Below are 72089 nucleotides of genomic sequence, written 5' to 3'. Positions count from 1 at the left end.
AATGTGCCATTTCCTCAGGTGACAGACACTCATCTCTCAAACACCATAGTTGGCAGAGTAGTGAAACATACATTCATGGGCACAAATGGCTCTAAGAATGACTGGAACGGGATGGTCCTAGAAGAGTGGCCAATCATGAAGACCTGGTTTTATATTACCTACAAGAAAGATCCGGTCTTATACATTTACCACCGCCTGGATGACTACCTGGAAGGCAACCTCCACATCATGCCAGGCTCTAAGGAAGAGTGGAGTGGCGTGGTCCCAGATGAGGTGCAGACCATAACGACCTGTTTCTACATTGTCAACGAGAATGATCCGGTCCTGTACCTTTACCACCATCATGATGATTCCATTGAAGGCAACCTCCACATCACGCCTGAATGTCCTCCAGTAGAGGTGACTTTGGAATTAGGCAGGGATTCCTTGCAGGGCAAAAGAGTACAGTACAACAAAAAAGATGGAACCCAAGAGTTAGGTAAAATTATTTGCCAAGTTCGCAACAAACCTTCTGTGTATTTCATCAAGTTTGATAATGACTTCCATATCTATGTCTATGATTTGGTGAAGATCTGTTAAAGTGAAATTCTCAAATTTTGAGGGGCAGACTTAATTCTCTCTTTGGGAATGTGTTTTTTCAGAGATACCTCATGTCTTCTATGAATCCTGGTATCTTTTCCAATGGATTATTCTTTCTCAAAGAATAAAAATTTGCTAACATGTTGTGTTATTTGGTCAATGATGGATTGTGTTTGGTGGATGGGGCATCACAGAAATACATGCCTCAAAACAAAGCAGGATTTATGGTCTTTTCCTTTTGGACAGTAAAGGACTGGGGATGCGTGGTGTGGTAAAGGACAAGATGGCTGTCAAGGAAGCAGTGGAGAGGGGACAAAAAGTTGTATGATCTCGGGGCGGTATGAAGCTTGAGGGAAAACCATGTCAAAAGGAAAGATGTGACCGATATCAGCGTGAGGTATTGGGACTTAAGAGGATAAAGAGTAGATTAATCAGGAAGGGACACAAATGTCTACTCAAAATCAGAGAAAATTAGGTTTCATTTGATGAATGGTTTAATTCGTACTGGCTGTAAGTCAAAGGATGTTTGATCTCCACTAGAGCATGTTGCTTAGTGAAAAGTGTCTCCGCTCAGTTGCTCTTCTCCAGTAAAGTGGACATCAAGCTACCTACTTAGTTTTGCCAGAATTCTGTATGCCACCTACTTTGTCATGCCTGGATTCGGTATGCCTTGAACTCTCATAGGTCTTATCCATGCCATCCAAACCTTGTCAGTTCATTTAAATAATTGCCCTGCCATATCTGGAAAACAGTGTTCCCTTTCATTGATCATGTTCTGTAGTACTTGGGCTATAAAACTCATGAACACACTCACCCACACACAGGATAAACATGTACATATGATGCCCACTAGTGTGTGACATGCACACATATGATGAATGCACCCAACTCCATAATATCAGTAAAGTAGGGAATCCATGATGCTAGGTGGAGTCCGGCAAAGACCCCACACACCCATCAAACCGCCAAATACCAGTATGGTACTGATGTCTGACTCCCATCCTGTAAGCAACCTGCCATCCTGTAACTGGGCTATTTTTGGTTCCTTCATCTTCACAAACTTGGTTAAAATGTGAGAGTTGTCAAACTGGGAGTTAGGGTCCAGCATGTAGATCAGCTGTCCCAGGTCAGGTGATTTGGCTACAATTTGGGTGAGAAATTTTACCAGGGAATTCTGGTACACTCTCTCCTCTTCTTCTCCCTGTCCTCATCATCACTCTTGTCTGTGGGCCTGGAGCACAAAGAAGGTAAAATGGAATAAGCCTCCTCCTTAGTGGAAAACCTTGTCAATCCTTAATTTGACCTGACTCTCTGAGGGAATGCAGCACATTTTTTTCTACTAGGTCTCCTCATTCATTGGTTCACTCATTTTTCCAAGGAATGATTGAATCCATCCATTCTTCCTTGTCTCTCTCTCTTCTTTCTTCCCTTCTTCCATTTCCCCCTTGATTGTAGAAATTTGAGCAGCAGGGCTGCATCCCCATGGGGCCGCCTTGTAAGGTTATGCTCCGAAATAACAACACAAAACTATTCATTTCAACACTGCCTGCCCCATTATTTACAGCCTCTTAACCCATGTCTAATAATGTATGTTGCAGCACGAGGTGCGCTTAGAAGGAAAGATTTAGCATGTCTGACCTGGTGGCTGGCTGTATCGCCATCTGCCTCAGAGTGCAGAGCTAACATTTCTGCCCATGGGAGAGGTGCATGGCATCTCTAAGCTCAATTCCTATTCCTCCCAGCATTCTCTTATGTTTATTCCACCAACCTATGTTCTAACCTTTCAGGCCAAACAGTTTCTTTATTTAATTAATCAATGACCTATACTCCATCATTACTCCTATTTCTGTTTAAACAACTACGGAATCTTTAACTTTAACTGCAAAATTACATATAACAAAACAGTTATCAAGCAAGAATTACAGTTACAATATTTATATCTATTTTATCTTTTATCATAACAATGGAAAACTATAACTATCTATCTCTTCTTCAACTCCATCAGAGACTCCAGAATAATACAGTATTACCTAAGCAAACAAAAAGTAAACCATTTTCAAACTTCAGAAATGACATAGACATCTCGCTGCCTGGACAGTCACCCAAAGTTCCTCTATACCGTTGGTATTTCAACCCTCAGCCTACAGGCCCATAGTTTCCAGCAGACATTTCCATGAAGCAGGAAATTTCAAAGGCAGTCACTATCTGCTTGTCTTGAAGAATGTTTTGCTGACCCTTTCCTGAATCAGGAACACGAAAAGATCATCTCACCTTTAGGCAAGTTCAGTAGTCCTCTCTCTGAGTGTTTTCTGTGTACAGTTTATGCAACAATCCAGGCAAGAGCAGTTTCTTCCCCAAATGGCTATCAAACTCCATAAAGCTCCTCTTTGATGCCCATCTTCTTCCTGAAGTAGATATGTGCTGCCAAGAGTAGAGTGTCTCACTGTCATGAAAAACCCTAAGGTACTAAAACATTAAATAGCCTATTTTGTAGTCTAGAAAGATATGAATAATGCCTATCTAACTGAAATATATATATATATATGTATATATATATATATATATGTATATATATATATCTATGTAGCTAGAAAATCTAACTAACATGACTACAAACTTGACTATTATGAATGATTATCCATTAATAGCCTATATACATTATATTTTTAAATGAACTACACAATCACAATACCTTAATTAAGATCAAAAATGCATATACATATAACAAAATTGACCTAAAATCTCTATCAGTAAAGCAAAATCTATACTAATGCAAATATTCATATCTATATCACATCCCACTTTAAATGTAAAAGAACGTTTATAAGCCATATTTGGGAACGTGGGTGCAGTTTTTTCTCTCCAAAATGCTTCCTGCTGAATGGTGGCATCATTATTGGTTTATCTCAGTTGTCAGTTGAGCGAAGCAATTTTTTAAAGGTGTTCACAGCAACCTTTAAGTAGGGCGTGGTCCATCCTACCATATTAGGATAGAGGCATGCACAGACTATCACCCTCTGTGAAAACAAAATAGAAACTCCTTTCCAAAGCATCATGTCCTTAGATCCAAATTTCAAAGTCAAGGCATTTTCAAAATATCTATGTTAGATTATTTCAGCAGCTTTTATAAAGAAACATCTTTTAGCAGCTATTGCTACTGCCTCAAAATTCAAATGATTCAAAAAGAGCATAATAGCATACAATATCAAAATTCGCTGTGAATTTTCCATCTTTGTGAGCTTCAATTTAACCTCTATTTTGTTTATTTTTCCTTTTTATTTTTTGCCTTTTGAGACAGGTTCTCTGTATCTTTGACCTGGAATAACTCTGTATACCTGTCTGTCCTTGAAGTCTCAGAGATCTGCCTCTCTCTGCCTTTCAGGCATTGGGATTAAAGGTGTATGCTACTACACATTGAACTCACAAAGATCTGTTTGTCTCTGCCTTCAAGGCACTGGGATTAAAGATGTGTGCTACCTCACCTTGAAGGTACAGAGGTCAATCTCCCTCTGCCTCCCATGTGTTGGGTTTACAGGTATGTACTACCACACCCAACAACTCTCTTCCTTTTTTTAACTTTAAGAACTTCAAATTTTAGCCTGCACATATTTTTAACACACTGTAAATCATTTAAAAATTTTCTTTGTCTTTGAATCTCTCTTTACTCTATTTCTCTCTCTGTTTTTCTGACCACATGAGTCTTTCATTTACCAAGCAATCTCAGTAGGACTAAAGCCGTGGCTTTGCTGGCCAGATGTAGCCCATTCCTTAGCTTTCTGCCATTCCAAACTTGTGGCTGAGGTACCGAACAGAGCCACATTCAGTGCCACAAGTCTACAGTATTTCAAGGTCCTTGCCATCAAAGAGGCTGCAACAGACAACACTCAAGCCCTCTTTCTGTAGCTGGCCCTCCTTCCTCAAACAGTCAGAGTTTGCCCAGGCAGGATGGCCCAGAAAGCCGGCATTTTAAAACAACACAGTTTTTTTTTTCCTGCTACTTCTGAAAACATACAAGCATTCAGTTGGCTTTTATCAACACCATTTAAATGTTTTGAGGCAGGACCTCTTAAGGGCTGCAGGGTTTTGCAGCTGAAGCTGAGTCAGCAAGCCTCTTTTAGATGAGAGCCCTTGCTTTCTTCTAGCAAGCAGAACAGACCGAGAAATCGCTGCTACCAAGAAAACATGCTTTACTCTTTCCCATGCTTTCTCAGGCTTTCAGTGGATTCAGTTGTCCACAAGGCTGCAAGCCATTCTGTAGTTATTTGAGCAGCGAGGCTGTGTCCCCAGCACCACGGCCGCATGAAGGTTATGTCTGGAATAAATACACAAAAACTGTATTCTTTTAAAAACTGCTGGCCCATTAGATTCAGCATTTTAACCCATTTCTAATAATCAGTGTAGTATAACGAGGTGCACTTACCAGGAAAAATTCAGCATGTCTGACATGGTGGCTGGCTGCATCGACATCTGCCTCAGAGAGCAGAGCTATGGCATCTGCCGGGGAGAGGGGAGCATGGCTTCTCTGAGCTCACTACCTCTTCCTCCCGGCATTCTATTTTGTTTACTCCACCTACCTATGTTCTAACCTATCAGCTGAAGCGGATTCTTTCTTTAATTAATCAATCAACTTCTTCTGTCACTTTATCCTTTCAATAGCTTGCCCATATAAATCTCCCATGTGTCTTCTGTTGTATAATCTTTCATTTGTAAAGAACTTGCACTCTCAGGGGAGGATTTTTCTGACATCTCTGTGGATGGAGATCATATGAGGAAGATCAGATGAGCAACCATGACAACTCTAATGCTGTAGAGGAAGGTGGACCAGAGATTGATGGCTGACATTCCTTTGTTATGCATCAGATGCCCCTGAACTCTGGCCCTGTTGACAGACAGGCAGACATCAAGTTGGTCACACATACTTAACTCATTCGGTTTCACAGATACTGTAAATGGAGTTTTAATTCTTCTCCTAAACTAATAAAAAAACCAAGATTAAGAGAAGAGAAGAGCCTGAAGTAAGGCCTCAAAATGGGTCATTTTGCAAAGGAAAGGTTACCTGCCTCCATGTATGCTGTCTCCCTTTCTTAGTCAAATCCATCCTTCCAGTGTCTAGCTAACAGCTAACCATAGGATTGAACCCAACTGCCTTTGATTTCTGAAATAAGTGCTGTCCCCTTAAGGTCTCATAACAGCACAGGAAGGTTTGTAAGACTGTCCCAGCAACAATTTAAAGCAATTCTAGGACACCAAAGATGCAGCAAATTTGGTTAATTGGTAATATAGATCGTTCGTATGGGACAAAATAATTTAGAATTAAAAAAAAACAGATTGGTGTACTCACGATGAATTTATGTGATATGGCACACACAGGCTTCTGGTTCTGAATACGTCATGCTCGGTTGGTTTTGGAGATTGTCGTGACCCTGAACCTAGCTGGAGGCTTTGGGGCCTTGAAAGGACAAGACTTAATATTTCAGGACATCCTTGTACTTGGTGCCCACTGTTTACTGATTTCCCTACAGAGAATGAGCAGCCATCTACTCCTGCTGCCATGCCTTCCCCACATGAACAGAGAGAAGACCCTATACACACAGGTCGCTTGTATCACATGTGAAGGCATAAGTCACAAACAAACTCCCACAGCAGTTTAGAATTGTGATTAATAGAATGATTAGTTCTTGAAAGGGGAAAAACATAGAGATCACAATCCCATAAAAAAGCCCTCTGCAGGATCAGAAAAGGAGCCTATTAGCCGGAAGGGAAGCTCAAGCAAGAGATCAAGCTGAAGGTAGAAGTTGCTTTTTAAAAGAGAGAGAGAACCACAACTCAATGGGCTGGTATGTCAGTGGCTATTCAGGAAACATCACAGAGAAATGATCTGCTTCATGCATGAGAGTCACCGATGATTTCCCTTTAAGAAAAAAACCCATCAAAACTCCCAATAACATCATCAGCATTCAACAACATGTCTATGATTTCTTTGCCTTTGATTGTGCAGTAAATGATGCTGATAGTTAATCTGTGCAATTAATGCAAATTTCCTTGTAACTGACTAGACAGAATTGACAGGTTATCTTAAATACAGCAGGGAGTCACTCTACGATGGAACTGGTTCATCATCACCTGTGTGACAGTGACATAATTAAGATATTTACTTTGTCTATAAATCTCATTATGTTCAACATGATATGTTGTCATACAGATTTCTTAGGGTTTTGTCCCACTGGTGGTTTCCTTGGTATGCTTACATAATTTTTGCCAGATCCAATCAGTTTTGACATGCACTCTCAGCTCCACGTCATTGTGTTCCCCTTATGTTCCAGTCCAGGCATTTTAGACCTCTTGTAACTGTTGTAAGAGTATCTCATGTTCTACCTAAATGATTTAGGGTTTTATTTAGGCTGGGTTTTATCTTCCATCACTGAGTTCATTGACTTTCCTTGGGCGTAATTCCTGGGACACTGAGCCTAACTCCTGGGGGATTCCTCCAGTTATTTCTCCTTTCTTAGATAGTTTACACTCTCACTATTACTGTGAGAGTGTTTCTGTAGCAAATATTCTTCTCAAGATGAGAAGAAACTTCAATGTTACAATCCATTTGTTATTGTGATTTAAATACACACACACAAACACACACACAATTTAATGCACATACACTGATGATATCTCAATTTATGGGGCCATTCTGGGGATGTCAAGATCGATATCTCTCGAGTGGTTCTCAGAAGGCCATAGGGTGACCCTCTCTAGGTACTTAAGCAGGGAGGAGAAGTTGACCGCACTGTGACATGTCCCTAGGAACTATGTGTGCCTTGTCCCATAGTCAGACTGATGACTGACTATCTTGAAAACCACCATGGAACTTTTGTTTGGCAAATGATGGAGATCAAGTCAGGGTCAAAATCAGAAAACTAGATGGAGCTTCCAAGCTCCAGTGGAAGAGCAGATGGATGGAGAAAAAGAGCAAGGATGTCAGGAATATAAGGGCTTGGTCCACACTATGAGACACTGTGCCTAAACTAAGGGGATTTCAACTAATCCAGTGACCTGGGAATGAAAGAACATGGGATCAAACTGGAAGCTCTGAATGTGGCTGACAATTGGGGCAGACGGAGAAGCCAAAGATAATGGCACTTGCAATTGTCTGCATATCATACACTGGCTTTTTGTGATCATATTTTTTGTTGATGCATACCTTGCTAAATCTGGATGGATGAAGGGTGGGCTTGGATTTCCCACAGCTCAAAGTACCCTGCCCTCTATTTGGACTGGTGTTTGAGTGGAGAGGTATATTTGCGGAGCAAGAAGAATGTGGGAGGAGGAAGAGAAGTGGAAAGTTTGATAATTATTATTATGAAGTAATGGAAAAATCAATAGAAAATAACCAATGAGGACATTGGAGCTAGGAAAAAAAAAACATTCATGTGAGTTGTTGACTCAGACCAAAAATTATTTTACAGAAAAAATAAAACACATAAAGGGGTTGAGTTACTTGGAAAATATGACTCAAGTAATTGGGAAGAAGATTGGGGTTTTTATTTTGGGTCTTCATGGGGCTGTATGAGCAGCATTTTAGGACCTGTATGCTGGATATTTCTGGGGGTTAGTAGGGAAGAAACCTGGCTAGGAGGAGTTTTATGACATAAGTAGAGCCTTGATGATGTCACAAAGCTTTGGTTGGGGGTGGCAACTCTGTTCCACATGAAGCACTGGTCTTCTGTGAAGGTGGGCTTACTATCTTCACGGTGGCTGAGGAGGTCAGTTCAGCTCTTGGGCTCCACAACTGTTCAACCGAATTTCCAGAAGTTGGAATCTAGAGAGCCAAGATATTTTCTTTTGGTAAATATGTTTAGGAAGCAACTAGGACCTCTGTAGTCAAAGAAAGGTTTCTTTCAAATCTGCTCTGGGTCCAAAATTTATGTCGTTAACAGCTCCTATATTTGATAGCTGGGGTACGGTTAATGTCAGGTATTCTCCCCACTCTATCTTTGCTAAAAATGTCCAATTCCTCCGTCCACTTAAATGGCAAAGATCCTCTTTGTCCATATGTTTTTGAAAGCTAATTATTTCTAATAGGTGCTGTTGCACAGATTAATGTTTCTTTCTTTTGGCAGTTTGACTCACAGTACTCACTTCTCTAATGAAGATACAGAATATCGTTATGTAATCAACCTGGATCTGGATCAGGAGACACAATAGAGAGAGCCAGTGGACTGGAGTGCCATGACCTTGGGCAGGTGGTTATAGATCAGCCAACTAACCTTTAGCTTGAGGGGTAAGGAGAGGAGTGGCTGTTCTTTGAATCCTTTGCCATCTGTTCAGATATTTCTTTCTCACTTTAGGTATAGGCATAGCTTCGTCTCTCATTGATATAGTAAGTCAGGAGGTAGGTTTCTCAGTAGAGGTCAATTGCATTTTGCAGCAGGAATATGTCTCTGATACACATATACTGAGCTGTAGACAAGAGTTTGATAATTTTCCTATTAATTTCTTAAGAACATATTCCATTTAGGTATCCAAATCTATTCAGCCCTGCCTTTTTCACCTGCTCCAAAGTTATTCCTAAAAAGAGCCTGGACCTCACATCGTCACCTTCTTATCCTTACAGGCACTTATTGTGGAGGAAACCACTTTGTGTCTGATTTAAACTGAAGAGTTCTTCCTATGCAGAGATTGGCAGCTATGAAGCCCAAGCACAGAAACAGAGCCAAGAGACAGTGGAACAGGAATGCTGTGGCCTATCTCAGAAAGTCTCCCGCCATGATGAAGATGCCTCTTAGTATGAGTTGCATGCCACATCTCCAGAAGAAGAATGGGCCATCGCTCCAGAAGCAAAAACTTAGTAAGCCTTTTGAGGCCCTGGAGAATATTGTTGGCCGCAGAATTTCTCATGGCTGGAAGGAAGCCAATGAACCAGTCACCCATTGGAAAGCTATCATTCTAGATCAACTGCCAACATATCCCTCTCTCTATTTGTTGAAATATGATGGGATTGATTGTGTCTATTGCTTGGAGCTTCATAGTGATGAAAGGATTTTAAACCTGAAGATCCTGCCTAATAATGTGCCATTTCCTCAGGTGACAGACACTCATCTCTCAAACACCATAGTTGGCAGAGCAGTGAAACATACATTCATGGGCACAAATGGCTCTAAGAATGACTGGAACGGGATGGTCCTAGAAGAGGTCCTAATCATGAAGACCTGGTTTTATATTACCTACAAGAAAGATCCGGTCTTGTACATTTACCACCTCCTGGATGACTACCTGGAAGGCAACCTCCACATCATGCCAGGCTCTAAGGAAGAGTGGAGTGGCGTGGTCCCAGATGAGGTGCAGACCATAATGACCTGTTTCTACATTGTCAACGAGAATGATCCGGTCCTGTACCTTTACCACCATCATGATGATTCCATTGAAGGCAACCTCCACATCACGCCTGAATGTCCTCCAGTAGACGTGACTTTGGAATTAGGCAGGGATTCCTTGGAGGGCAAAAGAGTACAGTACAACAAAAAAGATGGAACCCAAGAGATAGGTAAAATTATTTGCCAAGTTCCCAACAAACCTTCTGTGTATTTCATCAAGTTTGATAATGACTTCCATATCTATGTCTATGATTTGGTGAAGATCTGTTAAAGTGAAATTCTCAAATTTTGAGGGGCAGACTTAATTCTCTCTTTGGGAATGTGTTTTTTCAGAGATACCTCAGGTCTTCTATGAATCCTGGTATCTTTTCCAATGGATTATTCTTTCTCAAAGAATAAAAATTTGTTAACATGTTGTGTTATTTGGTCAATGATGGATTGTGTTTGGTGGATGGGGCATCACAGAAATACATGCCTCAAAACAAAGCAGGATTTATGGTCTTTTCCCTTGGAGAGTAAAGGACTGGGGATGCGTGGTGTGGTAAAGGACAAGATGGCTGTCAAGGAAGCAGTGGAGAGGGGACAAAATTTGTATGATCTCGGGGCGGTATGAAGCTTGAGGGAAAACCATGTCAAATGGAAAGATGTGACCGATATCAGCATGAGGTATTGGGACTTAAGAGGATAAAGAGTAGATTAATCAGGAAGGGACACAAATGTCTACTCAAAATCAGAGAAAATTAGGTTTCATTTGATGAATGGTTTAATTCGTACTGGCTGTAAGTCAAAGGATGTTTGATCTCCACTAGAGCATGTTGCTTAGTGAAAAGTGTCTCCGCTCAGTTGCTCTTCTCCAGTAAGTTGGACATCAAGCTACCTACTTAGTTTTGCCAGAATTCTGTCTGCCACCTACTTTGTCATGCCTGGATTCGGTATGCCTTGAACTCTCATAGGTCTTATCCATGCCATCCAACCCTTGTCAGTTCATTTAAATAATTGCCCTGCCATATCTGGAAAACAGTGTTCCCTTTCATTGATCATGTTCTGTAGTACTTGGGCTATAAAACTCATGAACACACTCACCCACACACAGGATAAACATGTACATATGATGCCCACTAGTGTGTGACATGCACACATATGATGAATGCACCGAACTCCATAATATCAGTAAAGTAGGGAATCCATGATGCTAGGTGGAGTCTGGCAAAGACCCCACACACCCATCAAACCTCCAAATACCAGTATGGTACTGATGTCTGACTCCCATCCTGTAAGGAACCTGCCATCCTGTAACTGGGCTATTTTTGGTTCCTTCATCTTCACAAACTTGGTTAAAATGTTAGAGTTGTCAAACTGGGAGTTAGGGTCCAGCATGTAGATCAGCTGTCCCAGGTCAGGTGATTTGGCTACAATTTGGGTGAGAAATTGTACCAGGGAATTCTGGTACACCCTCTCCTCTTCTTCTCCCTGTCCTCATCTTCACTCTTGTGGGTGGGCCTGGAGCACAAAGAAGGTAAAATGGAATAAGCCTCCTCCTTAGTGGAAAACCTTGTCAATCCTTAATTTTACCTGACTCTCTGAGGGAATGCAGCACATTTTTTCCTACTAGGTCTCCTCATTCATTGGTTCACTCATTTTTCCAAGGAATGATTGAATCCATCCATTCTTCCTTGTCTCTCTCTCTTCTTTCTTCCCTTCTTCCATTTCCCCCTTGATTGTAGAAATTTGAGCAGCAGGGCTGCATCCCCATGGGACCGCCTTGTAAGGTTATGCTCCGAAATAACAACACAAAACTATTCATTTCAACACTGCCTGCCCCGTTATTTTCAGCCTCTTAACCCATGTCTAATAATGTATGTTGCAGCACGAGGTGCGCTTAGAAGGAAAGATTTAGCATGTCTGACCTGGTGGCTGGCTGTATCGCCATCTGCCTCAGAGTGCAGAGCTAACATTTCTGCCCATGGGAGAGGTGCATGGCATCTCTAAGCTCAATTCCTATTCCTCCCAGCATTCTCTTATATTTATTCCACCCACCTATGTTCTAACCTTTCAGGCCAAACAGTTTCTTTATTTAATTAACCAATGACCTATACTCCATCGTTACTCCTATTTCTGTTTAAACAAGAACGGAATCTTTAACTTTAACATAGCAAAATTACATATAACAAAACAGTTATCAAGCAAGAATTACAGTTACAATATTTATAACTATTTTATCTTTTTTCATAACAATGGAAAACTATAACTATCTATCTCTTCTTCAACTCCATCAGAGACTCCAGAATAATACAGTATTACCTAAGCAAACAAAAAGTAAGCCATTTTCAAACTCTAGAAATGACAGAGACATCTCGCTGCCTGGACAGTCAACCAAAGTTCCTCTGTACCGTTGGTGTTTCCATCCTCAGCCTACAGGCCCATAGTTTCCAGCAGACATTTCCATGAAGCAGGAAATTTCAAAGGCAGTCACTATCTGCTTGTCTTGAAGAATGTTTTGCTGACCCTTTCCTGAATCAGGAACACGAAAAGATCATCTCACCTTTAGGCAAGTTCAGTAGTCCTCTCTCTGAGTGTTTTCTGTGTACAGTTTATGCAACAATCCAGGCAAGAGCAGTTTCTTCCCCAAATGGCTATCAAACTCCATAAGGATCCTCTTTGATGCCCATCTTCTTCCTGAAGTAGATATGTGCTGCCAAGAGTAGAGTGTCTCACTGTCATGAAAAACCCTAAGGTACTAAAACATTAAATAGCATGTTTTGTAGTCTAGAGAGATATGAATAATGCCTATCTAACTGAAATATATATATCTATGTAGCTAGAAAATCTAACTAACATGACTAAAACTTGACTATTATGAATGATTATCCATTAATAACCTATATACATTATATTTTTAAATGAACTACACAATCACAATACCTTAATTAAGATCAAAAATGCATATACATATAACACAATTGACCTAAAATCTCTATCAGTAAAGCAAAATCTATACTAATGCAAATATTCATATCTATATCACATCCCACTTTAAATGTAAAAGAACGTTTATAAGCCATATTTGGGAACGTGGGTGCCGTTTTTTCTCTCAAAAATGCTTCCTGCTGAATGGTGGCATCATTATTGATTTATCTCAGTTGGCAGTTGAGCGAAGCAATTTTTTAAAGGTGTTCACAGCAACCTTTAAGTAGGGCGTGGTCCATCCTACCATATTAGGATAGAGGCATCCACAGACTATCACCCTCTGTGAAAACAAATTGAAACTCCTTTCCAAAGCATCATGTCCTTAGATCCAAATTTCAAAGTCAAGGCATGTTCAAAATATCTATGTTGGATTATTTCAGCAGCTTTTATAAAGAAACATCTTTTAGCAGCTATTGCTACTGCCTCAAAATTCAAATGATTCAAAAAGAGCATAATAGCATACAATATCAAAATTCGCTGTGAATTTTCCATCTTTGTGCGCTTCAATTTAACCTCAATTTTGTTTACTTTTCCTTTTTATTTTTTGTCTTTTGCGACAGGTTCTCTGTATCTTTGACCTGGAATAACTCTGTATACCTGTCTGTCCTTGAAGTCTCAGAGATCTGCCTCTCTCTGCCTTTCAGGCATTGGGATTAAAGGTGTATGCTACTACACATTGAACTCACAAAGATCTGTTTGTCTCTGCCTTCAAGGCACTGGGATTAAAGGCGTGTGCTACCTCACCTTGAAGGTACAGAGGTCAATCTCCTTCTGCCTCCCATGTGTTGGGTTTACAGGTGTGTACTACCACACCCAACAACTCTCTTCCTTTTTTTAACTTTAAGAACTTCAAATTTTAGCCTGCACATATTTTTAACACACTGTAAATCATTTAAAAATTTCCTTTGTCTTTGAATCTCTCTTTACTCTATTTCTCTCTCTGTTTTTCTGACCACATGAGTCTTTCATTTACCAAGCAATCTCAGTAGGACTAAAGCCGTGGCTTTGCTGGCCAGATGTAGCCCATTCCTTAGCTTTCTGCCATTCCAACCTTGTGGCTGAGGTACCGAACAGAGCCGCATTCAGTGCCACAAGTCTACAGTGTTTCAAGGTCCTTGCCATCAAAGAGGCTGCAACAGACAACACTCAAGCCCTCTTTCTGTGCTGGCCCTCCTTCCTCAAACAGTCAGAGTTTGCCCAGGCAGGATGGCCCAGAGAGCCGGCATTTTAAAACAACACAGTCTTTTTTCCTGCTACTGCTGAAAATATACAAGCATTCAGTTGGCTTTTATCAACACCATTTAACTGTTTTGTGGCAGGACCTCTTAAGGGCTGCAGGGTTTTGCAGCTGAAGCTGAGTCAGCAAGCCTCTTTTAGATGAGAGCCCTTGCTTTCTTCTCGCAAGCAGAGCAGACCGAGAAATCGCTGCTACCAAGAAAACATGCTTTACTCTTTCCCAAGCTTTCTAGGCTTTCAGTGGATTCAGTTGTCCACAAGGCTGCAAGATAATTCTGTAGTTATTTGAGCAGCGAGGCTGTGTCCCCAGCACCACGGCCGCATGAAGGTTATGCCTGAAATAAATACACAAAACTGTATTCTTTTAAACACTGCTGGCCCATTAGATTCAGCATTTTAACCCATTTCTAATAATCAGTGTAGTATAACGAGGTGCACTTACCAGGAAAAATTCAGCATGTCTGACATGGTGGCTGGCTGCATCGACATCTGCCTCAGAGAGCAGAGCTATGGCATCTGCTGGGGAGAGGGGAGCATGGCTTCTCTGAGCTCACTACCTCTTCCTCCCAGCATTCTATTTTGTTTACTCCACCTACCTATGTTCTAACCTATCAGCGGAAGCGGATTCTTTCTTTAATTAATCAATAAACTTCTTCTGTCACTTTATCCTTTCAACAGCTTGCCCATATAAATCTCCCATGTGTCTTCTGTTGTATAATCTTTCATTTGTAAAGAACTTGCACTCTCAGGGGAGGATTTTTCTGACATCTCTGTGGATGGAGATCATATGAGGAAGATCAGATGAGCAACCATGACAACTCTAATGCTGTAGAGTTAGGTGGACCAGAGATTGATGGCTGACATTCCTGTGCTATGCATCAGATGCCCCTGAACTCTGGCCCTGTTGACAGACAGGCAGACATCAAGTTGGTCACACATACTTAACTCATTCAGGTTCACATATACTGTAAATGGAGTTTTAATTCTTCTCCTAAACTAATAAAAAAACCAAGAATAGGAGAAGAGAAGAGCCTGAAGTAAGGCCTCAAAATGGGTCATTTTGCAAAGGAAAGGTTACCTGCCTCCATGTGTGTTGTCTCCCTTTCTTAGTCAAATCCATCCTTCCAGTGTCTAGCTAACAGCTAACCATAGGATTGAACCCAACTGCCTTTGATTTCTGAAATAAGTGCTGTCCCCTTAAGGTCTCATAACAGCACAGGAAGGTTTGTAAGACTGTCCCAGCAACAATTTAAAGCAAATCTAGGACACCAAAGATGCAGCAAATTTGGTTAATTGGTAATATAGATCGTTCCGATGGGACAAAATCATGTAGCATTAGAAAAAAAAAACAGATTGGTGTACTCACGATGAATTTATGTGATATGGCACACACAGGCTTCTGGTTCTGAATACTTCATGCTCGGTGGGTTTTGGAGATTGTCGTGACCCTGAACCTAGCTGGAGGCTTTGGGGCCTTGAAAGGACAAGACTTAATATTTCAGGACATCCTTGTACTTGGTGCCCACTGTTTACTGATTTCCTTACAGAGAATGAGCAGCCATCTACTCCTGCTGCCATGCCTTCCCCACATGAACAGAGAGAAGACCCTATACACACAGGTCGCTTGTATCACATGTGAAGGCATAAGTCACAAACAAACTCCCACAGCAGTTTAGAATTGTGATTAATAGAATGATTAGTTCTTGAAAGGGGAAAAACTTAGAGATCACAATCCCTTACAAAAGCCCTCTGCAGGATCAGAAAAGGAGCCTAGTAGCCGGAAGGGAAGCTCAAGCAAGAGATCAAGCTGAAGGTAGAAGTTGCTTTGTAAAAGAGAGAGAGACCACAACTCAATGGGCTGGTATCTCAGTGGCTATTCAGGAAACATCACAGAGAAAGGATCTGCTTCATGCATGAGAGTCACCGATGATTTCCCTTTAAGAAAAAAACCCATCAAAACTCCCAATAACATCATCAGCATTCAACAACATGTCTGATTTCTTTGCCTTGCCTTTGATTGTGCAGTAAATGATGCTGATAGTTAATCTGTGCACTTAATGCAAATTTCCTTGTAACTGACTAGACAGAATTGACAGGTTATCTTTAACACAGCAGGGAGTCACTCTACGATGGAACTGGTTCATCATCACCTGTGTGACAGTGACATAATTAAGATCTTTCCTTTGTCTATAAATCTCATTATGTTCAACATGATATGTTGTCATACAGATTTCTTAGGGTTTTGTCCCACTGGTGGTTTCCTTGGTATGCTTACATAATTTTTGCCAGATCCAATCAGTTTTGCCATGCACTCTCAGCTCCACGTCATTGTGTTCCCCTTATGTTCCAGTCCAGGCATTTTAGACCTCTTGTAACTGTTGTAAGAGTATCTCATGTTCCACCTAAATGATTTAGGGTTTTATTTAGGCTGGGTTTTATCTTACATCACTGAGTTCATTGACTTTCCTTGGGTGTAATTCCTGGGACACTGAGCCTAACTCCTGGGGGATTCCTCCAGTTATTTCTCCTTTCTTAGATAGTTTACAGTCTCACTATGACTGTGAGCGTGTTTCTGTAGCAAATATTCTTCTCAAGATGAGAAGAAACTTCAATATTACAATCCATTTGTTATTGTGATTTAAATACACACACACAAACACACACAAGTTAATGCACTTTCAATGATGATATCTCAATTAATGGGGCCATTCTGGGGATGTCAAGATCGATATCTCTCGAGTGGTTCTCAGAAGGCCATAGGGTGACCCTCTCTAGGTACTTAAGCAGGGAGGAGAAGTTGACCGCACTGTGACATGTCCCTTGGAACTATGTGTGCCTTGTCCCATAGTCAGACTGATGACTGACTATCTTGAAAAGCACCATGGAACTTTTGTTTGGCAAATGATGGAGATCAAGTCAGGGTCAAAATCAGAAAACTAGATGGAGCTTCCAAGCTCCAGTGGAAGAGCAGATGGATGGAGAAAAAGAGCAAGGATGTCAGGAATATAAGGGCTTGGTCCACACTATGAGACACTGTGCCTGAACTAAGGGGATTTCAACTAATCCAGTGACCTGGGAATGAAAGAACATGGGATCAAACTGGAAGCTCTGAATGTGGCTGACAATTGGGGCAGACGGAGAAGCCAAAGATAATGGCACTTGCAATTGTCTGCATATCATACACTGGCTTTTTGTGATCATATTTTTTGTGGATGCATACCTTGCTAAATCTGGATGGATGAAGGGTGGGCTTGGACTTCCCACAGCTCAAAGTACCCTGCCCTCTATTTGGACTGGTGTTTGAGTGGAGAGGTTTATTTGAGGAGCAAGGAGAATGTGGGAGGAGGAAGAGAAGTGGAAAGTTTGATAATTATTATTATGAAGTAATGGAAAAATCAATAGAAAATAACGAATGAGGACATTGGAGCTAGGAAAAAAAACATTCATGTGAGTTGTTGACTCAGACCAAAAATTATTTTACAGAAAAAGACACATAAAAAGGTTGAGTTACTTGGAAAATATGACTCAAGTAATTGGGAAGAAGATTGGGGTATTTATTTTGGGTCTTCATGGGGCTGTATGAGCAGCATTTTAGGACCTGTATGCTGGATATTTCTGGGGGTTAGTAGGGAAGAAACCTGGCTAGGAGGAGTTTTATGACATAAGTAGAGCCTTGATGATGTCACAAAGCTTTGGTTGGGGGTGGCAACTCTGTTGCACATGAAGCACTAGTCTTCTGTGAAGGTGGGCTTACTATCTTCACGGTGGCTGAGGAGGTCAGTTCAGCTCTTGGGCTCCACAACTGTTCAACCGAATTTCCAGAAGTTGGAATCTAGAGAGCCAAGATATTTTCTTTTGGTAAATATGTTTAGGAAGCAACTAGGACCTCTGTAGTCAAAGAAAGGTTTCTTTCAAATCTGCTCTGGGTCCAAAATTTATGTCGTTAACAGCTCCTATATTTGATAGCTGGGGGACGGTTAATGTCAGGTATTCTCCCCACTCTATCTTTGCTAAAAATGTCCAATTCCTCAGTCCACTTAAATGGCAAAGACCCTCTTTGTCCATATGTGTTTTAAAAGATAATTATTTCTAATAGGTGCTGTTGCACAAATTAATGTTTCTTTCTTTTGGCAGTTTGACTCACAGTACTCACTTCTCTAATGAAGATACAGAATATCTTTATGTAATCAACCTGGATCTGGATCAGGAGACACAAGAGAGAGAGCCAGTGGACTGGAGTGCCATGACCTTGGGCAGGTGGTTATAGATCAGCCAAATAACCAGTAGCTTGAGTGGTAAGGAGAGGAGTGGCTGTTCTTTGAATTCTTTGCCATCTGTTCAGATATTTCTTTCTCACTTTAGGTATAGACACAGCTTCCTCTCTCATTGATATAGTAAGTCAGGAAGTAGGTTTCTCAGTAGAGGTCAATTGCATTTTGCAGCAGGAATATGTCTCTGATACACATATACTGAGCTGTAGACAAGAGTTTGATACTTTTCCTATTAATTTCTTAAGAACATATTCCATTTAGGTATCCAAATGTATTCAGCCCTGCCTTTTTCACCTGCTCCAAAGTTATTCCTAAAAAGAGCCTTGACCTCACATCCTCACCTTCTTATCCTTGCAGGCACTTATGGTGGAGGAAACCACTTTGTGTCTGATTTAAACTGAAGAGTTCTTCCTATGCAGAGATTGGCAGCTATGAAGCCCAAGCACAGAAACAGAGCCAAGAGACAGTGGAACAGGAGTGCTGTGGCCTATCTCAGAAAGTCTCCCGCCAGTATTAGTTGCATGCCACCTCTCCAGAAGAAGAATGGGCCATCGCTCCAGAAGCAAAAACTTAGTAAGCCTTTTGAGGCCCTGGAGAATATTGTTGGCCGCAGAATTTCTCATGGCTGGAAGGAAGCCAATGAACCAGTCACCCATTGGAAAGCCATCATTCTAGATCAACTGCCAACATATCCCTCTCTCTATTTGTTGAAATATGATGGGATTGATTGTGTCTATGGCTTGGAGCTTCATAGTGATGAAAGGATTTTAAACCTGAAGATCCTGCCTAATAATGTGCCATTTCCTCAGGTGACAGACACTCATCTCTCAAACACCATAGTTGGCAGAGCAGTGAAACATACATTCATGGGCACAAATGGCTCTAAGAAAGACTGGAACGGGATGGTCCTAGAAGAGGTGCCAATCATGAAGACCTGGTTTTATATTACCTACAAGAAAGATCCGGTCTTGTACATTTACCACCTCCTGGATGACTACCTGGAAGGCAACCTCCACATCATGCCAGGCTCTAAGGAAGAGTGGAGTGGCGTGGTCCCAGGTGAGGTGCAGACCATAACGACCTGTTTCTACATTGTCAACGAGAATGATCCGGTCCTGTACCTTTACCACCATCATGATGATTCCATTGAAGGCAACCTCCACCTCACGCCTGAATGTCCTCCAGTAGACGTGACTTTGGAATTAGGCAGGGATTCCTTGAAGGGCAAAAGAGTGCAGTACAACAAAAAAGATGGAACCCAAGAGATAGGTAAAATTATTTGCCAAGTTCCCAACAAACCTTCTGTGTATTTCATCAAGTTTGATAATGACTTCCATATCTATGTCTATGATTTGGTGAAGATCTGTTAAAGTGAAGTTCTCAAATTTTGAGGGGCAGACTTAATTCTCTCTGTGGGAATGTGTTTTTTCAGAAATACCTCAGGTCTTCTATGAATCCTGGTATCTTTTCCAAAGGATTATTCTTTCTCAAAGAATAAAAATTTGTTAACATGTTGTGTTATTTGGTCAATGATGGATTGTGTTTGGTGGATGGGGCATCACAGAAATACATGCCTCAAAACAAAGCAGGATTTATGGTCTTTTCCCCTTGGAGAGTACAGGACTGGGGATGCGTGGTGTGGTAAAGGACAAGATGGCTGTCAAGGAAGCAGTGGAGAGGGGACTAAAAGTTGTATGATCTCGAGGCGGTATGAAGCTTGAGTGAAAACCATGTCAAATGGAAATATGTGACCGATATCAGCGTGAGGTATTGGGACTTAAGAGGATAAAGAGTAGATTAATCAGGAAGGGACACAAATGTATACTCAAAATCAGAGAAAATTAGGTTTCATTTGATGAATGGTTTAATTCGTACTGGCTGTAAGTCAAAGGATGTTTGATCTCCACTAGAGCATGTTGCTTAGTGAAAAGTGTCTCCGCTCAGTTGCTCTTCTCCAGTAAGTTGGACATCAAGCTACCTACTTAGTTTTGCCAGAATTCTGTCTGCCACCTACTTTGTCATGCCTGGATTCGGTATGCCTTGAACTCTCATAGGTCTTATCCATGCCATCCAACCCTTGTCAGTTCATTTAAATAATTGCCCTGCCATATCTGGAAAACAGTGTTCCCTTTCATTGATCATGTTCTGTAGTACTTGGGCTATAAAACTCATGAACACACTCACCCTCACACAGGATAAACATGTACATATGATGCCCACTAGTGTGTGACATGCACACATATGATGAATGCACCGAACTCCATAATATCAGTAAAGTAGGGAATCCATGATGCTAGGTGGAGTCTGGCAAAGACCCCACACACCCATCAAACTGCCAAATACCAGTATGGTACTGATGTCTGACTCCCATCCTGTAAGGAACCTGCCATCCTGTAACTGGGCTATTTTTGGTTCCTTCATCTTCACAAACTTGGTTAAAATGTTAGAGTGGTCAAACTGGGAGTTAGGGTCCAGCATGTAGATCAGCTGTCCCAGGTCAGGTGATTTGGCTACAATTTGGGTGAGAAGTTGTACCAGGGAATTCTGGTACACCCTCTTCTCTTCTTCTCCCTGTCCTCATCATCACTCTTGTGGGTGGGCCTGGAGCACAAAGAAGGTAAAATGGAATAAGCCTCCTCCTTAGTGGAAAACCTTGTCAATCCTTAATTTGACCTGACTCTCTGAGGGAATGCAGCACATTTTTTCCTACTAGGTCTCCTCATTCATTGGTTCCCTCATTTTTCCAAGGAATGATTGAATTCATCCATTCTTCCTTGTCTCTCTCTCTTCTTTCTTCCCTTCTTCCATTTCCCCCTTGATTGTAGAAATTTGAGCAGCAGGGATGCATCCCCATGGGGCCGCCTTGTAACGTTAGGCTCCGAAACAACAACACAAAACTATTCATTTAAACACTGCCTGCCCCATTATTTTCAGCCTCTTAACCCATGTCTAATAATGTATGTTGCAGCACGAGGTGCGCTTAGAAGGAAAGATTTAGCATGTCTGACCTGGTGGCTGGCTGTATCGCCATCTGCCTCAGAGTGCAGAGCTACCATTTCTGCCCATGGGAGAGGTGCATGGCATCTCTAAGCTCAATTCCTATTCCTCCCAGCATTCTCTTATATTTATTCCACCCACCTTTGTTCTAACCTTTCAGGCCAAACAGTTTCTTTATTTAATTAACCAATGACCTATACTCCATCATTATTCCTATTTCTGTTTAAACAAGAACGGAATCTTTAACTTTAACATAGCAAAATTACATATAACAAAACAGTTATCAAGCAAGAATTACAGTTACAATATTTATATCTATTTTATCTTTTATCATAACAATGGAACACTATAACTATCTATCTATTCTTCAACTCCATCAGAGACTCCAGAATAATACAGTATTACCTAAGCAAACAAAAAGTAAGCCATTTTCAAACTCTAGAAATGACAGAGACATCTCGCTGCCTGGACAGTCACCGAAAGTTCCTCAAACCGTTGGTGTTACCATCCTCAGCCTACAGGCCCATAGTTTCCAGCAGACATTTCCATGAAGCAGGAAATTTCAAAGGCAGTCACTATCTGCTTGTCTTGAAGAATGTTTTGCTGACCCTTTCCTGAATCAGGAACACGAAAAGATCATCTCACCTTTAGGCAAGTTCAGTAGTCCTCTCTCTGAGTGATTTCTGTGTACAGTTTATGCAACAATCCAGGCAAGAGCAGTTTCTTCCTCAAATGGCTATCAAACTCCATAAGGATCCTCTTTGATGCCCATCTTCTTCCTGAAGTAGATATGTGCTGCCAAGAGTAGAGTGTCTCACTGTCATGAAAAACCCTAAGATATTAAACATTAATTAGCCTATTTTGTAGTCTAGAGAGATATGAATAATGCCTATCTAACTGAAATATATATATATCTATGTAGCTAGAAAATCTAACTAACATGACTACAAACTTGACTATTACTAATAATTATCCATTAATAACCTATATACATTATATTTTTAAATGAACTACACAATCACATTACCTTAATTAAGATCAAAAGTGCATATACATATAACACAATTGACCTAAAATCTCTATCACTAAAGCAAAATCTATACTAATGCAAATATTCATATCTATATCACATCCCACTTTAAATGTAAAAGAACGTTTATAAGCCATATTTGGGAACGTGGGTGCAGTTTCTTCTCTCCAAAATGCTTCCTGCTGAATGGTGGCATCATTATTGATTTATCTCAGTTGGCAGTTGAGCGAAGCAATTTTTTAAAGGTGTTCACAGCAACCTTTAAGTAGGGCGTGGTCCATCCTACCATATTAGGATAGAGGCATCCACAGACTATCACCCTCTGTGAAAACAAAATAGAAACTCCTTTCCCAAGCATCATGTCCTTAGATCCAAATTTCAAAGTCAAGGCATTTTCAAAATATCTATGTTGGATTATTTCAGCAGCTTTTATAAAGAAACATCTTTTAGCAGCTATTGCTACTGCCTCAAAATTCAAATGATTCAAAAAGAGCATAATAGCATACAATATCAAAATTCGCTGTGAATTTTCCATCTTTGTGCGCTTCCTTTAACCTCTATTTTGTTTATTTTTCCTTTTTATTTTTTGCCTTTTGAGACAGGTTCTCTGTATCTTTGACCTGGAATAACTCTGTATACCTGTCTGTCCTTGAAGTCTCAGAGATCTGCCTCTCTCTGCCTTTCAGGCATTGGGATTAAAGGTGTATGCTACTACACATTGAACTCACAAAGATCTGTTTGTCTCTGCCTTCAAGGCACTGGGATTAAAGGCGTGTGCTACCTCACCTTGAAGGTACAGAGGTCAATCTCCCTCTGCCTCCCATGTGTTGGGTTTACAGGTGTGTACTATCACACCCAAAAACTCTCTTCTTTTTTTTAACTTTAAGAACTTCAAATTTTAGCCTGCACATATTTTTAACACACTGTAAATCATTTAAAAATTTTCTTTGTCTTTGAATCTCTCTTTACTCTATTTCTCTCTCTGTTTTTCTGACCACATGAGTCTTTCATTTACCAAGCAATCTCAGTAGGACTAAAGCCATGGCTTTGCTGGCCAGATGTAGCCCATTCCTTAGCTGTCTGCCATTCCAACCTTGTGCCTGAGGTACCGAACAGAGCCGCATTCAGTGCCATAACTCTACAGTGTTTCAAGGTCCTTGCCATCAAAGAGGCTGCAACAGACGACACTCAAGCCCTCTTTCTGTAGCTGGCCCTCCTTCCTCAAACAGTCAGAGTTTGCCCAGGCAGGATGGCCCAGAAAGCCGGCATTTTAAAACAACACAGTTTTTTTTTCCTGCTACTGCTGAAAACATACAAGCATTCAGTTGGCTTTTATCAACACCATTTAAATGTTTTGTGGCAGTACCTCTTAAGGGCTGCAGGGTTTTGCAGCTGAAGCTGAGTCAGCAAGCCTCTTTTAGATGAGAGCCCTTGCTTTCTTCTAGCAAGCAGAGCAGACCGAGAAATCGCTGCTGCCAAGAAAACATGCTTTACTCTTTCCCAAGCTTTCTCAGGCTTTCAGTGGATTCAGTTGTCCACAAGGCTGCAAGATCATTCTGTAGTTATTTGAGCAGCAAGGCTGTGTCCCCAGCACCACGGCCGCATGAAAGTTATGCCTGAAATAAATACACAAAAACTGTATTCTTTTAAACACTGCTGACCCATTAGATTCAGCATTTTAACCCATTTCTAATAATCAGTGTAGTATAACGAGGTGCACTTACCAGGAAAAATTCAGCATGTCTGACATGGTGGCTGGCTGCATCGACAACTGACTCAGAGAGCAGAGCTATGGCATCTGCCGGGGAGAGGGGAGCATGGCTTTTCTGAGCTCACTACCTCTTCCTCCCGGCATTCTATTTTGTTTACTCCACCTACCTATGTTCTAACCTATCAGCTGAAGCGGATTCTTTTTTTAATTAATCAATTAACTTCTTCTGTCACTTTATCCTTTCAACAGCTTGCCCATATAAATCTCCCATGTGTCTTCTGTTGTATAATCTCTCATTTGTAAAGAACTTGCACTCTCAGGGGAGGATTTTTCTGACATCTCTGTGGATGGAGATCATATGAGGAAGATCAGATGAGCAACCATGACAACTCTAATGCTGTAGAGTTAGGTGGACCCGAGATTGATGGCTGACATTCCTGTGCTATGCATCAGATGCCCCTGAACTCTGGCCCTGTTGACAGACAGGCAGACATCAAGTTGGTCACACATACTTAACTCATTCAGGTTCACAGATACTGTAAATGGAGTTTTAATTCTTCTCCTAAACTAATAAAAAAAACCAAGATTAGGAGAAGAGAAGAGCCTGAAGTAAGGCCTCAAAATGGGTCATTTTGCAAAGGAAAGGTTACCTGCCTCCATGTATGCTGTCTCCCTTTCTTAGTCAAATCCATCCTTCCAGTGTCTAGCTAACAGCTAACCATAGGATTGAACCCAACTGCCTTTGATTTCTGAAATAAGTGCTGTCCCCTTAAGGTCTCATAACAGCACAGGAAGGTTTGTAAGACTGTCCCAGCAACAATTTTAACCAATTCTAGGACACCAAAGATGCAGCAAATTTGGTTAATTGGTAATATAGATCGTTCTGATGGGACAAAATAATTTAGAATTAAAAAAAAAACAGATTGGTGTACTCACGATGAATTTATGTGATATGGCACACACAGGCTTCTGGTTCTGAATACTTCATGCTCAGTGGGTTTTGGAGATTGTCGTGACCCTGAACCTAGCTGGAGGCTTTGGGGCCTTGAAAGGACAAGACTTAATATTTCAGGACATCCTTGTACTTGGTCCCCACTGTTTACTGATTTCCTTACAGAGAATGAGCAGACATCTACTCCTGCTGCCATGCCTTCCCCACATGAACAGAGAGAAGACCCTATACACACAGGTCGCTTGTATCACATGTGAAGGCATAAGTCACAAAAAACTCCCACAGCAGTTTAGAATTGTGATTAATAGAATGATTAGTTCTTGAAAGGGGAAAAACATAGAGATCACAATCCCTTACAAAAGCCCTCTGCAGGATCAGAAAAGGAGCCTAGTAGCCGGAAGGGAAGCTCAAGCAAGAGATCAAGCTGAAGGTAGAAGTTGCTTTGTAAAAGAGAGAGAGACCACAACTCAATGGGCTGGTATCTCAGTGGCTATTCAGGAAACATCACAGAGAAAGGATCTGCTTCATGCATGAGAGTCACCGATGATTTCCCTTTAAGAAAAAAACCCATCAAAACTCCCAATAACATCATCAGCATTCAACAACATGTCTATGATTTCTTTGCCTTGCCTTTGATTGTGCAGTAAATGATGCTGATAATTAATCTGTGCAATTAATGCAAATTTCCTTGTAACCGACTAGACAGAATAGACAGGTTATCTTAAACACAGCAGGGAGTCACTCTACGATGGAACTGGTTCATCATCACCTGTGTGACAGTGACATAATTAAGATCTTTCCTTTGTCTATAAATCTCATTATGTTCAACATGATATGTTGTCATACAGATTTCTTAGGGTTTTGTCCCACTGGTGGTTTCCTTGGTATGCTTACATAATTTTTGCCAGATCCAATCAGTTTTGCCATGCACTCTCAGCTCCATGTCATTGTGTTCCCCTTATGTTCCAGTCCAGGCATTTTAGACCTCTTGTAACTGTTGTAAGAGTATCTCATGTTCCACCTAAATGATTTAGCGTTTTATTTAGGCTGGGTTTTATCTTCCATCACTGAGTTCATTGACTTTCCTTGGGCGTAATTCCTGGGACACTGAGCCTAACTCCTGGGGGAACCTCCAGTTATTTCTCCTTTCTTAGATGGTTTACACTCTCACTATTACTGTGAGAGTGTTTCTGTAGCAAATATTCTTCTCAAGATGAGAAGAAACTTCAATATTACAATCCATTTGTTATTGTGCTTTAAACACACACACACAAACACACACAAGTTAATGCACATACACTGATGATATCTCAATTTATGGGGCCATTCTGGGGATGTCAAGATCGATATCTCTTGAGTGGTTCTCAGAAGGCCATAGGGTGACCCTCTCTAGGTACTTAAGCAGGGAGGAGAAGTTGACCGCACTGTGACATGTCCCTAGGAACTATGTGTGCCTTGTCCCATAGTCAGACTGATGACTGACTATCTTGAAAAGCACCATGGAACTTTTGTTTGGCAAATGATGGAGATCAAGTCAGGGTCAAAATCAGAAACCTAGATGGAGCTTCCAAGCTCCAGTGGAAGAGCAGATGGATGGAGAAAAAGAGCAAGGATGTCAGGAATATAAGGGCTTGGTCCACACTATGTGACACTGTGCCTGAACTAAGGGCATTTCAACTAATCCAGTGACCTGGGAATGAAAGAACATGGGATCAAACTGGAAGCTCTGAATGTGGCTGACAATTGGGGCAGACGGAGAAGCCAAAGATAATGGCACTTGCAATTGTGTGCATATCATACAATGGCTTTTTGTGATCATATTTTTTGTGGATGCATATCTTGCTAAATCTGGATGGATGAAGGGTGGGCTTGGACTTCCCACAGCTCAAAGTACCCTGCCCTCTATTTGGACTGGTGTTTGAGTGGAGAGGTTTATTTGAGGAGCAAGAAGAATGTGGGAGGAGGAAGAGAAGTGGAAAGTTTGATAATTATTATTATGAAGTAATAAGTAATAGAAAAATCAATAGAATATAACCAATGAGGACATTGGAGCTAGGAAAAAAAAACATTCATGTGAGTTGTTGACTCAGGCCAAAAATTATTTTACAGAAAAAAAAAAACACATAAAGGGGTTGAGTTACTTGGAAAATATGACTCAAGTAATTGGGAAGAAGATTGGGGTTTTTATTTTGGGTCTTCATGGGGCTGTATGAGCAGCATTTTAGGACCTGTATGCTGGATATTTCTGGGGGTTAGTAGGGAAGAAACCTGGCTAGGAGGAGTTTTATGACATAAGTAGAGCCTTGATGATGTCACAAAGCTTTGGTTGGGGGTGGCAACTCTGTTCCACATGAAGCACTGGTCTTCTGTGAAGGTGGGCTTACTATCTTCACGGTGGCTGAGGAGGTCAGTTCAGCTCTTGGGCTCCACAACTGTTCAACCGAATTTCCAGAAGTTGGAATCTAGAGAGCCAAGATATTTTCTTTTGGTAAATATGTTTAGGAAGCAAGTAGGACCTCTGTAGTCAAAGAAAGGTTTCTTTCAAATCTGCTCTGGGTCCAAAATTTATGTCGTTAACAGCTCCTATATTTGATAGCTGGGGGACGGTTAATGTCGGGTATTCTCCCCACTCTATCTTTGCTAAAAATGTCCAATTCCTCAGTCCACTTAAATGGCAAAGATCCTCTTTGTCCATATGTGTTTTAAAAGATAATTATTTCTAATAGGTGCTGTTGCACAGATTAATGTTTCTTTCTTTTGGCAGTTTGACTCACAGTACTCACTTCTCTAATGAAGATACAGAATATCTGTATGTAATCATCCTGGATCTGGATCAGGAGACACAATAGAGAGAGCCAGTGGACTGGAGTGCCATGACCTTGGGCAAGTGGTTATAGATCAGCCAAATAACCAGTAGCTTGAGTGGTAAGGAGAGGAGTGGCTGTTCTTTGAATTCTTTGCCATCTGTTCAGATATTTCTTTGTAGTAATAAGGAGCAGCGGCGGGGCTGCATCACCAACACCCCAGCCGCCTGGATCGGCTAGCTTATGCCCCGAAATAATTACACAGACACTGTATTCATTTAAACATTGCTTTGGCCCTTAGCTCTACCCCTTACTGGCTAATTCTCACATATTAATTTAGCCCATTTCTAATCATCTGTGTAGCGCCCCTAGGTGCGCTTACCGGGAAGATTCTAGCCTAAGTCCATCCTGGGTCGGAGCTTCATACCGTGCATCTTCCCTGGAGCAGGTAGCATTGCGTCTCTCTTGCGTCTGCTCTGGAGAGGAGAGCTGCGGAGTCTGACCTCACTTCCTCTTCCTCCCAGTGTTCTGTTCTGTTTACTCCACCCACCTAAGGGTGGGCCTATCCAATGGGCCTAGCAGTTTCTTTATTGCTTAGCCAATGAAATCAACAGATTGTTATGACACTCCCACATCACTTCCCCTTTTTCTGTTTAAACAAAAAAAGGAAGGCTTTAACTTTAACATAGCAAAATTACATATAACAAAACAGTTATCAAGTAAAAGTTACATCAGAAACATTTATACATATAACAAAATTGACCATAAATCTCTATCAATAAAGCAAAATCTATACTAATGCAAATTATTCATGTCTATATCATATACCCCTTTAAATGTAAAAGAACATTTATAAACCATATTTGGGAACATGGGCGCAGTTTTTCTCTCCAAACTGCTTCCTGCTGAATGGGGGCGTCATTAATTAGGTCTTTCATGGTATAACCTGTGTGCTAGTTTCATCTCAGTTGGCAGTTGAGCAGAGCAATTTTCTGAAGATGTTCACAGCAACCCTTCAGGAGGACGTGGTCCATCATACCAAATCGGAATAGAAGAAATCCATAGAGTCTCATCCTCTGTGAAAACAAAAGAAGAATCTCTTTTCCAAAGTATCATATCCTTAGATCCAAATTCTGAAATCATACCCTCATGATATCCGTACTGGTTCCAATTGGCAGCCCATATAATGAAATGTCTCTCTTTACTTAGCTCCTTCACATTCAAAAATTTTAAAGAAAACACAATAATACAAAGAATCCAGACTCTCTGTGAATTTTTCATCTTTACGCGGCTTATATTTCTTTATTTCTTTTAATCTCTTAACTATCTGTACTCTAAAGACTTTACCTTTTTTTTAAAACCATTAACTTTATTCTCTATATTCTTTTTCTTCTCTTTCCCAAGCCTACGTACATTCATCCAACAGTGTGACTCATTTAGTGGTCTGAATCTGTCCTATTGTGAATCTGCAATTTTTTACCATCCAGGAGCACTTTTGATTTGCGCCTTTAAATCACTAGGCGCTTAAGAAGCTAAGCTGTGACAGTCCTAAGTTAACTCTTTGCCTTTTGAGCGTATATCTGTAGACCAGGCTGTCTTTGAACTCTCGGAGATCCGCCTGTCTCTGCCTCCCAGGCATTGGGATTAAAGGCATACACTACTACACCTTGAACTCACAGAGATCTGTTTGTCTCTGCCTTTTAGGCACTGGGATTAAAGGAGTGTGCTATCACACCTTGAAGTCACAGAGGTTTACTTTAAGAATTTTAACTTTTAGTCTGCATATATTTTAACACTGTAAATCATTTAAAATTTTTCTTTGTCTTTGAATCTCTCTTTACTGTATATCTCTCTTTTTCTGATCACATGAGTCCTTAATTTACCAAGCAATCTTGGTAGGACTAAAGGCATGGGTTTGCCGGCTAGATGTAGCCCATTCCTTAGCTTTCCAGCCTCATGGCTGAGGTACTGGCTGTAGCCATGTATATAGCATTTCAAGGTCCCTGCCAGCCAGCGAGCTACAACAGACAACACTCAAGTCCTCTCTCGGTAGCTGGCCCTCCTGCCTCAAACAGTCAGAGTTTGCCCTGGCAGGATGGACCAGAAAGCCGGCATTTTTAAACGGCACAGCTTTTTTCCTGCTACGGCTGAAAACCGAAAAGCATGTGTTCAGCTTTTCGTCAACACCGTTTAAGTGTTTCGTGGCAGGACCTCTTAATGAGCTGCAGGCTTTGCAGCTAAAGCTGAGTCAGGAAGCCTCTCTTAGATGAGGCGCTTGCTTGCCTCTGGCAAGCAGAGTAGACCCGAGAAATTGCCATAATCAAGAACACATGCTTCACACTTTCCCAAGCTTTCTCAGGCTTTCAGTGGGTTCAGTTAGCCACACGTCTGGGCGTCATTTGTAGTAATAAGGAGCAGTGGCGGGGCTGCATTCCCAACACCCCAGCCGCCTGGCTCGGCTAGCTTATGCCCCGAAATAATTACACAGACATTGTATTCATTTAAACATTGCTTTGGCCCTTAGCTCTAGCCCTTACTGGCTAATTCTCACATATTAATTTAGCCCATTTCTAATCATCTGTGTAGCGCCCCTAGGTGCGCTTACCGGGAAGATTCTAGCCTGGGTCCATCCTGGGTCGTGGCTTCATAGCGTGCGTCTTCCCTGGAGCAGGTAGCATGGCGTCTCTCTTGCGTCTGCTCTGGAGAGGAGAGCTGCGGAGTCTAACCTCACTTCCTCTTCCTCCCAGTGTTCTGTTCTGTTTACTCAACCCACCTAAGATGGGCCTATCCAATGGGCCTAGCAGTTTCTTTATTGCTTAGCCAATGAAATCAACAGATTGTTATGACACTCCCACATCATTTCTTTCTCACTTTAGGTATAGGCATAGCTTCCTCTCTCATTGATATAGTAAGTCAGGAAGTAGGTTTCTCAGTAGAGGTCAATTGCATTTTGCAGCAGGAATATGTCTCTGATACACATATACTGAGCTGTAGACAAGAGTTTGATAATTTTCCTATTAATTTCTTAAGAACATATTACATTTAGGTATCCAAATCTATTCAGCCCTGCCTTTTTCACCTGCTCCAAAGTTATTCCTAAAAAGAGCCTTGACCTCACATCCTCACCTTCTTATCCTTGCAGGCACTTATGGTGGAGGAAACCACTTTGTGTCTGATTTAAACTGAAGAGTTCTTCCTATGCAGAGATTGGCAGCTATGAAGCCCAAGCACAGAAACAGAGCCAAGAGACAGTGGAACAGGAGTGCTGTGGCCTATCTCAGAAAGTTTCCCGCCATGATGAAGATGCCTCTTAGTATGAGTGGCATGCCACATCTCCAGAAGAAGAATGGGCCATCGCTCCAGAAGCAAAAACTTAGTAAGCCTTTTGAGGCCCTGGAGAATATTGTTGGCCGCAGAGTTTCTCATGGCTGGAAGGAAGCCAATGAACCAGTCACCCATTGGAAAGCCATCATTCTAGATCAACTGCCAACATATCCCTCTCTCTATTTGTTGAAATATGATGGGATTGATTGTGTCTATGGCTTGGAGCTTCATAGTGATGAAAGGATTTTAAACCTGAAGATCCTGCCTAATAATGTGCCATTTCCTCAGGTAACAGACACTCATCTCTCAAACACCATAGTTGGCAGAGCAGTGAAACATACATTCATGGGCACAAATGGCTCTAAGAATGACTGGAACGGGATGGTCCTAGAAGAGGTGCCAATCATGAAGACCTGGTTTTATATTACCTACAAGAAAGATCCCGTCTTGTACATTTACCACCTCCTGGATGACTACCTGGAAGGCAACCTCCACATCATGCCAGGCTCTAAGGAAGAGTGGAGTGGCGTGGTCCCAGATGAGGTGCAGACCATAATGACCTGTTTCTACATTGTCAACGAGAATGATCCGGTCCTGTACCTTTACCACCATCATGATGATTCCATTGAAGGCAACCTCCACATCACGCCTGAATGTCCTCCAGTAGACGTGACTTTGGAATTAGGCAGGGATTCCTTGGAGGGCAAAAGAGTGCAGTACAACAAAAAAGATGGAACCCAAAAGATAGGTAAAATTATTTGCCAAGTTCCCAACAAACCTTCTGTGTATTTCATCAAGTTTGATAATGACTTCCATATCTATGTCTATGATTTGGTGAAGATCTGTTAAAGTGAAATTCTCAAAATTTGAGGGGCAGACTTAATTCTCTATTTGGGAATGTGTTTTTTCAGAGATACCTCAGGTCTTCTATGAATCCTGGTATCTTTTCCAATGGATTATTCTTTCTCAAAAAATAAAAATTAGTTAACATGTTGTGTTATTTGGTCAATGATGGATTGTGTTTGGTGGATGGGGCATCACAGAAATACATGCCTCAAAACAAAGCAGGATTTATGGTCTTTTCCCCTTGGAGAGTAAAGGACTGGGGATGCGTGGTGTGGTAAAGGACAAGATGGCTGTCAAGGAAGCAATGGAGAGGGGACAAAAAGTTGTATGATCTCGGGGCGGTATGAAGCTTGAGGGAAAACCATGTCAAATGGAAAGATGTGACCGCTATCAGCGTGAGGTATTGGGACTTAAGAGGATAAAGAGTAGATTAATCAGGAAGGGACACAATTGTATACTCAAAATCAGAGAAAATTAGGTTTCCTTTGATGAATGGTTTAATTCGTACTGGCTGTAAGTCAAAGGATGTTTGATCTCCACTAGAGCATGTTGCTTAGTGAAAAGTGTCTCCGCTCAGTTGCTCTTCTCCAGTAAGTTGGACATCAAGCTACCTACATAGTTTTGCCAGAATTCTGTCTGCCACCTACTTTGTCATGCCTGGATTCGGTATGCCTTGAACTCTCATAGGTCTTATCCATGCCATCCAACCCTTGTCAGTTCATTTAAATAATTGCCCTGCCATATCTGGAAAACAGTGTTCCCTTTCATTGATCATGTTCTGTAGTACTTGGGCTATAAAACTCATGAACACACTCACCCACACACAGGATAAACATGTACATATGATGCCCACTAGTGTGTGACATGCACACATATGATGAATGCACCGAACTCCATAATATCAGTAAAGTAGGGAATCCATGATGCTAGGTGGAGTCTGGCAAAGACCCCACACACACATCAAACCGCCAAACACCAGTATGGTACTGATGTCTGACTCCCATCCTGTAAGGAACCTGCCATCCTGTAACTGGGCTATTTTTGGTTCCTTCATCTTCACAAACTTGGTTAAAATGTTAGAGTTGTCAAACTGGGAGTTAGGGTCCAGCATGTAGATCAGCTGTCCCAGGTCAGGTGATTTGGCTACAATTTGGGTGAGAAATTGTACCAAGGAATTCTGGTACACTCTCTCCTCTTCTTCTCCCTGTCCTCATCATCACTCTTGTGGGTGGGCCTGGAGCACAAAGAAGGAAAAATGGAATAAGCCTCCTCCTTAGTGGAAAACCTTGTCAATCCTTAATTTGACCTGACTCTCTGAGGGAATGCAGCACATTTTTTCCTACTAGGTCTCCTCATTCATTGGTTCACTCATTTTTCCAAGGAATGATTGAATTCATCCATTCTTCCTTGTCTCTCTCTCTTCTTTCTTCCCTTCTTCCATTTCCCCCTTGATTGTAGAAATTTGAGCAGCAGGGCTGCATCCCCATGGGGCCACCTTGTAAGGTTATGCTCCGAAATAACAACACAAAGCTATTCATTTCAACACTGCCTGCCCCATTATTTTCAGCCTCTTAACCCATGTCTAATAATGTATGTTGCAGCACGAGTTGCGCTTAGAAGGAAAGATTTAGCATGTCTGACCTGGTGGCTGGCTGTATCGCCATCTGCCTCAGAGTGCAGAGCTACCATTTCTGCCCATGGGAGAGGTGCATGGCATCTCTAAGCTCAATTCCTATTCCTCCCAGCATTCTCTTATGTTTATTCCACCCACCTATGTTCTAACCTTTCAGGCCAAACAGTTTCTTTATTTAATTAACCAATGACCTATACTCCATCATTACTCCTATTTCTGTTTAAACAAGAACGGAATCTTTATCTTTAACATAGCAAAATTACATATAACAAAACAGTTATCAAGCAAGAATTACAGTTACAATATTTATATCTATTTTATCTTTTATCATAACAATGGAAAACTATAACTATCTATCTCTTCTTCAACTCCATCAGAAACTCCAGAATAATACAGTATTACCGAAGCAAACAAAAAGTAAGCCATTTTCAAACTCTAGAAATGACAGAGACATCTCGCTGCCTGGACAGTCACCCAAAGTTCCTCTGTACCATTGGTGTTTCCATCCTCAGCCTACAGGCCCATAGTTTCCAGCAGACATTTCCATGAAGCAGGAAATTTCAAAGGCAGTCACTATCTGCTTGTCTTGAAGAATGTTTTGCTGACCCTTTCCTGAATCAGGAACACGAAAAGATCATCTCACCTTTAGGCAAGTTCAGTAGTCCTCTCTCTGAGTGTTTTCTGTGTACAGTTTATGCAACAATCCAGGCAAGAGCAGTTTCTTCCACAAATGGCTATCAAACTCCATAAGGATCCTCTGTGATGCCCATCTTCTTCCTGAAGTAGATATGTGCTGCCAAGAGTAGAGTGTCTCACTGTCATGAAAAACCCTAAGGTACTAAAACATTAAATAGCCTATTTTGTAGTCTAGAGAGATATGAATAATGCCTATCAAACTGAAATATATATATCTATGTAGCTAGAAAATCTAACTAACATGACTACAAACTTTACTATTATTAATGATTATCCATTAATAACCTATATACATTATATTTTTAAATGAACTACACAATCACAATACCTTAATTAAGATCAAAAATGCATATACATATAACAAAATTGACCTAAAATCTCTATCAGTAAAGCAAAATCTATACTAATGCAAATATTCATATCTATATCACATCCCACTTTAAATGTAAAAGAACGTTTATAAGCCATATTTGGGAACGTGGGTGCAGTTTTTTCTCTCCAAAATGCTTCCTGCTGAATGGTGGCATCATTATTGATTTATCTCAGTTGGCAGTTGTGCGAAGCAATTTTTTAAAGGTGTTCACAGCAACCTTTAAGTAGGGCGTGGTCCATCCTACCATATTAGGATAGAGGCATCCACAGACTATCACCCTCTGTGAAAACAAAATAGAAACTCCTTTCCAAAGCATCATGTCCTTAGATCCAAATTTCAAAGTCAAGGCATTTTCAAAATATCTATGTTGGATTATTTCAGCAGCTTTTATAAAGAAACATCTTTGAGCAGCTATTGCTACTGCCTCAAAATTCAAATGATTCAAAAAGAGCATAATAGCATACAATATCAAAATTCGCTGTGAATTTTCCATCTTTGTGCGCTTCAATTTAACCTCTATTTTGTTTACTTTTCCTTTTTATTTTTTGCCTTTTGAGACAGGTTCTCGGTATCTTTGACCTGGAATAACTCTGTATACCTGTCTGTCCTTGAAGTCTCAGAGATCTGCCTCTCTCTGCCTTTCAGGCATTGGGATTAAAGGTGTATGCTACTACACATTGAACTCACAAAGATCTGTTTGTCTCTGCCTTCAAGGCACTGGGATTAAAGGCGTGTGCTACCTCACCTTGAAGGTACAGAGGTCAATCTCCCTCTGCCTCCCATGTGTTGGGTATACAGGTGTGTACTACCACACCCAACAACTCTCTTCCTATTTTTAACTTTAAGAACTACAAATTTTAGCCTGCACATATTTTTAACACACTGTAAATCAGTTAAAAATTTCCTTTGTCTTTGAATCTCTCTTTACTCTATTTCTCTCTCTGTTTTTCTGACCACATGAGTCTTTCATTTACCAAGCAATCTCAGTAGGACTAAAGCCGTGGCTTTGCTGGCCAGATGTAGCCCATTCCTTAGCTTTCTGCCATTCCAACCTTGTGGCTGAGGTACCGAACAGAGCCGCATTCAGTGCCACAAGTCTACAGTGTTTCAAGGTCCTTGCCATCAAAGAGGCTGCAACAGACAACACTCATCCCTCTTTCTGTAGCTGGCCCTCCTTCCTCAAACAGTCAGAGTTTGCCCAGGCAGGATGGCCCAGAAAGCCGGCATTTTAAAACAACACAGTTTTTTTTTCCTGCTACTGCTGAAAACATACAAGCATTCAGTTGGCTTTTATCAACACCATTTACATGTTTTTTGGCAGGACCTCTTAAGGGCTGCAGGGTTTTGCAGCTGAAGCTGAGTCAGCAAGCCTCTTTTAGATGAGAGCCCTTGCTTTCTTCTAGCAAGCAGAGCAGACCGAGAAATCGCTGCTACCAAGAAAACATGCTTTACTCTTTCCCAAGCTTTCTCAGGCTTTCAGTGGATTCAGTTGTCCACAAGGCTGCAAGCCATTCTGTAGTTATTTGAGCAGTGAGGCTGTGTCCCCAGCACCTCGGCCGCATGAAGGTTATGCCTGAAATAAATACACAAAAACTGTATTCTTTTAAACACTGCTGGCCCATTAGATTCAGCATTTTAACCCATTTCTAATAATCAGTGTAGTATTATGAGGTGCACTTACCAGGAAAAATTCAGCATGTCTGACATGGTGGCTGGCTGCATCGACATATGCCTCAGAGAGCAGAGCTATGGCATCTGCCGGGGAGAGGGGAGCATGGCTTTTCTGAGCTCACTACCTCTTCCTCCCGGCATTCTAATTTGTTTACTCCACCTACCTATGTTCTAACCTATCAGCTGAAGCGGATTCTTTCTTTAATTAATCAATAAACTTCTTCTGTCACTTTATCCTTTCAACAGCTTGCCCATATAAATCTCCCATGTGTCTTCTGTTGTATAATCTTTCATTTGTAAAGAACTTGCACTCTGAGGGGAGGATTTTTCTGACATCTCTGTGGATGGAGATCATATGAGGAAGATCAGATGAGCAACCATGACAACTCTAATGATGTAGAGTTAGGTGGATCAGAGATTGATGGCTGACATTCCTGTGCTATGCGTCAGATGCCCCTGAACTCTGGCCCTGTTGACAGACAGGCAGACATCCAGTTGGTCACACATACTTAACTCATTCAGGTTCACAGATACTGTAAATGGAGTTTTAATTCTTCTCCTAAACTAATAAAGAAACCAAGATTAGCAGAAGAGAAGAGCCTGAAGTAAGGCCTCAAAATGGGTCATTTTGCAAAGGAAAGGTTACCTGCCTCCATGTATGCTGTCTCCCTTTCTTAGTCAAATCCATCCTTCCAGTGTCTAGCTAACAGCTAACCATAGGATTGAACCCAACTGCCTTTGATTTCTGAAATAAGTGCTGTCCCCTTAAGGTCTCATAACAGCACAGGAAGGTTTGTAAGACTGTCCCAGCAACAATTTAAAGCAATTCTAGGACACCAAAGATGCAGCAAATTTGGTTAATTGGTAATATAGATCGTTCCGATGGGACAAAATAATTTAGAATTAAAAAAAAACAGATTGGTGTACTCACGATGAATTTATGTGATATGGCACACACAGGCTTCTGGTTCTGAATACTCCATGCTCGGTGGGTTTTGGAGATTGTTGTGACCCTGAACCTAGCTGGAGACTTTGGGCCTTGAAAGGACAAGACTTAATATTTCAGGACATCCTTGTACTTGGTCCCCACTGTTTACTGATTTCCTTACTGAGAATGTGCAGCCATCTACTCCTGCTGCCATGCCTTCCCCACATGAACAGAGAGAAGACCCTATACACACAGGTCGCTTGTATCACATGTGAAGGCATAAGTCACAAACAAACTCCCACAGCAGTTTAGAATTGTGATTAATAGAATGATTAGTTCTTGAAAGGGGAAAAACTTAGAGATCACAATCCCTGACAAAAGCCCTCTGCAGTATCAGAAAAGGAGCCTAGTACCCAGAAGGGAAGCTGCTCTCTGCAGGATCAGAAAAATAAGCCTAGTGGCCGGAAGGGAAGCTCAAGCAAGAGATCAAGCTGAAGGTAGAAGTTGCTTTGTAAAAGAGAGAGAGACCACAACTCAATGGGCTGGTATCTCAGTGGCTATTCAGGAAACATCACAGAGAAAGGATCTGCTTCATGTATGAGAGTCACCGATGATTTCCCTTTAAGAAAAAAACCCATCAAAACTCCCAATAACATCATCAGCATTCAACAACATGTCTATGATTTCTTTGCCTTGCCTTTTGTAGTAGTAGGAGCGGCGGGCTGAGTCCCCGCATCCAGCCGCCTGAACGGCTAGCTTTACCCGAAATAATTACACGGAAACTGTATTCTTTTAAACACTGCCTGACCCATTAGTTTCAGTTTCTTATTGGCTAGCTTTTACATATTGATCTAACCCATTTCTATTAATCTGTGTAGCCCACAAGCTGGCTTACCAGGAATGATCTTAACCTGCGTCTGTCGGGAGTGGGAGAACCATGGCGACTCCTTGACTCAGCTTCTTTCTCCCAGCATTCCACTCTGTTTACTCCGCCTACCTAAGGGTTGGCCTATCAAATGGGTCTAGGCAGTTTCTTTATTAATAAGAAATCACTCCCACATCATTTCCCCTTTTTCTGTTTAAACAAAAAAGAAAGGCTTTAACATAATAAAATTACATATAGCAAAACAGTTATTAAGCAAGAATCACAGTTACAATATTTATATCTATTTTATCTTTTATCATAACAATGGAAAACTATAACTACCTATCCATTCTTCAACTCCATCAAAGACTCCAGAAGGATATAATATTACCTAAGTAAACAAGAAAATGACAGAGACATCTCGCTGCCTGTACAGTCACCCAAAGTTCCTCTGTACCATTGGGGCATCCATCTTCAGCCTTCAGGCCCATAGTATCCAGCAGACATTTCCATGAAGCAGGCAATTTCAAGGATAGTTCAGTCACTATCTGCTGTGTCCTGCAGAATGTCTCGCAGACTCTTTCATGAGTCATGAACCCCAAAAGACCATGTCACCTTTAGGCAAGTTCAGCAGTCCTCTCTCTGCGGGTTCTCTGTGTCCATTTTATGCAACAGTCCAGGCAAGAGCAGTTTCTTGCCCAAATGGCTATCAAACTCCATAAGGATCCTCTTCGATGCCCATCTTCCTCTCGAAGTAGATTGGTGCCGCCAGGAGCAGACATGTCTCATTGTCATGAAAAGTCCTAAGTTATTAAAATATTTTAAATGCCATATTCTGTAGCCTTTGAGAGATATGAAGAATGCCTATCTGAAATATATCTCTATATATCTAGAAAATCTAAGTAACATGACTACAAACTTGACTATTATTTATGATTATCCATCAACAACCTATATTTCCTAATTATACATTACATTTTAAAAATGAACTACACAATCATACCTTATTCAAGATCAAAAATACATATACATATAACAAAATTGACCTTAAAATCCATACCAATGCAAATTATTCATACCTATATCATACCCCCCTTTAAATGTAAAAGAACATTTATAAACAATTTTTGGGAATATGGGCGCAGTTTTTTTCTCTCCAAACTGCTTTCTGCTGAATGGGGGCGTCGTTAATTAAGTCTTTCATGGTATAACCTGTGTGCTAGTTTCATCTCAGTTGGCAGTTGAGCGAAGCAATTTTTTGAAGACGTTCACAACAACCTTTCAGGAGGGCGTGGTCTATCATACCAAATTGTAATAGAAGAAATCCACAGGGTCTGGTCCTCTGTGAAAACAAAAGAAGACCCTCTCCAAAGCATCATATTCTTAGACCCAAATTTTGAAATCGTAATACCCTTATATCCATTCTGGTTTAGCTTGGCAGCCCATGTAATGAAATGTCTCTCTGTAATTAGCTCCTTTAGAGTCAAAAATTTTAAAGAAAACACAATGTACATAATCCAGACTCTCTGTGAATTTTCCATTTTTATGTGGCTTATTTTTCTTTATTTCTTTTAATCTCTTAACTATCTGTACTCTGTCTCTTTAAAGACTTTACCTTTTTTTTTTTTAAACCATTAACTTTATTCTCTATATTCTTTTTCTTCTCTCTCTCAAGCCTACGTACATTCATCCAACAGTATGGTCTTTTATGTCTGAATCTGTTTTATTGTGAATCTGTAACACATTTTTTTTTTTTTACTATCCAGGAGCATTTCTTAAAATGTTAAGCAGTTCTTAAAAACTTAAGTTGCACCATGTACAAGTAATACGGTAATAAGGTACAGCCTGTTTCCTGCCCAATCTAAACCTTAACTGTGCTGTTTTTATGGTAATTACGGTAGTTCCTACCTGAGACCAGCACAGTTCAGCATGGCGGAGCTGAGCCGCTCCTGCCTCAGAGTCATTTGGTGCCCCTGAGCCACACACAGTTCCAGGCACACAGCAGTCCACATTGCCATCAACCAAGCCGTAGAGCTTTACTCCAAATGCTCCATTCAAAAGCTCTGTCTCCCACAGGGGCCAGACAGAGATCGCAATGGCGGCACAGCCCAGAAAGCCGGCATTTTAAAACAGCCAGTTTTTTCCTGCTGCTGAGTCAGGACAATTTCTTTGCGGCGCGCAACCCACAAACAGCAAAAAGCTGTCTTAAATTCTCTCTCTCTCTCTCTCTCTCTCTCTCTCTCTCTCTCTCTCTCTCCTTTTTAAGCCCTCTCAGGTTTTATGTGGAGTTCATTAGCACGTTGGGTGCCACTCTGTAGTAGTAGGAGCGGCGGGCTGAGTCCCCGCATCCAGCCGCCTGAACGGCTAGCTTTACCCGAAATAATTACACGGAAACTGTATTCTTTTAAACACTGCCTGACCCATTAGTTTCAGTTTCTTATTGGCTAGCTTTTACATATTGATCTAACCCATTTCTATTAATCTGTGTAGCCCACAAGCTGGCTTACCAGGAATGATCTTAACCTGCGTCTGTCGGGAGTGGGAGAACCATGGCGACTCCTTGACTCAGCTTCTTTCTCCCAGCATTCCACTCTGTTTACTCCGCCTACCTAAGGGTTGGCCTATCAAATGGGTCTAGGCAGTTTCTTTATTAATAAGAAATCACTCCCACATCAGCCTTTGATTGTGCAGTAAATGATGCTGATAGTTAATCTGTGCAATTAATGCAAATTTCCTTGTAACTGACTAGACAGAATTGACAGGTTATCTTAAACACAGCAGGGAGTCACTCTACGATGGAACTGGTTCATCATCACCTGTGTGACAGTGACATAATTGAGATCTTTCCTTTTCTATAAATCTCATTATGTTCAACATGATATGTTGTCATACAGATTTCTTAGGGTTTTGTCCCACTGGTGGTTTCCTTGGTATGCTTACATAATTTTTGCCAGATCCAATCAGTTTTGCCATGCACTCTCAGCTGGACGTCATTGTGTTCCCCTTATTTTCCAGTCCAGGCATTTTAGACATCTTGTAACTGTTGTAAGAGTATCTCATGTTCCACCTAAATGATTTAGGGTTTTATTTAGGCTGGGTTTTATCTTCCATCACTGAGTTCATTGACTTTCCTTGGGCGTAATTCCTGGGACACTGAGCCTAACTCCTGGGGGATTCCTCCAGTTATTTCTCCTTGCTGAGACAGTTTACACTCTCATTATTACTGTGAGAGTGTTTCTGTAGCAAATATACTTCTCAAGATGAGAAGAAACTTCAATATTACAATCCATTTGTTATTGTGCTTTAAATACACACACACAAACACACACAAGTTAATGCACATACACTGATGATATCTCAATTTATGGGGCCATTCTGGGGATGTCAAGATCGATATCTCTCGAGTGGTTCTCAGAAGGCCATAGGGTGACCCTCTCTAGGTACTTAAGCAGGGAGGAGAAGTTGACCGCACTGTGACATGTCCCTAGGAACTATGTGTGCCTTGTCCCATAGTCAGACTGATGACTGACTATCTTGAAAACCACCATGGAACTTTTGTTTGGCAAATGATGGAGATCAAGTCAGGGTCAAAATCAGAAAACTAGATGGAGCTTCCAAGCTCCAGTGGAAGAGCAGATGGATGGAGAAAAAGAGCAAGGATGTCAGGAATATGAGGGCTTGGTCCACACTATGAGACACTGTGCCTGAACTAAGAGGATTTCAACTAATCCAGTGACCTGGGAATGAAAGAACATGGGATCAAACTGGAAGCTCTGAATGTGGCTGACAATTGGGGCAGACGGAGAAGCTAAAGATAATGGCACTTGCAATTGTCTGCATATCATACACTGGCTTTTTGTGATCATATTTTTTGTGGATGCATACCTTGCTAAATCTGGATGGATGAAGGGTGGGCTTGGACTTCCCACAGCTCAAAGTACCCTGCCCTCTATTTGGACTGCAGTTTGAGTGGAGAGGTGTATTTGTGGAGCAAGAAGAATGTGGGAGGAGGAAGAGAAGTGGAAAGTTTGATAATTATTATTATGAAGTAATGGAAAAATCAATAGAAAATAACCAATGAGGACATTGGAGCTAGGAAAAAAAAACATTCATGTGAATTGTTGACTCAGACCAAAAATTATTTTACAGAAAAAAACACATAAAGGGGTTGAGTTACTTGGAAAATATGACTCAAGTAATTGGGAAGAAGATTGGAGTTTTTATTTTGGGTCTTCATGGGGCTGTAAGAGCAGCATTTTAGGACCTGTATGCTGGATATTCCTGGGGGTTAGTAGGGAAGAAACCTGTCTAGGAGGAGTTTTATGACATAAGTAGAGCCTTGATGATGTCACAAAGCTTTGGTTGGGGGTGGCAACTCTGTTCCACATGAAGCACTGGTCTTCTGTGAATGTGGGCTTACTATCTTCACGGTGGCTGAGGAGGTCATTTCAGCTCTTGGGCTCCACAACTGTTCAACCGAATTTCCAGAAGTTGGAATCTAGAGAGCCAAGATATTTTCTTTTGGTAAATATGTTTAGGAAGCAACTAGGACCTCTGTAGTCAAAGAAAGGTTTCTTTCAAATCTGCTCTGGGTCCAAAATTTATGTCGTTAACAGCTCCTATATTTGATAGCTGGGGACGGTTAATGTCAGGTATTCTCCCCACTCTATCTTTGCTAAAAATGTCCAATTCCTCAGTCCACTTAAATGGCAAAGATCCTCTTTGTCCATATGTGTTTTTAAAGGTAATTATTTCTAATAGGTGCTGTTGCACAGATTAATGTTTCTTTCTTTTGGCAGTTTGACTCACAGTACTCACTTCTCTAATGAAGATACAGAATATCTTTATGTAATCAACCTGGATCTGGATCAGGAGACACAATAGAGAGAGCCAGTGGACTGGAGTGCCATGACCTTGGGCAGGTGGTTATAGATCAGCCAACTAACCAGTAGCGTGAGTGGTAAGGAGAGGAGTGGCTGTTCTTTGAATTCTTTTCCATCTGTTCAGATATTTCATTCTCACTTTAGGTATAGGCATAGCTTCCTCTCTCATTGATATAGTAAGTCAGGAAGTAGGTTTCTCAGTAGAGGTCAATTGCATTTTGCAGCAGGAATATGTCTCTGATACACATATACTGAGCTGTGGACAAGAGTTTGATAATTGTCCTATTAATTTCTTAAGAACATATTCCATTTAGGTATCCAAATCTATTCAGCCCTGCCTTTTTCACCTGCTCCAAAGTTATTCCTAAAAAGAGCCTTGACCTCACATCCTCACCTTCTTATCCTTGCAGGCACTTATGGTGGAGGAAACCACTTTGTGTCTGATTTAAACTGAAGAGTTCTTCCTATGCAGAGATTGGCAGCTATGAAGCCCAAGCACAGAAACAGAGCCAAGAGACCATGGAACAGGAGTGCTGTGGCCTATCTCAGAAAGTCTCCCGCCATGATGAAGATGCCTCTCAGTATGAGTGGCATGCCACATCTCCAGAAGAAGAATGGGCCATCGCTCCAGAAGCAAAAACTTAGTAAGCCTTTTGAGGCCCTGGAGAATATTGTTGGCCGCAGAATTTCTCATGGCTGGAAGGAAGCCAATGAACCAGTCACCCATTGGTAAGCCATCATTCTAGATCAACTGCCAACATATCCCTCTCTCTATTTGTTGAAATATGATGGGATTGATTGTGTCTATGGCTTGGAGCTTCATAGTGATGAAAGGATTTTAAACCTGAAGATCCTGTCTAACAATGTGCCATTTCCTCAGGTGACAGACACTCATCTCTCAAACACCATAGTTGGCAGAGCAGTGAAACATACATTCATGGACACAAATGGCTCTAAGAATGACTGGAACGGGATGGTCCTATAAGAGGTGCCAATCATGAAGACCTGGTTTTATATTACCTACAAGAAAGATCCCGTCTTGTACATTTACCACCTCCTGGATGACTACCTGGAAGGCAACCTCCACATCATGCCAGGCTCTAAGGAAGAGTGGAGTGGTGTGGTCCCAGATGAGGTGCAGACCATAACGACCTGTTTCTACATTGTCAACGAGAATGATCCGGTCCTGTACCTTTACCACCATCATGATGATTCCATTGAAGGCAACCTCCACATCACGCCTGAATGTCCTCCAGTAGAGGTGACTTTGGAATTAGGCAGGGATTCCTTGAAGGGCAAAAGAGTGCAGTACAACAAAAAAGATGGAACCCAAGAGATAGGTAAAATTATTTGCCAAGTTCCCAACAAACCTTCTGTGTATTTCATCAAGTTTGATAATGACTTCCATATCTATGTCTATGATTTGGTGAAGATCTGTTAAAGTGAAATTCTCAAATTTTGAGGGGCAGACTTAATGCTCTCTTTGGGAATGTGTTTTTTCAGAGATACCCCAGGTCTTCTATGAATCCTGGTATCTTTTCCAATGGATTGTTTTTCTCAAAGAATAAAAATTTGTTAACATGTTGTGTTATTTGGTCAATGATGGATTGTGTTTGGTGGATGGGGCATCACAGAAATACATGCCTCAAAACAAAGCAGGATTTATGGTCTTTTCCCCTTGGAGAGTAAAGGACTGGGGATGCGTGGTGTGGTAAAGGACAAGATGGCTGTCAAGGAAGCAGTGGAGAGGGGACAAAAAGTTGTATGATCTCGGGGCGGTATGAAGCTTGAAGGAAAACCATGTCAAATGGAAAGATGTGACCGATATCAGCGTGAGGTATTGGGACTTAAGAGGATAAAGAGTAGATTAATCAGGAAGGGACACAAATGTATACTCAAAATCAGAGAAAATTTGGTTTCATTTGATGAAAGGGTTAATTCATACTGGCTGTAAGTCAAAGGATGTTTGATCTCCACTAGAGCATGTTGCTTAGTGAAAAGTGTCTCCACTCATTTGCTCTTCTCCAGTAAGTTGGACATCAAGCTACCTACTTAGTTTTGCCAGAATTCTGTCTGCCACCTACTTTGTCATGCCTGAATTCAGTATGCCTTGAACTCTCATAGGTCTTATCCATGCCATCCAACCCTTGTCAGTTCATTTAAATAATTGCCCTGCCATATCTGGAAAACAGTGTTCCCTTTCATTGATCATGTTCTGTAGTACTTGGGCTATAAAACTCATGAACACACTCACCCACACACAGGATAAACATGTACATATGATGCCCACTAGTGTGTGACATGCACACATATGATGAATGCACCGAACTCCATAATATCAGTAAAGTAGGGAATCCATGATGCTAGGTGGAGTCTGGCAAAGACCCCACACACCCATCAAACCGCCATATACCAGTATGGTACTGATGTCTGACTCCCATCCTGTAAGGAACCGGCTTTGCCCTATGTACATAACACACATCCGATCCCATACGGGTCTGCCAGGTCCTCTAGCACAAGGTAATGCAGAAATTGATCAATTATTGATTGGTAGTGTGCTTCAAGCCTCTGAATTTCATAAAAAACAACATGTTAATAGCAAAGTTTTGAAGAAAGAGTTTTCTATTACATGGCAACAAGCTAAGGAGATTGTGAAGAAATGCCCTACCTGCTCTTTCTATAACCAAACGCCACTGCCAGCAGGAGTTAATCCAAAGGGCACTCATAGAAATGAAATCTGGCAGATGGATGTGTTCCACTTTGCAGAATTTGGCAAATTGAAGTATGTTCATCACTCCATCGACACTTATTCAGGCTTTCAGTGGGCAACTGCTTTAAGTTCAGAAAAAGCTGATTCAGTAATCACTCATTTATTAGAAGTCATGGCTATCATGGGTATACCTACACAAATAAAGACAGATAATGGTCCTGCTTATGTCTCTAGGAAGATGAAACGGTTTTTTGATCATTACAATATCAAGCATGTTACAGGTATACCATACAATCCTACAGGTCAAGCAGTCATAGAAAGATCAAATCGAACTATAAAGGATATGTTGAACAAACAGAAAGGAGTGGAAAACACCCCTAGAAATAGGTTACATAATGCTTTGTTAACCTTGAATTTTCTCAACGCTAACGAGAAGGGAACGACGGCTGCAGAAAGACATTGGATAATGGAAAAGTCTGCTGAACTAAATCAACCAGTTTATTTCAAGGATGTACTGACCTCACAATGGAAGCCAGGAGATGTGCTGCATTGGGGAAGGGGTTTTGCTCTTATCTCCACAGGTGAGGAAAAATTATGGATACCGTCAAAATTAATAAAGGTTCGGTTTGAGGAAGGGAAGTCACTTGGAAAAGATAAATAACAATTCATTCACAAGGATGACCGACGTACAGATGGTAAGGATTACTAATAGGATGGGGGCAGGGTTCTTTTCTTATCTCCACAGGAAAATATTCATCTCCAAAGAATTTGAGGGACCCTGAATATTTAATTACTGATGGATGGAAAATAGTTACGACCCATTAAACATCAAAAATAAAATTCTATACATATCATAAGTATTGATTTTATATATATATATATATATATATATATATATATATATATATATATGTTTTATTGAACACTTCTTTATAAATGTGTAGAGCTGGTTTTGGAGTTGGACTATGGCTCAGTCCTTCTTCAATTCCAAGCCTGTTGATAAGAGGTATTTCAAAGTTTCTGTCTCAGGTCAGGAGCCATGAAATGGGACAGAATAAGAATAATTTTATACTTGATAAACTTTCTTTGCCTTCCCTCACATCTGTGTCTTTCTTTATATGTCAGTATAAGTCCTTGTTGTTAATGTTTAAATTTCCCATAACAAGCAACATATTTTCCTACAGTAATTTTTGAAGTTTCCAGGATGAAGATGGGGCCCCACAACATCAACTCAATCTGGTTTTTATGACGTCATGAATTTTTTTTTAAGCACTAATTTTAGACCTGTTTTTTGGTACCAACTGCAAGAGACAATTTCATATGATGCACATTTTTGACAATGCTCTGGCCGGACCTTCTCGAAACACACAGAGACTAGTTATAATTTTCTTAAGTCAAAGGTTAATTTGGGAATTTTACCATCGTTTGCTTTCACAGGGGCCCCTAAGAAGAACGTCGCCCCCATGTCAGTTAGAAGCAATCTAAGAGGACGACGTCCCCTCTCCCAACAGAGTTTGCCCACAGGGTTAGGGACATCTTTTAGTGGTTGGTTTAGGAGTGAGGGGATGGGGAGATATTGTATGTTATTAGGGATAAAAAAAAGGGGGATTAACTGGGTTGATGGGATGATTGGTATTTGTGACTTACTGTTTTTAGAAAATTATGTTGGTACTGTTTCTTGTATATTGATATATTGAATATTGAATGTGAGTGTTCCTACCTCTATTTTGGTATAAGAGTATGCTTATATTGTATGGATACATCTATCATATCACAATGTACATTTCTACCTCTGGTACTATTTATGTAATAACATTGTTTACATTTGATAAGTAATGACATTGTTTACAGGTGAAGATCATTGTCTTCATACATTGCACAATTGTTTATTCTCTTAGTTTTCAAATTAGATAGGTATTGAGAATTACATGTTTGTCATATTATTTTTAGGTTAATCAGGTCTTTTAGATACATAGAGATTATTTTCAGTATAGATAGTATAATCTTCAGCCTCTTTGAAGAGCTGTAGAAAATGGCCTTTAATCTAACCTAGAATTCTGTGCCATCGAGACACAATTTACTCCTGGCAACACCACTCTACTCCCGAGAGAACGTTGAGCACCAAAGACACTCCACTGGGAGCTTGTCTTCCTGGCAGAACTGGCCTTTGGGTTAAGAAAAACCCATACCTCAACTACTGACTAAGATATAAACAGGATTGTCTTATCTTGCCAAGACAGGGTAGGATAATCCTAAGAAAGTTCCTTGCATTTGAGAATGGTATGTCAGTTATGTTAGGCCTTAGCCAAAGTTGGTTGACTCAACATTGCAAACGAGATTTTGGGTGATTGCCCAGGCAGTCACTTGTCTCTGTCATTTGTTGCACATTTTGGATATCTCTTTTTTGTTAAGTAATATTTACTCCCTTCTCAGATCTTTGATGGAGTTGAAGATTATTTAAATGTAGTTACTCTTTAGCAAAACTTTTGCTCTCAATATTGTTTGTTATATTTATCATTTGTTATTATTGTTATAGTTATATTTGGTTTAGTTGTGTCTTATTTAGACAAAAGGGGGAGATGAAGGGGTTAAATCAGCTCCCTTTAGAGGGCGGGGTTTGCCTCAGGCGAATCCCTGCCAATAAAGGGTGCGCGGAGAGGCGGCTCGCCCCTTTTTTGTTCCTCGCTACCTGTGCTACGCTGGAACTTTGGTTCAGTAAGTTTAACAATAAACTAGTAAATATTCTTTGATATCTGCATTGCCTTTATTTTGTCAGTTCCTTTTCTGCTTCAGCTGTTAATTCTCTGGGATTGTTTAAATCTTTATCACCATCCAAGGTCTTGTTCAAATGAATTATTAGATCAGGTGTTATCCCAATAGTTGGTCGTAAACTGGAAATGTCTCCTAACAGTCTTTGAAAGTCATTAAGAGTCCGTAAGTGATCTCTCCAAATTTGTGCCTTCTGTGTCTTAATTTTTTGCAAACCTATTCTATAACCTAAATAATTAACAGAATCTCCCTTCTGAATCTTTTCAAAAGCAATTTGCAATCCCCATTGAGGTAACAGTATCTGTATTTCTTCAAACAGTCTGTTCAAGGTATCTATGTTTGAATCAGATAACAATATGTTGTCCATGTAATGGTATACAATAGATTTGGGAAATTTCTTGCGTATTATTTGCAATGGTTGGTTCACAAAATATTGGCACAGGGAGGGGCTATTTAACATACCCTGGGGGAGGACGGTCCAGTGGTACCTCCTCGAAGGTTGAGAATTGTTATAAGTAGGCACTGTGAAGGCAAATTTTTCTCTATCTTCTTTTTGCAAAGGTATAGTGAAAAAACAATCCTTTAAATCAATAACTATGAGAGGCCATCCTTTTGGTAATAAAGAGGGCAATGGAATTCCAGATTGCAGAGGGCCCATAGGTTGAATAACCTTGTTGATGGCCCTGAGATCTGTCACCATTCTCCATTTACCTGATTTTTTCTTAACCACAAATACAGGAGAATTCCAAGGGCTGGTAGATTCTTCTATATGTCCAGCATCTAGTTGCTCTTGTACCAGCTGTTCTAAAGCCTGTAGCTTTTCCTCAGCTAAAGGCCATTGCTTTGTCCATATTGGTTTCTCAGTCAACCATTTTAGAGGCAAGGCTGTTGGTATTTCTGAAGGGACATCAATTGCTTGTTCCTGCACAGCCCTAATGGCCGGTTTTGTCCTTTTGTAATAACTTTTAATATTCCTTTCAGAAATATGGGCTCTAGAAGTAGCAGGAATGTTAATTTGAGTATTCCATTGTTGTAATAGGTCACGACCCCATAAATTCATTGCAATATTGGCTACATAAGGCCTTAATTTTCCTATTTGTCCCTCAGGCCCTATACATTCAACCCATCTCGTGCTCTGCCTTACTCGAGATAGGGTTCCAATTCCCAGGAGCTGAACATTTACATTCTGAAGAGGCCAATATGGATGCCAAGATTCTGGGGGTAATGATACTTACATCAGCACCTGTGTCCAGTAGGCCAGTAATAAAAATGCCATTTACACACACTCTCAGCTTAGGTCTTTGATCATTTATAGAAGTTTGCCAAAACACACGTAACTCATCTTTCTGATTACTATTGCTTGTAACAGTAGGCATGTGGCTTTCTAATTGTCCTGACGAGGCATGTTCTCTGCAGAAACTGGGAATGTTTGAACCATGTTTGCCATGGGGGCCTGAGAGGCCCCCCCTCTAACGTTTCCCATCTGTATCAGGTTGCCTTGTCTATCTCTTGTAGACCTGCATTCATTCGTCCAGTGTCTGCCCTTCCCACATATTCTACATAAACCTGAAGGCTGATTCCTTCTATTCCTGTTATTTCTAGAAGACGCATTATTATTATTTCTGAAAACCCGTTGTTTACAATTCCTTTTCATATGACCCATTTTGCCACAATTAAAACATTTGGTATTCTGGTGTCTCGTTTTACCATTGGAAATTGCTTCTTCTACCCATGCTTCAGTGCCATAGTCAAATGTGTCAACATCTAGTGTATGCAAGACCCATTCTTCCAAGGACGCTGATCTGAACATTAAAGGCCTCAAGATCCTTTTGCATTCCACATTAGCATTTTCGTAAGCCAAAGACTCAATTATTATACGTCTTGCTTCTGGGTCAGGTATCCCCATTTGTACAGCCTTAGTTAATCTTTGTAAAATGTCACTAAAGGGTTCTCTCTGACCCTGTTTAACTGTGACAAATGATTCCATTCTCTGTCCTGGGTCTTGTACTCTGTCCCAAGCCCTTAAGGCTGCTGTAGTACACATGGAGAGTATGTTTTCATCCAAATTAGCTTGTTCCTGAGGGTCTGAAAAGAGCCCTTCACCTAGAATTTTATCTAGGGAAACGTCAATTCCCTTCGCCTTTTCCTGCTGTTCTAAAAGTCTAGCCTCTTGCCTGAATAAGCATTTCCATTTTAATTGCGGTCCACTCTCAAGGACCGCGGAGCTCAGCTGGAGCCAGTCCAAGGGGGTTGCTTTGCTTGTTGTGGCCCAAGATTTTAGCATCTCTTTAACAAAAGGGGAGTGCATCCCAAAAGACATGATGGCCTGTTTAATTTCTTTGAGATCATTCATACGGACAGGCTCCCATGTATCTTCCTTGATGACCCTAGGGTTTCTGGAACCAACCACCTTTTCTGTTGTTATTACAGGAAAGGCATGTAGAGCTGTAGGTAGAGCTTTGTGAAAATTTTCCCGGAGGGATTTATCCACAGATGTAGTTAAAATTTGCCTTTCTACCCTTTGCTCTTCTTCATCAGAATTTAGAAATTCCTCAATCTTTTCAATTCTATTCACCATTGCTTTTTGTAATGTCTGAATCTCCTGCCCAGAATTATGTTCTAAAGCCTTCATTGAGGATTCTAGAGTATGAAATTTGTCCAGTAGAGATAACTTGTCATCTTTGGACATAATTTTTATGGCATAAACCGTGCCTTCTTGTATTGACAATCTTTCCGCCAATCTGTCATAAGCTTTAGACAAAATTCGATTGTCACATTCAGCAGTTTTGATTCTCTCAGTTAACGTTTCAGTTCCTACAGAAAGGGACTGCTGAAACTTACGATCTAATTCAGCTGTTCCTTCTTCCATAGTAATGAATTTCTCCTTAACATCAGAAAGGGACTGCTGAAACTTACGATCTAATTCAGCTGTTCCTTCTTCCATAGTAATGAATTTCTCCTTAACATCAGAAAGGGACTGCTGAAACTTACGATCTAATTCAGCTGTTCCTTCTTCCATAGTAATGAATTTCTCCTTAACATCAACCTGTACTTTTTCTAGATTTTGCTCAGTTAACCAAGTCATGTTAAACAAAGATTTGTTTTCTTCCTGGAGAACTTCAAACTGATTCTTGAGAAGATTGTTGTCGCTCTCAATAGTTTTCAAACGTTCAACCTCTGCCTTAAGAGATTTGATCATTTTCCTATTATCAAACCAAATAGTGCTAAGGAAAATTAAGAATCCCAGGAATATCCATATATGTGGTGTGGTAGACACCTCTTGTAAGATCTCCCAAATGGTGCACTCAAAAGAACTATTGAAATAGGCTGCGGTCACGTTCTCAGACATTATTTAGAAAAGAAAAAGTTCTCTTACCTGTAATAACTGGTTCCTGCCAGTGGTGGCGAAAGAGTCCAGTTGAATCCACGTGTCCTAAATCTGAAATAAAACGACTCAAAAACAAAATTGAAACAGACACCAGGCTGATAAGTATTTTTTGCCGGGGCTCTCAGGCCGCTGTCACGTGACCTGAGCGCTGGCGGCGGTGGGAGGGGGAGCAGCAGACACAGGCAGCGCGCGCGCCGGCGGGCTGGCATGGGAAATCTGGTCAGGGCGGCTCGGAACAGAGGCTTAGGCGCTGTTAAAAAGGCTCTGTCGATATCAAATTCACTGCTTGATACTCTAACAAGCAGCAGGGAAAATCGAGTCGCTCAGAATCTCAGCTGTTTCAGCGCGCGCCCAGAGAGACTGCTCAGAATCTCAACTTCTTCCGCGCGCGCCCAGAGAAACCGCCGCAGTGACCGGGGGTGCAAGAGACTCTGATTTGGGGCCGGTTCTCGGCAAAGCCCCACGGGGCAGGCGCCAGATGTTCCCGCACAAAATAAAGGCAATGCAGATATCAAAGAATATTTACCAGTTAATTGTTAACCTTACTGAACCAAAGTTCCAGCGTAGCACAGGTAGCGAGGAACAAAAAAGGGGCGAGCCGCCACTTCGCGCACCCTTTATTGGCAGGGATTCGCCTGAGGCAAACCCCGCCCTCTAAAGGGAGCTGATTTAACCCCTTCACTTGGGCTATAAAACTCATGAACACACTCACCCACACACAGGATAAACATGTACATATGATGCCCACTAGTGTGTGACATGCACACATATGATGAATGCACCGAACTCCATAATATCAGTAAAGTAGGGAATCCATGATGCTAGGTGGAGTCTGGCAAAGACCCCACACACACATCAAACCGCCAAACACCAGTATGGTACTGATGTCTGACTCCCATCCTGTAAGGAACCTGCCATCCTGTAACTGGGCTATTTTTGGTTCCTTCATCTTCACAAACTTGGTTAAAATGTTAGAGTTGTCAAACTGGGAGTTAGGGTCCAGCATGTAGATCAGCTGTCCCAGGTCAGGTGATTTGGCTACAATTTGGGTGAGAAATTGTACCAAGGAATTCTGGTACACTCTCTCCTCTTCTTCTCCCTGTCCTCATCATCACTCTTGTGGGTGGGCCTGGAGCACAAAGAAGGAAAAATGGAATAAGCCTCCTCCTTAGTGGAAAACCTTGTCAATCCTTAATTTGACCTGACTCTCTGAGGGAATGCAGCACATTTTTTCCTTCTAGGTCTCCTCATTCATTGGTTCACTCATTTTTCCAAGGAATGATTGAATTCATCCATTCTTCCTTGTCTCTCTCTCTTCTTTCTTCCCTTCTTCCATTTCCCCCTTGATTGTAGAAATTTGAGCAGCAGGGCTGCATCCCCATGGGGCCACCTTGTAAGGTTATGCTCCGAAATAACAACACAAAGCTATTCATTTCAACACTGCCTGCCCCATTATTTTCAGCCTCTTAACCCATGTCTAATAATGTATGTTGCAGCACGAGTTGCGCTTAGAAGGAAAGATTTAGCATGTCTGACCTGGTGGCTGGCTGTATCGCCATCTGCCTCAGAGTGCAGAGCTACCATTTCTGCCCATGGGAGAGGTGCATGGCATCTCTAAGCTCAATTCCTATTCCTCCCAGCATTCTCTTATGTTTATTCCACCCACCTATGTTCTAACCTTTCAGGCCAAACAGTTTCTTTATTTAATTAACCAATGACCTATACTCCATCATTACTCCTATTTCTGTTTAAACAAGAACGGAATCTTTATCTTTAACATAGCAAAATTACATATAACAAAACAGTTATCAAGCAAGAATTACAGTTACAATATTTATATCTATTTTATCTTTTATCATAACAATGGAAAACTATAACTATCTATCTATTCTTCAACTCCATCAGAGACTCCAGAATAATACAGTATTACCTAAGCAAACAAAAAGTAAGCCATTTTCAAACTCTAGAAATGACAGAGACATCTCGCTGCCTGGACAGTCACCCAAAGTTCCTCTGTACCGTTGGTGTTTCCATCCTCAGCCTACAGGCCCATAGTTTCCAGCAGACATTTCCATGAAGCAGGAAATTTCAAAGGCAGTCACTATCTGCTTGTCTTGAAGAATGTTTTGCTGACCCTTTCCTGAATCAGGAACACGAAAAGATCATCTCACCTTTAGGCAAGTTCAGTAGTCCTCTCTCTGAGTGTTTTCTGTGTACAGTTTATGCAACAATCCAGGCAAGAGCAGTTTCTTCCACAAATGGCTATCAAACTCCATAAGGATCCTCTGTGATGCCCATCTTCTTCCTGAAGTAGATATGTGCTGCCAAGAGTAGAGTGTCTCACTGTCATGAAAAACCCTAAGGTACTAAAACATTAAATAGCCTATTTTGTAGTCTAGAGAGATATGAATAATGCCTATCAAACTGAAATATATATATCTATGTAGCTAGAAAATCTAACTAACATGATTACAAACTTTACTATTATTAATGATTATCCATTAATAACCTATATACATTATATTTTTAAATGAACTACACAATCACAATACCTTAATTAAGATCAAAAATGCATATACATATAACAAAATTGACCTAAAATCTCTATCAGTAAAGCAAAATCTATACTAATGCAAATATTCATATCTATATCACATCCCACTTTAAATGTAAAAGAACGTTTATAAGCCATATTTGGGAACGTGGGTGCAGTTTTTTCTCTCCAAAATGCTTCCTGCTGAATGGTGGCATCATTATTGATTTATCTCAGTTGGCAGTTGTGCGAAGCAATTTTTTAAAGGTGTTCACAGCAACCTTTAAGTAGGGCGTGGTCCATCCTACCATATTAGGATAGAGGCATCCACAGACTATCACCCTCTGTGAAAACAAAATAGAAACTCCTTTCCAAAGCATCATGTCCTTAGATCCAAATTTCAAAGTCAAGGCATTTTCAAAATATCTATGTTGGATTATTTCAGCAGCTTTTATAAAGAAACATCTTTGAGCAGCTATTGCTACTGCCTCAAAATTCAAATGATTCAAAAAGAGCATAATAGCATACAATATCAAAATTCGCTGTGAATTTTCCATCTTTGTGCGCTTCAATTTAACCTCTATTTTGTTTACTTTTCCTTTTTATTTTTTGCCTTTTGAGACAGGTTCTCTGTATCTTTGACCTGGAATAACTCTGTATACCTGTCTGTCCTTGAAGTCTCAGAGATCTGCCTCTCTCTGCCTTTCAGGCATTGGGATTAAAGGTGTATGCTACTACACATTGAACTCACAAAGATCTGTTTGTCTCTGCCTTCAAGGCACTGGGATTAAAGGCATGTGCTACCTCACCTTGAAGGTACAGAGGTCAATCTCCCTCTGCCTCCCATGTGTTGGGTTTACAGGTGTGTACTACCACACCCAACAACTCCCTTCCTTTTTTTAACTTTAAGAACTTCAAATTTTAGCCTGCACATATTTTTAACACACTGTAAATCATTTAAAAATTTTCTTTGTCTTTGAATCTCTCTTTACTCTATTTCTCTCTCTGTTTTTCTGACCACATGAGTCTTTCATTTACCAAGCAATCTCAGTAGGACTAAAGCCGTGGCTTTGCTGGCCAGATGTAGCCCATTCCTTAGCTTTCTGCCATTCCAACCTTGTGGCTGAGGTACCGAACAGAGCCGCATTCAGTGCCACAAGTCTACAGTGTTTCAAGGTCCTTGCCATCATATGGCTGCAACAGACAACACTCAAGCCCTCTTTCTGTAGCTGGCCCTCCTTCCTCAAACAGTCAGAGTTTGCCCAGGCAGGATGGCCCAGAAAGCCGGCATTTTAAAACAACACAGTTTTTTTTCCTGCTACTGCTGAAAACATACAAGCATTCAGTTGGCTTTTATCAACACCATTTAAATGTTGTGTGGCAGGACCTCTTAAGGGCTGCAGGGTTTTGCAGCTGAAGCTGAGTCAGCAAGCCTCTTTTAGATGAGAGCCCTTGCTTTCTTCTAGAAAGCAGAGCAGACCGAGAAATTGCTGCTACCAAGAAAACATGCTTTAATCTTTCCCAAGCTTTCTCAGGCTTTCAGTGGATTCAGTTGTCCACAAGGCTGCAAGCCATTCTGTAGTTATTTGTGCAGCGAGGCTGTGTCCCCAGCACCACGGCCGCATGAAGGTTATGCCTGAAATAAATACACAAAAACTGTATTCTTTTAAACACTGCTGGCCCATTAGATTCAGCATCTTAACCCATTTCTAATAATCAGTGTAATATAACGAGGTGCACTTACCAGGAAAAATTCAGCATGTCTGACATGGTGGCTGGCTGCATCGACATCTGCCTCAGAGAGCAGAGCTATGGCATCTGCCGGGGAGAGGGGAGCATGGCTTCTCTGAGCTCATTACCTCTTCCTCCCGGCATTCTATTTTGTTTAATCCACCTACCTATGTTCTAACCTATCAGCTGAAGCGAATTCTTTCTTTAATTAATCAATATACTTCTTCTGTCACTTTATCCTTACAACAGCTTGCCCATATAAATCTCCCATGTGTCTTCTGTTGTATAATCTTTCATTTGTAAAGAACTTGCACTCTCAGGGGAGGATTTTTCTGACATCTCTGTGGATGGAGATCATATGAGGAAGATCAGATGAGCAACCATGACAACTCTAATGCTGTAGAGTTAGTTGGACCAGAGATTGATGGCTGACATTCCTGTGCTATGCATCAGATGCCCCTGAACTCTGGCCCTGTTGACAGACAGGCAGACATCAAGTTGGTCACACATACTTAACTCATTCAGGTTCACAGATACTGTAAATGGAGTTTTAATTCTTCTCCTAAACTAATAAAAAACCAAGATTATGAGAAGAGCCTGAAGTAAGGCCTCAAAATGGGTCATTTTGCAAAGGAAAGGTTACCTGCCTCCATGTATGCTGTCTCCCCTTCTTAGTCAAATCCATCCTTCCAGTGTCTAGCTAACAGCTAACCATAGGATTGAACCCAACTGCCTTTGATTTCTGAAATAAGTGCTGTCCCCTTAAGGTCTCATAACAGCACAGGAAGGTTTGTAAGACTGTCCCAGCAACAATTTAAAGCAATTCTAGGACACCAAAGATGCAGCAAATTTGGGTAATTGGCAATATAGATCGTTCCGGTGGGACAAAATAATGTAGCATTAAAAAAAATACAGATTGGTGTACTCACGATGAATTTATGTGATATGGCACACACAGGCTTCTGGTTCTGAATACTTCATGCTCGGTGGGTTTTGGAGATTGTCGTGACCCTGAACCTAGCTGGAGGCTTTGGGGCCTTGAAAGGACAAGACTTAATATTTCAGGACATCCTTGTACTTGGTGCCCACTGTTTACTGATTTCCTTACAGAGAATGAGCAGCCATCTACTCCTGCTGCCATGCCTTCCCCACATGAACAGAGAGAAGACCCTATACACACAGGTCGCTTGTATCACATGTGAAGGCTTAAGTCACAAACAAACTCCCACAGCAGTTTAGAATTGTGATTAATAGAATGATTAGTTCTTGAAAGGGGAAAAACTTAGAGATCACAATCCCTGACAAAAGCCCTCTGCAGGATCAGATAAGGAGCCTAGTAGCCGGAAGGGAAGCTCAAGCAAGAGATCAAGCTGAAGGTAGAAGTTGCTTTTTAAAAGAGAGAGAGACCACAACTCAATGGGCTGGTATCTCAGTGACTATTCAGGAAACATCACAGAGAAAGGATCTGCTTCATGCATGAGAGTCACCGATGATTTCCCTTTAAGAAAAAAACCCATCAAAACTCCCAATAACATCATCAGCATTCAACAACATGTCTATGATTTCTTTGCCTTGCCTTTGATGGTGCAGTAAATGATGCTGATAGTTAATCTGTGCAATTAATGCAAATTTCCTTGTAACTGACTAGACAGAATTGACAGGTTATCTTAAACACAGCAGGGAGTCACTCTACGATGGAACTGGTTCATCTTCACCTGTGTGACAGTGACATAATTAAGATCTTTCCTTTGTCTATAAATCTCATTATGTTCAACATGATATGTTGTCATACAGATTTCTTAGGGTTTTGTCCCACTGGTGGTTTCCTTGGTATGCTTACATACTTTTTGCCAGATGCAATCAGTTTTGCCATGCACTCTCAGCTCCACATCATTGTGTTCCCCTTATGTTCCAGTCCAGGCATTTTAGACCTCTTGTAACTGTTGTAAGAGTATCTCATGTTCCACCTAAATGATTTAGGGTTTTATTTAGGCTGGGTTTTATCTTCCATCACTGAGTTCATTGACTTTCCTTGGGCGTAATTCCTGGGACACTGAGCCTAACTCCTGGGGGATTCCTCCAGTTATTTCTCCTTTCTTAGGTAGTTTACACTCTCACTATTACTGTGAGAGTGTTTCTGTAGCAAATATTCTTCTCAAGATGAGAAGAAACTTCAATATTACAATCCATTTGTTATTGTGATTTAAATACACACACACAAACACACACAAGTTAGTGCACATACACTGATGATATCTCAATTTATGGGGCCATTCTGGGGATGTCAAGATCGATATCTCTCGAGTGGTTCTCAGAAGTCCATAGGGTGACCCTCTCTAGGTACTTAAGCAGGGAGGAGAAGTTGACCGCACTGTGACATGTCCCTAGGAACTATGTGTGCCTTGTCCCATAGTCAGACTGATGACTGACTGTCTTGAAAACCACCATGGAACTTTTGTTTGGCAAATGATGGAGATCAAGTCAGGGTCAAAATCAGAAAACTAGATGGAGCTTCCAAGCTCCAGTGGAAGAGCAGATGGATGGAGAAAAAGAGCAAGGATGTCAGGAATATAAGGGCTTGGTCCACACTATGAGACACTGTGCCTGAACTAAGGGGATTTCAACTAATCCAGTGACCTGGGAATGAAAGAACATGGGATCAAACTGGAAGCTCTGAATGTGGCTGACAATTGGGGCAGACGGAGAAGCCAAAGATAATGGCACTTGCAATTGTCTGCATATCATACACTGGCTTTTTGTGATCATATTTTTTGTGGATGCATACCTTGCTAAATCTGGATGGATGAAGGGTGGGCTTGGACTTCCCACAGCTCAAAGTACCCTGCCCTCTATTTGGACTGGTGTTTGAGTGGAGAGGTTTATTTGCGGAGCAAGAAGAATGTGGGAGGAGGAAGAGAAGTGGAAAGTTTGATAATTATTACTATGAAGTAATGGAAAAATCAATAGAAAATAACCAATGAGGACATTGGAGTTAGGAAAAAAAACATATATTGAGTTGTTGACTCAGACCAAAAATTATTATACAGAAAAAAAAAAACACATAAAAAGGTTGAGTTACTTGGAAAATATGACTCAAGTAATTGGGAAGAAGATTGGGGTTTTTATTTTGGGTCTTCATGGGGCTGTATGAGCAGCATTTTAGGACCTGTATGCTGGATATTTCTGGGGGTTAGTAGGGAAGAAACCTGGCTAGGAGGAGTTTTAAGACATAAGTAGGGCCTTGATGATGTCACAAAGCTTTGGTTGGGGGTGGCAACTCTGTTCCACATGAAGCACTAGTATTCTTTGAAGGTGTGCTTACTATCTTCACGGTGGCTGAGGAGGTCAGTACAGCTCTTGGGCTCCACAACTGTTCAACCGAATTTCCAGAAGTTGGAATCTAGAGAGCCAAGATATTTTCTTTTGGTAAATATGTTTAGGAAGCAACTAGGACCTCTGTAGTCAAAGAAAGGTTTCTTTCAAATCTGCTCTGGGTCCAAAATTTATGTCGTTAAAAGCTCCTATACTTGATAGCTGGGGGACAGTTAATGTCAGGTCTTCTCCCCACTCTATCTTTGCTAAAAATGTCCAATTCCTCAGTCCACTTAAATGGCAAAGATCCTCTTTGTCCATGTGTGTTTTAAAAGATAATTATTTCTAATAGGTGCTGTTGCACAGATTAATGTTTCTTTCTTTTGGCAGTTTGACTCACAGTACTCACTTCTCTAATGAAGATACAGAATATCTTTATGTAATCAACCTGGATCTGGATCAGGAGACACAATAGAGAGAGCCAGTGGACTGGAGTGCCATGACCTTGGGCAAGTGGTTATAGATCAGCCAACTAACCAGTAGCTTGAGTGGTAAGGAGAGGAGTGGCTGTTCTTTGAATTGTTTGCCATCTGTTCAGATATTTCTTTCTCACTTTAGGTATAGGCATAGCTTCCTCTCTCATTGATATAGTAAGTCAGGAAGTAGGTTTCTCAGTAGAGGTCAATTGCATTTTGCAGCAGGAATATGTCTCTGATACACATATACTGAGCTGTAGACAAGAGTTTGATACTTTTCCTTTAATTTCTTAAGAACATATTACATTTAGGTATCCAAATCTATTCAGCCCTGCCTTTTTCACCTGCTCCAAAGTTATTCCTAAAAAGAGCCTTGACCTCACATCCTCACCTTCTTATCCTTGCAGGCACTTATGGTGGAGGAAACCACTTTGTGTCTGATTTAAACTGAAGAGTTCTTCCTATGCAGAGATTGGCAGCTATGAAGCCCAAGCACAGAAACAGAGCCAAGAGACAGTGGAACAGGAGTGCTGTGGCCTATCTCAGAAAGTCTCCCGCCTTGATGAAGATGCCTCTTAGTATGAGTGGCATGCCACATCTCCAGAAGAAGAATGGGCCATCGCTCCAGAAGCAAAAACTTAGTAAGCCTTTTGAGGCCCTGGAGAATATTGTTGGCCGCAGAATTTCTCATGGCTGGAAGGAAGCCAATGAACCAGTCACCCATTGGAAAGCCATCATTCTAGATCAACTGCCAACATTTCCCTCTCTCTATTTGTTGAAATATGATGGGATTGATTGTGTCTATGGCTTGGAGCTTCATAGTGATGAAAGGATTTTAAACCTGAAGATCCTGCCTAATAATGTGCCATTTCCTCAGGTGACAGACACTCATCTCTCAAACACCATAGTTGGCAGAGCAGTGAAACATACATTCATGGGCACAAATGGCTCTAAGAATGACTGGAACGGGATGGTCCTAGAAGAGGTGCCAATCATGACGACCTGGTTTTATATTACCTACAAGAAAGATCCGGTCTTGTACATTAACCAACTCCTGGATGACTACCTGGAAGGCAACCTCCACATCATGCCAGGCTCTAAGGAAGAGTGGAGTGGCGTGGTCCCAGGTGAGGTGCAGACAATAACGACCTGTTTCTACATTGTCAACGAGAATGATCCGGTCCTGTACCTTTACCACCATCATGATGATTCCATTGAAGGCAACCTCCACATCACGCCTGAATGTCCTCCAGTAGAGGTGACTTTGGAATTAGGCAGGGATTCCTTGGAGGGCAAAAGAGTGCAGTACAACAAAAAAGATGGAACCCAAGAGATAGGTAAAATTATTTGCCAAGTTCCCAACAAACCTTCTGTGTATTTCATCAAGTTTGATAATGACTTCCATATCTATGTCTATGATTTGGTGAAGATCTGTTAAAGTGAAATTCTCAAATTTTGAGGGGCAGACGTAATTCTCTCTTTGGGAATGTGTTTTTTTCAGAGATACCTCAAGTCTTCTATGAATCCTGGTATCTTTTCCAATGGATTATTCTTTCTCAAAGAATAAAAATTTGTTAACATGTTGTGTTATTTGGTCAATGATGGATTGTGTTTGGTGGATGGGGCATCACAGAAATACATGCCTCAAAACAAAGCAGGATTTATGGTCTTTTCCCCTTGGAGAGTAAAGGACTGGGGATGCCTGGTGTGGTAAAGGACAAGATGGCTGTCAAGGAAGCAGTGGAGAGGGGACAAAAAGTTGTATGATCTCGGGGCGGTACGAAGCTTGAGGGAAAACCATGTCAAATGTAAAGGTGTGACCGATATCAGCGTGAGGTATTGGGACTTAAGAGGATAAAGAGTAGATTAATCAGGAAGGGACACAAATGTATACTCAAAATCAGAGAAAATTAGGTTTCATTTGATGAATGGTTTAATTCGTACTGGCTGTAAGTCAAAGGATGTTTGATCTCCACTAGAGCATGTTGCTTAGTGAAAAGTGTTTCCGCTCAGTTGCTCTTCTCCAGTAAGTTGGACATCAAGCTACCTACTTAGTTTTGCCAGAATTCTGTCTGCCACCTACTTTGTCATGCCTGGATTCGGTATGCCTTGAACTCTCATAGGTCTTATCCATGCCATCCAACCCTTGTCAGTTCATTTAAATAATTGCCCTGCCATACCTGGAAAACAGTGTTCCCTTTCATTGATCATGTTCTGTAGTACTTGGGCTATAAAACTCATGAACACACTCACCCACACACAGGATAAACATGTACATATGATGCCCACTAGTGTGTGACATGCACACATATGATGAATGCACCGAACTCCATAATATCAGTAAAGTAGGGAATCCATGATGCTAGGTGGAGTCTGGCAAAGACCCCACACACCCATCAAACCGCCATATACCAGTATGGTACTGATGTCTGACTCCCATCCTGTAAGGAACCGGCTTTGCCCTATGTACATAACACACATCCGATCCCATACGGGTCTGCCAGGTCCTCTAGCACAAGGTAATGCAGAAATTGATCAATTATTGATTGGTAGTGTGCTTCAAGCCTCTGAATTTCATAAAAAACAACATGTTAATAGCAAAGTTTTGAAGAAAGAGTTTTCTATTACATGGCAACAAGCTAAGGAGATTGTGAAGAAATGCCCTACCTGCTCTTTCTATAACCAAACGCCACTGCCAGCAGGAGTTAATCCAAAGGGCACTCATAGAAATGAAATCTGGCAGATGGATGTGTTCCACTTTGCAGAATTTGGCAAATTGAAGTATGTTCATCACTCCATCGACACTTATTCAGGCTTTCAGTGGGCAACTGCTTTATGTTCAGAAAAAGCTGATTCAGTAATCACTCATTTATTAGAAGTCATGGCTATCATGGGTATACCTACACAAATAAAGACAGATAATGGTCCTGCTTATGTCTCTAGGAAGATGAAACGGTTTTTTGATCATTACAATATCAAGCATGTTACAGGTATACCATACAATCCTACAGGTCAAGCAGTCATAGAAAGATCAAATCGAACTATAAAGGATATGTTGAACAAACAGAAAGGAGTGGAAAACACCCCTAGAAATAGGTTACATAATGCTTTGTTAACCTTGAATTTTCTCAACGCTAACGAGAAGGGAACGACGGCTGCAGAAAGACATTGGATAATGGAAAAGTCTGCTGAACTAAATCAACCAGTTTATTTCAAGGATGTACTGACCTCACAATGGAAGCCAGGAGATGTGCTGCATTGGGGAAGGGGTTTTGCTCTTATCTCCACAGGTGAGGAAAAATTATGGATACCGTCAAAATTAATAAAGGTTCGGTTTGAGGAAGGGAAGTCACTTGGAAAAGATAAATAACAATTCATTCACAAGGATGACCGACGTACAGATGGTAAGGATTACTAATAGGATGGGGGCAGGGTTCTTTTCTTATCTCCACAGGAAAATATTCATCTCCAAAGAATTTGAGGGACCCTGAATATTTAATTACTGATGGATGGAAAATAGTTACGACCCATTAAACATCAAAAATAAAATTCTATACATATCATAAGTATTGATTTTATATATATATATATATATATATATATATATATATATATATATGTTTTATTGAACACTTCTTTATAAATGTGTAGAGCTGGTTTTGGAGTTGGACTATGGCTCAGTCCTTCTTCAATTCCAAGCCTGTTGATAAGAGGTATTTCAAAGTTTCTGTCTCAGGTCAGGAGCCATGAAATGGGACAGAATAAGAATAATTTTATACTTGATAAACTTTCTTTGCCTTCCCTCACATCTGTGTCTTTCTTTATATGTCAGTATAAGTCCTTGTTGTTAATGTTTAAATTTCCCATAACAAGCAACATATTTTCCTACAGTAATTTTTGAAGTTTCCAGGATGAAGATGGGGCCCCACAACATCAACTCAATCTGGTTTTTATGACGTCATGAATTTTTTTTTAAGCACTAATTTTAGACCTGTTTTTTGGTACCAACTGCAAGAGACAATTTCATATGATGCACATTTTTGACAATGCTCTGGCCGGACCTTCTCGAAACACACAGAGACTAGTTATAATTTTCTTAAGTCAAAGGTTAATTTGGGAATTTTACCATCGTTTGCTTTCACAGGGGCCCCTAAGAAGAACGTCGCCCCCATGTCAGCTAGAAGCAATCTAAGAGGACGACGTCCCCTCTCCCAACAGAGTTTGCCCACAGGGTTAGGGACATCTTTTAGTGGTTGGTTTAGGAGTGAGGGGATGGGGAGATATTGTATGTTATTAGGGATAAAAAAAAAAGGGGGATTAACTGGGTTGATGGGATGATTGGTATTTGTGACTTACTGTTTTTAGAAAATTATGTTGGTACTGTTTCTTGTATATTGATATATTGAATATTGAATGTGAGTGTTCCTACCTCTATTTTGGTATAAGAGTATGCTTATATTGTATGGATACATCTATCATATCACAATGTACATTTCTACCTCTGGTACTATTTATGTAATAACATTGTTTACATTTGATAAGTAATGACATTGTTTACAGGTGAAGATCATTGTCTTCATACATTGCACAATTGTTTATTCCCTTAGTTTTCAAATTAGATAGGTATTGAGAATTACATGTTTGTCATATTATTTTTAGGTTAATCAGGTCTTTTAGATACATAGAGATTATTTTCAGTATAGATAGTATAATCTTCAGCCTCTTTGAAGAGCTGTAGAAAATGGCCTTTAATCTAACCTAGAATTCTGTGCCATCGAGACACAATTTACTCCTGGCAACACCACTCTACTCCCGAGAGAACGTTGAGCACCAAAGACACTCCACTGGGAGCTTGTCTTCCTGGCAGAACTGGCCTTTGGGTTAAGAAAAACCCATACCTCAACTACTGACTAAGATATAAACAGGATTGTCTTATCTTGCCAAGACAGGGTAGGATAATCCTAAGAAAGTTCCTTGCATTTGAGAATGGTATGTCAGTTATGTTAGGCCTTAGCCAAAGTTGGTTGACTCAACATTGCAAACGAGATTTTGGGTGATTGCCCAGGCAGTCACTTGTCTCTGTCATTTGTTGCACATTTTGGATATCTCTTTTTTGTTAAGTAATATTTACTCCCTTCTCAGATCTTTGATGGAGTTGAAGATTATTTAAATGTAGTTACTCTTTAGCAAAACTTTTGCTCTCAATATTGTTTGTTATATTTATCATTTGTTATTATTGTTATAGTTATATTTGGTTTAGTTGTGTCTTATTTAGACAAAAGGGGGAGATGAAGGGGTTAAATCAGCTCCCTTTAGAGGGCGGGGTTTGCCTCAGGCGAATCCCTGCCAATAAAGGGTGCGCGGAGAGGCGGCTCGCCCCTTTTTTGTTCCTCGCTACCTGTGCTACGCTGGAACTTTGGTTCAGTAAGTTTAACAATAAACTAGTAAATATTCTTTGATATCTGCATTGCCTTTATTTTGTCAGTTCCTTTTCTGCTTCAGCTGTTAATTCTCTGGGACTGTTTAAATCTTTATCACCATCCAAGGTCTTGTTCAAATGAATTATTAGATCAGGTGTTATCCCAATAGTTGGTCGTAAACTGGAAATGTCTCCTAACAGTCTTTGAAAGTCATTAAGAGTCCGTAAGTGATCTCTCCAAATTTGTGCCTTCTGTGTCTTAATTTTTTGCAAACCTATTCTATAACCTAAATAATTAACAGAATCTCCCTTCTGAATCTTTTCAAAAGCAATTTGCAATCCCCATTGAGGTAACAGTATCTGTATTTCTTCAAACAGTCTGTTCAAGGTATCTATGTTTGAATCAGATAACAATATGTTGTCCATGTAATGGTATACAATAGATTTGGGAAATTTCTTGCGTATTATTTGCAATGGTTGGTTCACAAAATATTGGCACAGGGAGGGGCTATTTAACATACCCTGGGGGAGGACGGTCCAGTGGTACCTCCTCGAAGGTTGAGAATTGTTATAAGTAGGCACTGTGAAGGCAAATTTTTCTCTATCTTCTTTTTGCAAAGGTATAGTGAAAAAACAATCCTTTAAATCAATAACTATGAGAGGCCATCCTTTTGGTAATAAAGAGGGCAATGGAATTCCAGATTGCAGAGGGCCCATAGGTTGAATAACCTTGTTGATGGCCCTGAGATCTGTCACCATTCTCCATTTACCTGATTTTTTCTTAACCACAAATACAGGAGAATTCCAAGGGCTGGTAGATTCTTCTATATGTCCAGCATCTAGTTGCTCTTGTACCAGCTGTTCTAAAGCCTGTAGCTTTTCCTCAGCTAAAGGCCATTGCTTTGTCCATATTGGTTTCTCAGTCAACCATTTTAGAGGCAAGGCTGTTGGTATTTCTGAAGGGACATCAATTGCTTGTTCCTGCACAGCCCTAATGGCCGGTTTTGTCCTTTTGTAATAACTTTTAATATTCCTTTCAGAAATATGGGCTCTAGAAGTAGCAGGAATGTTAATTTGAGTATTCCATTGTTGTAATAGGTCACGACCCCATAAATTCATTGCAATATTGGCTACATAAGGCCTTAATTTTCCTATTTGTCCCTCAGGCCCTATACATTCAACCCATCTCGTGCTCTGCCTTACTCGAGATAGGGTTCCAATTCCCAGGAGCTGAACATTTACATTCTGAAGAGGCCAATATGGATGCCAAGATTCTGGGGGTAATGATACTTACATCAGCACCTGTGTCCAGTAGGCCAGTAATAAAAATGCCATTTACACACACTCTCAGCTTAGGTCTTTGATCATTTATAGAAGTTTGCCAAAACACACGTAACTCATCTTTCTGATTACTATTGCTTGTAACAGTAGGCATGTGGCTTTCTAATTGTCCTGACGAGGCATGTTCTCTGCAGAAACTGGGAATGTCTGAACCATGTTTGCCATGGGGGCCTGAGAGGCCCCCCCTCTAACGTTTCCCATCTGTATCAGGTTGCCTTGTCTATCTCTTGTAGACCTGCATTCATTCATCCAGTGTCTGCCCTTCCCACATATTCTACATAAACCTGAAGGCTGATTCCTTCTATTCCTGTTATTTCTAGAAGACGCATTATTATTATTTCTGAAAACCCGTTGTTTACAATTCCTTTTCATATGACCCATTTTGCCACAATTAAAACATTTGGTATTCTGGTGTCTCGTTTTACCATTGGAAATTGCTTCTTCTACCCATGCTTCAGTGCCATAGTCAAATGTGTCAACATCTAGTGTATGCAAGACCCATTCTTCCAAGGACGCTGATCTGAACATTAAAGGCCTCAAGATCCTTTTGCATTCCACATTAGCATTTTCGTAAGCCAAAGACTCAATTATTATACGTCTTGCTTCTGGGTCAGGTATCCCCATTTGTACAGCCTTAGTTAATCTTTGTAAAATGTCACTAAAGGGTTCTCTCTGACCCTGTTTAACTGTGACAAATGATTCCATTCTCTGTCCTGGGTCTTGTACTCTGTCCCAAGCCCTTAAGGCTGCTGTAGTACACATGGAGAGTATGTTTTCATCCAAATTAGCTTGTTCCTGAGGGTCTGAAACGAGCCCTTCACCTAGAATTTTATCTAGGGAAACGTCAATTCCCTTCGCCTTTTCCTGCTGTTCTAAAAGTCTAGCCTCTTGCCTGAATAAGCATTTCCATTTTAATTGCGGTCCACTCTCAAGGACCGCGGAGCTCAGCTGGAGCCAGTCCAAGGGGGTTGCTTTGCTTGTTGTGGCCCAAGATTTTAGCATCTCTTTAACAAAAGGGGAGTGCATCCCAAAAGACATGATGGCCTGTTTAATTTCTTTGAGATCATTCATACGGACAGGCTCCCATGTATCTTCCTTGATGACCCTAGGGTTTCTGGAACCAACCACCTTTTCTGTTGTTATTACAGGAAAGGCATGTAGAGCTGTAGGTAGAGCTTTGTGAAAATTTTCCCGGAGGGATTTATCCACAGATGTAGTTAAAATTTGCCTTTCTACCCTTTGCTCTTCTTCATCAGAATTTAGAAATTCCTCAATCTTTTCGATTCTATTCACCATTGCTTTTTGTAATGTCTGAATCTCCTGCCCAGAATTATGTTCTAAAGCCTTCATTGAGGATTCTAGAGTATGAAATTTGTCCAGTAGAGATAACTTGTCATCTTTGGACATAATTTTTATGGCATAAACCGTGCCTTCTTGTATTGACAATCTTTCCGCCAATCTGTCATAAGCTTTAGACAAAATTCGATTGTCACATTCAGCAGTTTTGATTCTCTCAGTTAACGTTTCAGTTCCTACAGAAAGGGACTGCTGAAACTTACGATCTAATTCAGCTGTTCCTTCTTCCATAGTAATGAATTTCTCCTTAACATCAGAAAGGGACTGCTGAAACTTACGATCTAATTCAGCTGTTCCTTCTTCCATAGTAATGAATTTCTCCTTAACATCAGAAAGGGACTGCTGAAACTTACGATCTAATTCAGCTGTTCCTTCTTCCATAGTAATGAATTTCTCCTTAACATCAACCTGTACTTTTTCTAGATTTTGCTCAGTTAACCAAGTCATGTTAAACAAAGATTTGTTTTCTTCCTGGAGAACTTCAAACTGATTCTTGAGAAGATTGTTGTCGCTCTCAATAGTTTTCAAACGTTCAACCTCTGCCTTAAGAGATTTGATCATTTTCCTATTATCAAACCAAATAGTGCTAAGGAAAATTAAGAATCCCAGGAATATCCATATATGTGGTGTGGTAGACACCTCTTGTAAGATCTCCCAAATGGTGCACTCAAAAGAACTATTGAAATAGGCTGCGGTCACGTTCTCAGACATTATTTAGAAAAGAAAAAGTTCTCTTACCTGTAATAACTGGTTCCTGCCAGTGGTGGCGAAAGAGTCCAGTTGAATCCACGTGTCCTAAATCTGAAATAAAACGACTCAAAAACAAAATTGAAACAGACACCAGGCTGATAAGTATTTTTTGCCGGGGCTCTCAGGCCGCTGTCACGTGACCTGAGCGCTGGCGGCGGTGGGAGGGGGAGCAGCAGACACAGGCAGCGCGCGCGCCGGCGGGCTGGCATGGGAAATCAGGTCAGGGCGGCTCGGAACAGAGGCTTAGGCGCTGTTAAAAAGGCTCTGTCGATATCAAATTCACTGCTTGATACTCTAACAAGCAGCAGGGAAAATCGAGTCGCTCAGAATCTCAGCTGTTTCAGCGCGCGCCCAGAGAGACTGCTCAGAATCTCAACTTCTTCCGCGCGCGCCCAGAGAAACCGCCGCAGTGACCGGGGGTGCAAGAGACTCTGATTTGGGGCCGGTTCTCGGCAAAGCCCCACGGGGCAGGCGCCAGATGTTCCCGCACAAAATAAAGGCAATGCAGATATCAAAGAATATTTACCAGTTAATTGTTAACCTTACTGAACCAAAGTTCCAGCGTAGCACAGGTAGCGAGGAACAAAAAAGGGGCGAGCCGCCTCTTCGCGCACCCTTTATTGGCAGGGATTCGCCTGAGGCAAACCCCGCCCTCTAAAGGGAGCTGATTTAACCCCTTCACTTGGGCTATAAAACTCATGAACACACTCACCCACACACAGGATAAACATGTACATATGATGCCCACTAGTGTGTGACATGCACACATATGATGAATGCACCGAACTCCATAATATCAGTAAAGTAGGGAATCCATGATGCTAGGTGGAGTCTGGCAAAGACCCCACACACCCATCAAACCGCCAAATACCAGTATGGTACTGATGTCTGACTCCCATCCTGTAAGGAACCTGCCATCCTGTAACTGGGCTATTTTTGGTTCCTTCATCTTCACAAACTTGGTTAAAATGTTAGAGTTGTCAAACTGGGAGTTAGGGTCCAGCATGTAGATCAGCTGTCCCAGGTCAGGTGATTTGGCTACAATTTGGGTGAGAAATTGTACCAGGGAATTCTGGTACACACTCTCCTCTTCTTCTCCCTGTCCTCATCATCACTCTTGTGGGTGGGCGTGGAGCACAAAGAAGGTAAAATGGAATAAGCCTCCTCCTTAGTGGAAAACCTTGTCAATCCTTAATTTGACCTGACTCTCTGAGGGAATGCAGCACATTTTTTCCTACTTAGTCTCCTCATTCATTGGTTCACTCATTTTTCCAATGAATGATTGAATTCATCCATTCTTCCTTGTCTCTCTCTCTTCTTTCTTCCCTTCTTCCATTTCCCCCTTGATTGTAGAAATTTGAGCAGCAGGGCTGCATCCCCATGGGGCCGCCTTGTAAGGTTATGCTCCGAAATAACAACACAAAACTATTCATTTCAACACTGCCTGCCCCATTATTTTCAGCCTCTTAACCCATGTCTAATAATGTATGTTGCAGCACGAGGTGCACTTAGAAGGAAGGATTTAGCATGTCTGACCTGGTGGCTGGCTGTATCACCATCTGCCTCAGAGTGCAGAGCTACCATTTCTGCCCATGGGAGAGGTGCATGGCATCTCTAAGCTCAATTCCTATTTCTCCCAGCATTCTCTTATGTTTATTCCACCCACCTATGTTCTAACCTTTCAGGCCAAACAGTTTCTTTATTTAATTAACCAATGACCTATACTCCATCATTACTCCTATTTCTGTTTAAATAAGAACGGAATCTTTAACTTTAACATAGCAAAATTACATATAACAAAACAGTTATCAAGCAAGAATTACAGTTACAATATTTATATCTATTTTATCTTTTATCATAACAATGGAAAACTATATCTATCTATTCTTCAACTCCATCAGAGACTCCAGAATAATACAGTATTACCTAAGCAAACAAAAAGTAAGCCATTTTCAAACTCTAGAAATGACAGAGACATCTCGCTGCCTGGACAGTCAACCAAAGTTCCTCTGTACCGTTGGTGTTTCCATCCTCAGCCTACAGGCCCATAGTTTCCAGCAGACATTTCCATGAAGCAGGAAATTTCAAAGGCAGTCACTATCTGCTTGTCTTGAAGAATGTTTTGCTGACCCTTTCCTGAATCAGGAACACGAAAAGATCATCTCACCTTTAGGCAAGTTCAGTAGTCCTCTCTCTGAGTGTTTTCTGTGTACAGTTTATGCAACAATCCAGGCAAGAGCAGTTTCTTCCCCAAATGGCTATCAAACTCCATGAGGATCTTCTTTGATGCCCATCTTCTTCCTGAAGTAGATATGTGCTGCCAAGAGTAGAGTGTCTCACTGTCATGAAAAACCCTAAGGTACTAAAACATTAAATAGCCTATATTGTAGTCTAGAGAGTTATGAATAATGCCTATCTGACTGAAATATATATATCTATGTAGCTAGAAAATCTAACTAACATTACTACAAACTTGACTATTATTAATGATTATCCATTAATAACCTATATACATTATATTTTTAAATGAACTACACAATCAAAATACCTTAATTGAGATCAAAAATGCATATACATATACAAAATTGACCTAAAATCTCTATCAGTAAAGCAAAATCTATACTAATGCAAATATTCATATCTATATCACATCCCACTTTAAATGTAAAAGAACGTTTATAAGCCATATTTGGGAACGTGGGTGCAGTTTTTTCTCTCCAAAATGCTTCCTGTTGAATGGTGGCATCATTATTGATTTATCTCAGTTGGCAGTTGAGCGAAGCAATTTTTTAAAGGTGTTCACAGCAACCTTTAATTAGGGCGTGGTCCATCCTACCATATTAGGATAGAGGCATCCACAGACTATCACCCTCTGTGAAAACAAAATAGAAACTCCTTTCCAAAGCATCATGTCCTTAGATCCAAATTTCATTGACAAGGCATTTTCAAAATATCTATGTTGGATTATTTCAGCAGCTTTTATAAAGAAACATCTTTTAGCAGCTATTGCTACTGCCTCAAAATTCAAATGATTCAAAAAGAGCATAATAGCATACAATATCAAAATTCGCTGTGAATTTTCCATCTTTGTGCGCTTCAATTTAACCTCTATTTTGTTTATTTTTCCTTTTTATTTTTTGCCTTTTGAGACAGGTTCTCTGTATCTTTGA

The sequence above is a fragment of the Microtus pennsylvanicus genome, chromosome Y (genome assembly GCF_037038515.1).
Source record: "Microtus pennsylvanicus isolate mMicPen1 chromosome Y, mMicPen1.hap1, whole genome shotgun sequence".
Taxonomy (NCBI): domain Eukaryota; kingdom Metazoa; phylum Chordata; class Mammalia; order Rodentia; family Cricetidae; genus Microtus; species Microtus pennsylvanicus.
Note: the sequence above shows the minus strand (reverse complement) of the source record.